Source organism: Coregonus clupeaformis, chromosome 9 (assembly GCF_020615455.1).
Source record: "Coregonus clupeaformis isolate EN_2021a chromosome 9, ASM2061545v1, whole genome shotgun sequence".
NCBI lineage: Eukaryota > Metazoa > Chordata > Actinopteri > Salmoniformes > Salmonidae > Coregonus > Coregonus clupeaformis.
In genome coordinates, this window is record NC_059200.1 from 8,797,684 (window position 1) to 8,867,595 (window position 69,912).

The window sequence follows — 69,912 nt, forward strand, 5'->3', positions numbered from 1 at the left end:
TGTTGTCTGCTGGTGACTCTGGATCTGAGAGTCACCAGCAGCAAGAGCGACATCATTGATATACACGGAGAAAAGGGTCGGCCCAAGAATTGAACCCTGTGGCACCCCCATAGAGACTGCCATAGGTCCAGACAATCTTGTTTCTCATGGTCTGAGAGTATTTAGGTGCCTTTTGGCAAACTCCAAGCGGGCTGTCATGTGCCTTTTAGTGAGGAGTGGCTTCCGTCTGGCCACTCTACCATAAAGGCCTGATTGGTGGAGTGCTGCAGAGATGGTTGTCCTTCTGGAAGGTTCTCCCATCTCCACAAAGGAGCTCTGGAGGGTTCTTGGTCACCTTCCTGACCGAGGCCCTTCTCCCCCAATTGCTCAGTTTGGCCGGGTGGCCAGCTCTAGGAAGAGTCTTGGTGGTTCCAAACTTCTTCCATTTATGAATGATGGAGGCCACTGTGTTCTTGGGGACCTTCAATGCTGCAGACATTTTTTGGTACCCTTCCCCCAGATCTGTGCCTCGACATAATCCTGTCTCGGAGCTCTACGGACAATTCCTTCGACCTCATGGCTTCGTTTTTCCTCTGACATGCACTGTCAACTGTGGGATCTTATATAGACAGGTCAGTACCTTTCCAAATAATGTCCAATCAATTGAATTTACCACAGGTGGACTCCAATCAAGTTGTAGAAACATCTCAAGGATGATCAATGCACCTGAGCTTAATTTCAAGTCTCATAGCAAAGGGTCTGAATACTTATGTTTTATTTGCAATACATTTGCAAACATTTCTAAAAACCTGTTTTTGCTTTATCATTATGGGGTATTGTGTGTAGATTGATGAGGAAAAAAAATAATGTAATCAATTTTAGAATAAGGCTGTAACATAAGAAAATGTGGAAAAAGTCAAGGGGTCTGAATACATTCCGAATGCACTGTATGTAATGGGGAATTGATATACACTAACAATCAAACTCAAACAATTCACACAATGAAGTTATGAAACAATGAATGTGCACAAGTGCATTGTACATCTGGGCGCATGGTCAATCCGATGTGTGCATTGGCCATGCAGCATTTTCGGTCAGGGCAAGATTGGCCTCAGCAGAAGTCAGGGCATTCATACTTCTTGCGCTTCGCGGCGCAGTGCCGAGCTGTTGTCAAGGAAGTGAGTTTGTGTTTATACACTAACCGTACCGTCAATCAATCATGTCAATGCTGAGCTATACAGAGCCCTCCTCATTGTTACATTTGGGAGGCGCATGGCGATGTGGTACAGAGCTGATGGGTGCAAATATATTTATTTGTTTAACACTTTCTGGTTACTACATGATTCCATACGTGGATGTGGGGACTCCACTCAAGCGTCTTTCTATGCCCGCTATGTTAGTTCACACCTAACATTACTTTCAACCACAGCTAGAAGGAAATCAGTCACACCGCTATACACCTCACTGTGTTCCTATGGTAAACATGTCAAAGTGTGTATATTTTGGCTGAAAAAGAGATCGGTCTACTACGAGGGCATAGTATCATTCTATTCAGAGGTTACATGGTTTTACAGTGGATCACACTTTGTCCTTTATTGTATTCAGTGGTTAATGGATTAGTTTATAGGCTGTCACTGTTTGGCACAGACACCTCCCATTTGTAGCTAAGAGTTGATCCAGTTAGTGTGTGGGTCTCCAGCCATGTCAGAATTGCTGTTCGTTGATGACTCACTTGTTTAGCTGGTCAGAGTAGGTGAGACTGTATTACTGTGTATACATGCAGTCTAACAGAATGAAAGCAGTGGTCCCACTCTGTACCCTCGCACTGCTGTGAGCAGTCCTTTTTAGGGAATGTTCTGATTCTAGACACTGTACTCCAATGTAGAGCACCATCACATCTCCATTCACGCACCCTAGAAGTATCCTCATGTTGTTTCCCCCCCCCCATCAGAACCTTTTCCATGCACCCCTCCATCTCCTTTTTTCTCCCCAGTCTCACCCCCCCCCCAGCCAGTTACTGCCTAACCTCATGCTGAGCAGTTTAGTGGGCACTCAAGCTGAACAAAACCTTGGCAGGCGAAAGAGAAGTGTCATACGCCTCCACTGGATCCTGCCGGAAGTCTCGTTCTGTCCCTCTCCCTGCCAGTTATAAAATAAACCTTATGCTGGCAGTAAATATAAACCATTCAAAAGCAGAATAATTTAAAATTAAACTGAACTTTATTTCATAATCATTTCTTATAGTCAATATACAACATACAAAAATATTGAGCTCTGGAAAGGTGTCCAACATCTTGATTAGAATTGACATCTTACTGCATCTTTCCCATTAACAGCATATTCTAGCAACATCTTATTTCAACTTTCACTCATTACTAAACAGAGTGCAGTATATATGGACATTTTCCCATTCCTATGTAACCGTGTCCATTGTTCAAAATGTTTAACAAAACATGATTGTACAGACTTTGGACACCATGTTTTTGTGTTGTGTGAATGTGTTGATTGTGTGCATCTATGCAGTGTGTGTTTGAGAGTTTTTGGTCCCAGTTTTGGTCCAGTTTGGTCTTGAAGTTCGGGTCGGTCCCGTTTGTTCAAGTTAACAGACATAGCGTCTCAGTCTTCAGTGATGGGCCGAGAAAGGGAGTATACTCAGGTCTAGGGTGACGGAGCATTGTCATGGTTTTAAGGGTTGTTGTTCAGGATCTGCCTAGGTCGCCCGTACCCAGTCATGCCAGCCTGAGATGCCCCCTTGTTGGTGCCCATCTGCAGGCCGATGACACTCTTTCCCTCATTCAGCTGGTCCTCAGAGAACTCACGTCTGTTCTCCACTGACTTCCTGCACAGACAAAGTAATGTCCTTCACTACATATTTTAATCAAATGTTGGCCTTTATTACCAAAATGGGAATACGCAGAGAGCCATAATGACAGTACTGTTTTTACAGAGGAAAGGACACAGAATGAGGCGCCAACTCACTTATGGAACCAGTTGGGGTCGCCGTGGTAAGTCCCATCGTCCCTGGTGACAGCCATGCTTCCCAAGGCCATCAGGGTCCTCTGGACAGCAGCCAGGTCTTTCCCTACAGACAATAGACATTGATACTGCACATCCAGACATGTTTATTAAGTTAAACTACTACTAATACTGTGGTCCTCTGTAGCTCAGCTGGTAGAGCACGGCGCTTGTAACGCCAAGGTAGTGGGTTCGATCCCCCGGGACCACCCATACACACAAAAAAAAAATGTATGCACGCATGACTGTAAGTCGCTTTGGATAAAAGCGTCTGCTAAATGGCATATTATTATTATTATTAAACTACTGTATAGTATAACAGTGAATGTAGCTGGAGTGACTAGACAGGGTGACTAAGCAACAATATCATTTAAAACCTTGTATCCATCTGTATAGCATGCTAGTTGAGCTGCGAATAGAAGTGATGTGTATGACATGTAATGTGGAGGGAGGGGGTACAGCTGATAGCAGCTGGCTGGACATACCCTCCCAGAGGTCAACTGTCTGGAACATGTCAGTCTTGGTGATGCCGTACTTCTCAGCTGCATTGAGGAACTGGGAGATCTGCTCCATCTGTTTGAAGGCCATGCCTGAACTCTGGATCTTCCTGATTGGCTTGTTCCCACTGGACAGGCTGTTGATCAGTTCACACAGCACCTGGAGAGAGGGATAGGGGTGAGAAATGTACTACCTGTGCAAGACTGGTACACTAATTTAAAGACACTCTACATTCACACAGACATGAGGTGTGAGAAGGACAGGCACTCACACATCCGTCCTTGAGCCAGTTCTGCCAGCCGGTCTTGCCTGCCTCAGGTTGGCCCACTCCAGCGCCACACTGGGCAATGATCCACTCAGTCAACCTCTCCTCCAGATCCTGGTCATACTTTTTATCGATCTTACTCTGCACCTCACGGCTCAGACCGTAGGAGGGACCTTTGTTTGCCATTGTTGTTCCTACAGGGAGAGAGATATCATTTCAGATAAGGCAGGCAAACATTGGTTTGTTCTGTTGCATATGGTATCGACCATCTATACACTTAAGTTACATAGAAGCTAACCTATAAGGTAAAGGCAAAGTATAGAAGACAGAGTGAAAGAGCTGGCCTTACCCTTAAGGCTTTAAAAACAAAGATAAAAAAACAATTCAAAGGTATCATATTTATTTTATCCTTAACTATATTGGCAGTTTAAAACTGTGGCTCACCTAGGTTAAAAGACATCCAACTGACAAACATTTGGGCACACCTATTTAAAATGATAGGTGACCTAATTACCAGGGTTAAAATCAGCTGTGTCAATTAGCCATATCATTGGAGTTCGGCTAATAGAAACAAAGAAACAATTAAATACTGGTGTAATCATTAGTCCAAGAGTTTCTAATGGACAAATTCAGGTAGGTCCCGCCCAGTTTAGTTCCGTTTGCTTCCGTTCAAGAAATGTTTTGCTACAGAATTGACATAATGAATACACCCCACATCAACACAATTTGCCATAGAGGTTTTAGATGGTGGATAAGTAAACTTAGAACTGTTGGGCTGAGTTTACACAGGCAGCTCAATTCTGATCTTTTCTTCTTTGGAATTGGGTTGGCAGATCGCATTCAACTTTTAAGGTGCATACACTGCCACCTACGGTACTGGAGTGTGAGGCCAGTCACGACATACCAACATTAAATTATCTTCATTAGTCCTGTTCCTCTAAGAAAGTAAAACAGAGCACTAGACACCACTTCCCTCCCCCTACTACACCACCCAAACCCTGTCCAGCTTTTTAACCCTTTTACACAATCTCTCCCTATCTACATCATACAGCTCACAAAATATCAACACATGCTCCACCGTTTCCTCCACTAAATGCTCATCACACAGACCTGTTCCATGTCTCACTATCATCCACAAAGTGGATTCTGATCATCCATAAAGTGAAAAACATATCAGAATTGGGCTGCCTGTGTAAATGCAGCCTAATTGGTCTTTTGACCAATCAGATCAGCTCTAAAAAGATCTGATGTGAAATTATCTGATGTGATTAGTCAAAAGACCAATTAGGCTGCATTTACACAGGCAGCCCAATTCTGATATGTTTTTCACATATTGGGCTTTTGACCAATCAGATCAGCTCTGACAAATATCTGATGTGATTGGTCAAAATTGGGCTGCCTGTGTAAACGCAGCTTAGTGGAAAAAAGATCAGAATTGGGCTGATTGAATTAATAAATACACAAAGCACTACTGGGCTTAAATAAACCTTGAAAGAAATCTATACTTTGAGTAAAAATGATGAACCCGAATGTCTGTAGGTGAAGAGCCACTTCCTCACATTGAGAATTCCATGAATACTTTGATAGTTTTTCTATATGTGTAACAGTGGCAGTTTAACTCTTTCTCCTTTTGTCTTGGCTCAACAGACCCACTTAATAGACGGAACAGCGCTCACATTCATGTCCCTGGCCTGCCCAAACCCTCCAAACTGGCCATGAGTCAACACAAGTACAGTAGGTCCGCAAATGTGACTGCAGTCCTATGATATAGATCTGAACTCTGATCTGATCTTGAGGTCGGGGTTTGGGGTTCGGGGTTCAGAACTCATAACAGAGAGCCTCCCAACTTGAAGAATACTATGCCAGGGGGGCACATGTAGACCAGAGCATGCAAATGGACAAATGGACCACCAGATGGAGACTTCAGATTTAGACTCAATTCTTGGACTGTATAATCAAAAAGTCTCAGCACCTGTGCTGTGATCTTGAACCATAACTCTCACAGAACCTCTCAGAGCTGGGGGTCAAAGGTTAATGTCATCTCTCTGTGAGCCTGCTGCTCTCATTGACTTCTAGCTGCTTCCTGTCCTCCTCCCCGGCCACACCCTGCTGTCTACATCCTGTTTGGCTCAGTCCTCCCATCTGTCACGTCCTTCCTCTCTCACTGAGGTAGCTGTTAGAGTAAACTTTCATAGACCTGCTCACACTCTTCTGTGTATTAGAGCCCATCAAAGTCCCCTGCAAGTGACAAACCCTATGGCCCAGTGTATACTGTGCAATGTATGTAAATGCACAGGGCATTATGCTAGCTAGATGAGATTGTTGGGATAAATGTCCTACAACAGAAATTACCTTATGATCTTACTGTATGAGTCAAAGTATGGCATAGTGACTATCTGGACATTGCTCAGAAGGTTACTCATGTTGCTGCATGGTGAGTAAGAAAATATTTTATCAGTAGGAGCTAGAATTAACAGCAACATGCTCCTCTCCTCTTTACTTTCTCTTTATGCATGCCTCAAAAGTCAACATTCAGGTATCAGTTATAAATCCACATTGATTCATGCTATTGCAATAGTATTAAATGTCCCGTATCAAGTCTTGTGGCTTCTAATGTGTTTGGAAAGGAGGTGGAGGCACTGCTTGTGTGCATGTGTCAATGTCTGTGTTGTAATCAGTAATGTAATTTTTGGATTACCCAAACTCAGTAACGTAATCTGATTACGTCCAGTTACTTTCCCTTTAAGAGGCATTAGAAGAAGACAAAAGGATCCATCAAATGCATTTGGTGTGTCATCATAGTGGTCTCTGACTTGTGGTCAGACTCGCTCAGGTGTAACAAAATTAAACTTGCAACTTTTTTCAATGCTGAATTGAATGTCATTGAGAAAACAGAAAGGAGTCATAATGTATTTTTTTTCGCAAACATCCTTTCTGAATGGAAAAGTCATCCAAGAAGTAATCATGATCGAGTTTTTCAAAAGTTTAATCAGATTACATGTAATCAGTTACTCCCCAACCTTGCGCGCGACACCCACACACACACACACACACACACACACACACACACACACACACACACACACACACACACACACACACACACACACACACACACACACACACACACACACACACACACACACACATACACACACATACACACACACACACAAGATGGCGATTCAGATTGGCCATGCTTGCATAGTATTTGTGCAATCCATTGTGTTATAATTCTGTTATGGACGGGCCACACGTATATCGATTCTTTCTCAACAGAGGATTTCTGTCAATGTTACTCAATATGCGTGGTTGCGTGCACTGCCATGTTTGTGTCAGTTGTTAGCACTTGTTTATGTTGGTCAGCTCTAACACAGAGAAAGCATTACTTCCTAATCCTAATGCATCATCCAGTAGCTAATGACACCCAGACCAGAGCTATTAGAGCTACTGTAATACCTCATAGTTCCATGTCAGTATCTCTCCTCACCCAGAGCAGAGCACAGCAGAGCAGACTACAGTTTTTACTACATATGTTATATGGGATGTGGAGGAGGGACCCATTGTTCTCTATCTGTCAGCCAAGTTACTGTAGGAGTGAATGGGGTAAGTTGAGCCAAAGAGGTAAGTTGAGCCACCCTTGTTTCTAGGAAATCAAACACAAAATTAATAATTTGACCAAATATTTAGGAAGAGGTCATCATTTCATGGAGTATGTGAAGGAAGAAACCAAATGGAAAAAGCAAGTTAGGTCCAAAAAAACAGATTTTCAAGTCAAATGAATTTATTGTGTTAGAGGTTTCATGATGCTTGTATCTAAACCAAAGTAGATCATTTTAAGATTGTTCTATATATCAGTTGGTGTCTCTATAAGCGTCAATATGAGGTACTAAACATAGCATGAAAGTGCATCCTTGTAGCTCTATGGGTTAATATAGTCAAAATGTTTGCCTTGGGATAAGTTGAGACAATGGCAATGAGGTAAGTTGAGCAATGGTTGAGCCAATGGCAAATTGAAGTGTTTTTTTCCCAGGCGTAATGCAAGGCATTATCGCTGGGCAATGAGGTAACAACAGGGCCTAGCCTTACCCCATACCCGGGGTAAGTTGTACCAAGAGACCACTTTTTTGGGACAAGCTATGTTTTCAAAACTGTAATGTTTACATGAATTCTCATTATTTCTAGGCATACAGAACGTCCTGAAATATATGTAGATATCTTTTTTAGAAAAAATATTATATTTCCCTTGACGGAGTGATGCTGAATGTAAAAAATGGCTCAACCTACCCCACTCTCCCCTATGTCACAACCAGAAACAGTTTGTAACAACAACCCTTGTAAATACCATCATAAATACCAGATTCTGCTCTAACCAATCTGAAGGGCTGTTTCACAATCTGAGGATCTGCCTCTGAGCACTGTTTTAGCATGCCCAGAGAGGATCCCCCCTCAATACAGAGACACATCACTGGATGGATCAGGCCTTATCTGAACATGGAGGCTCTTGATTGGCTCATGAGGACTGTTATGGGTCAGCAAGGGGCAGGGGCCATAAGATCACTACCTATATTACCCTAACCTTTCCAAACCTCACTCTAGCCTTAAATCAAGTGTCTAAAAGGCTCGATAAACTGTGTGAAAAGTATTGGGTTAAACCTGTCTGTGTGCTGTGTCACAGAACCTGAATACATCCATGTGTGATTGAGAGTTTATAGATCTGTTTACTGCCCTTTTCCCCAGGAATGGAACAGAGGAAGGAGAGGAGGGGGGCTAAGCATAGTCTGCTATTGTATTTAAATGTTTTATTAAACCCATTAAGACCAGGGTCTCATTTACAATGGTGCCCTGAGGAATAAAAATGACATAAACTACAAGTTACAGAATCAACACTTCAGCTTCAAATACCACAAATACAATTATTTTCATTAAATCCAAACAGTTGTAGTAGAGCTTTGTAAATAAAAAGGGAGTAGTGAAGTGATCTACTGGACATTAATGAGGACCAGCCAACCGTTTGATACAGGATGCAGTGATGCGTATTAAAACTGTCACCTGTGATAAATCAAAGGGCGCTATGGTAGATGGCATCCAAAGGTTTAAGAGCAGTGGCTGCTGCAATCTGGTAAATGGTGTCACCATAGTCAAGAACTGGAAGGAAAGTCGACTGTACAATCTGCTTCCTGCTGTTTAGGAAGAGGCATGATCTATTTCTATAAAATAAGCCTACTTTAAATCTCAGCTTCTTAACTAGCTCCGTATGTTTTTTAAACGTCAAATTATTGTCAATCCAAAAACCCAGATATTTATAGAAGTGAACCTGCTCGATGCGCATGGACGGGAAAGATTGGGGCAGGATAGACCTGTTGGCTCCTGACAGCTGCTCTTCTGAGGGCCAGGCCTGCTGCCACAGGCCCAGACCAGATCTCTCTAAACAACAGTCTGCCCTTAATCAGCCTTTAAAGCCATCTTGACTTCCTATTACCCAATATGTACTCTGTGTCTTCACTAATACATTGCTAAATTTTTACTGTTACAGATTACATTATTTCAGGGATGTGAAACAGACTGTGAAAACTACTGGGGTTACTTCACAAAAGATCCATCATGCAGTGTTCCGAAAGAAACTTGTCCATGTAAATGTTGTCACAGTGTTTGTCAGGGCGTCCACTAAAACATCCACTGTTATATATTGACCCCTGGACATACCAGCATAGTTCACATAATCCCTCACATATACACATTCTGACACCACAGCTGCACTGAAGACTGGTACCAGAGGATGGACAGGGAATGAGGAGGCACCATGTATTACATAACACTCTCTGACCACATGTTGAGATACCTCTATCTCCATCTCAAAGATACAGCACATACATCATGGGAAAGAAAGACCCCCTATATTCTTTTATGAATTTGTCTTTCATGCAGCTAGCTGTTTTAAACAGGGGTGTAGCCAGTGTGTGTGAGAGAGAGTGCTGAGAGCAGGACTTGATAAGAAGTAGGATCTGATAGTGAACAGGATCCATCTGATAAAGCCTCTCTGGGCAGTGAAGAGAGAACAGAGCCTTACAGAGAGACTTTTAGACACAGGAACTGAGAGGAAAACCACAGCATCATTCATTGAGGCTTCATAACATGTTATGCAATTAATTAATTAGATACATGCTATGCAGTGACTGAGTGTGAGAGGGCAGAGTGTGTGTGTTCAGTGTGTGTGTGTTATTTTTTAAATTATTTTTTTTAGTCATTTTAGCAGACGCTTTTATCCAGAGCAACTTACAGTTAGTGAGTGCATACATTTTTTTAAATTTTTTTATTCATACTGGGCCCCCATGGGAATCGAACCCACAACCCTGGCGTTGCAAACGCCATGCTCTACCAACTGAGCTACATCCCTGCTGGCCATTCCCTCCCCTAACCTGGACGATGCTGGGCCAATTGTGCGCCGCCCCATGAGTCTCCCGGTCGCGGTCAGCTACGACAGAGCCTGGATTCGAACCAGGATCTCTAGTGGCACAGCTAGCACTGCGATGCAGTGCCTTAGACCACTCGTGCCACTCGGGAGACATGTGTGTAATCAAGAGACTGAATATAAAATAGATTAGGTCAGATTTTCCCCCATGTGAGTATGTCTACACCCTTTTCGCCCTGACTCTCATCCATGAAATCCTATAAGAGACTTTCCAAATCAATAGAACACTGTCAGTAGCAACTTACCAAGCATGCCAGAGAAACTACTAGACACCATTTTGACACTGTCTGACACACCAGGGCTCAGTTTTTCAAAAAGTATCTATCCAGATTGACTATCGGATAGGATTAAATGCAAAGAAATTAATAGAATTAGAGTCCCCATTCAAGTCAATGATTCATCCTCTCTATTAATTAAATGTATATTTCTATACATTTCATCCTCTCCGATAGTCGAAATCCAGATAGATAACTTTTGAAAACTTGGCCCTGGAAATTCAACAGTATGAATAACAGGTAGAGCCTGACAGAGACAAAGGTGTTAAGAAGTAGTCAGGCATGTACTTACAGTGTTTAGTTGGGAGCAGCTGTAGTTGTTGAGATGAGTTCAGGTGGCTTTGGACCTGTGTTTCTGTGAGCTGGTGTGAAAGAGTTCCTCTCTTCCCCTTTACAACAGAGTACAGAGTCTGCTCTTAGGGAGTGCCAGCTTAAAAAGAACAAACACGCTCTCTGAAATTACTTCACCACAAGTGAAAAAGAGAGAGAGAGAGGGGAGGAGAGGAGAGAAAAGAAGGGGAGGGAGGAAACCATAGCCTTAAAAGGATATGGGCTTTTTTTCCTCTCGATTTTTCTATGAGCTTCTAGTCCTCTTATTTCATTCTATGACACACCCGTTTTTTCTTTCTCTTTTCCCCTGTAAGTGTACCTCCTTATTTGGGAGCAGGACAGGGAGAATGAGGGACCGCTGCCAAAGGGCTTGGTTTGGTCAGCTTTAGGAATTCTCCAAATATCTCCCTCTACCACTTTGTCTAGAGAACATAAGGAGGGACCCACTGGGCACAGACGTCAATTCAACGTCTATTCCATGTTGGTTCAATGTAATTTCACTGAAATGACGTGGAAAGAACATTGATTCAACCAGTGTGTGCTCGGTGGGGAGGGAGAGAGGGAGGGGGAAAGTGGAGAGTACGGTGGTTTAGGGGGACCAGGGAGACCAGGGGGAGGGAGATGCTTTCAGTAATTAGAGAGGGTAAGGAAGGAGGCACTGCTAGAGGGAAGTTGACTTTATTGCCTAAATGAATTTTCTGTTATTTGTGGTTTATTACGTTTTTTATAAAAGGTAGACGAAAACGTCTGGGAGCCATGGAATACACTTTTGTTCCATGAGAGAAGTACAGTAAGATAAGTACGTGAGGGCATGAGTGAATGAGAGGAACTAGAATGTAAGTGCGTCAGTCAAAGTGCAAATAATGCTGATTTGTTTAGCTTTGTTGGGTGTTCAGTTAAATTCCTCATCCTTTTATTTAGTTTTCCTCTTGGCTCTAAAGAACATACATCCCCTCACATATAAACACACCCATGCCAGTGGTACATGACATCATTACTTTGACAGCAAAAGCGGGGCATGCCATAGCTTGAGAGGCCATCGAGGTTAAACATTGACATCACAGATGACATCACTGAGAGGAGTCAGCATTAGTATGAAGTAACTGTCTGACTCCAAAGGTCATTCCAATGAAAGGTTTTGGGTGATGTTTTATCAGTGTCATATTAGCCTCTAGGCTATTCTGTTTATAGGTTCCAGGTGTGAGTTGTGTCTTTATTGTCTATTGTTCTCCATTCAAGGGCACCAGACTGGACTCGTTACCCCTGGCAACAAGGATATATCTTTAGCCACCAGACCTTGGGTTGCTGAGCTAGTAAACCTTAGACACATATAGCTATTGTATCTGCAGGGTTTAGTCTACACTAAAGCACTAAATAGTTTAATGTCCTAAACTGAATTGGTCCAATGAAGACCCTAATTAATCACATTAGATATTTTAGTGGTTGGCTACATTTAAACCTTACTGGCACTCCAGCTTTCTCCGGTGGGCTCAGGGTATAACCTTGATCTATTAACAGTAAATATAGCTTATTGCATTGGCAAAAAGTATGTTACTGATGGACATTAGTATAAACTGTGCTGCATATAAATGAGCCTATATAAAGCAGAGGATGACAGACAGACAGCTTGAGGGATAGGGGATGGGGGAGTGGAAATTGCACAGGTAGAGGAGAGAAGCAAACCAGTGTGTGTGAACATGGCCAGCTAACCTGTGAAACTATGTGTGGTCCCAGAGCACACCGATGAGAAATACCACATGTGTATGAGACCTGAGTCAGGGAGAAGATAGTAAACAGTCCTTTCACACACACAGTTCTGAACTGGTGGTAGAAGAGGGTTTCTACAAGTTCATTATTCAGTTTAATGATGAACATTTTACACAGTATATCATAATAAATCACCACAACCTTGTAGCCTAACAACACAACCTTGTAGCCTAACAACACAGCAGTCACTTTGGTGATGCCTGTGAAATTAAACAATATTAATAGTTGGATACTGCTTCGGTGAGAAAAAGTTTTTTATTTTTCAAAAAAATACATAAATTGCTTTTTTTGGAGAATGATCAGAGTTGACTAAAATTTACATGTGCTTTAACAGTTCAGTACAGTTGTATGTATGAGTGGATGTGTTTTTTCCTATGTGTCTCAGTGGATGTACAGTATGTCTGTCTATGGGTTTCAGCCTCCACACAGCTGTCTTTCAGAGAGCATCTCCGCGTACATCTGGCTGCCTCTATCCAGCAAGACCAGGATGGTCTGGGAGCCGCTGTCCTCCGAGTCCTCCTGGTTATCCTCCCACGTGGACACCACCACCTCCCCGTTCCTCATCAGCTGCAGCTTGTGGTACAGCCTCTGGCCCGCCGCGCCCACGTGGGAGTAGGCCGTGCAGGAGAAGAAGTACAGGCCCATCCGGAGGGCCATGAACACACCTGGAGGGAGAGGAAGCAGAGGGATGGAGTTATTGAAATGGATGGATACATGTCCAGGATAGGACTATTATTAAGTGTATTGTCTGTGAAATATGTGTAGCGGGTTTAAGGTTAATGTGTATGCATACCCAGGGCAGGGTTGTAGCCATTGTCATGGTTGAGGGAGATCTCGGTGTAGGGAATCAGCACGTTACTGGTGAAGGGGCCGAAGCAGTGGCTTTTGGGACTCATGGTGGCTGTGAACACCATCCGCATTCCTCCTGGAGCGAGAGAGAAAGAGAGAGAGAGAGTGAGTTATTCAGTCAGATAGAGATAACCCACTGGGCACAAACTGGTTGAATCAACGTTAATTCCACGCCATCTAAAAAAAAAGTCAATATGATGACGTTGAGTCAACGTGGAAAACTGATTGGATTTGCAAAAAGTCTTAAAGGTAAAGGAATTTCGGGAATGCTTGTCTTTTATCACCCAACTTTAAACCTAATTCCAATGACATGGTAAATTTTTTGTTGATTTCACGTTGAACTATGTGAGCTCAATCAAATGTAAATCAAAATTAGACATTGAACTGACTTCTGTGCCCAGTGGGAAGGACGTGTTTTGCGGCGTATATCATTAGCAGCCCTGGCCTCTGTTAGCAGAGAGGTCATCCATAGAATTAGAATGAGGTTACCCCTCCCTGGTCTGTCTGTGTACCAGATATAATGTTTCTATAATGTTGGTACCTGTGACCTCCTGGATGCTGTTGTCCAGCTGAGACAGGCTGTGCCACAGGGTCATCATCCTGGTGAACACCTGCTCCTCCAGTTCATGGAGCACCCACGCTGGCGCTTAAACGCACACTCACTGTCCCAGCGCCCGCACGGCAGCACACCCTCCCAAGCCACTGACCACAGGCAGTGAGAAGAGAGAGAGTGGGGAGGGTTAAGACATGCAAAGTGATGCTACGTAGCTACTTCATTCATGTTTGGACTCTACAAGGTGTCGAAAGCATTCCACAGGGATGCTGGCCCATGTTGACTCCAATGCTTCCCACAGTTGTGTAAAGTTGGCTGGATGTCCTTTGGATGGTGGACCATTCTTGATACACACAGGAAACTGTTGAGCATGAAAAACCCAGCAACGTTGCAGTTATTCACACAAACCGGTGCACCTGGCACCTACTACCATACCCTTTTCAAAGGCACTTAAATCTTTTGTCTTGCCCATTCACCCTCTGAATGGCACACATACACAATCCATGTCTCAATTGTCTCAAGTCTTAAAAATCCTTATTTAACCGGTCTTCTCCACTTCATCTACACTGATTGAAGTGTATTTTACAGGTGACATCAATAAGGGATCATAGCTTTCACCTGGTCAGTCTATGTCATGGAAAGAGCAGGTGTTCTTAATGTTTTGTACACTCAGTGTATTTTACCAATGATTAGTTGAAACCCCAAGTCTGGTAAACATTATTAGAGTAATATGCCATCAACAATATTTTGAATCCCACAGGCCTTGTTGAGCAGGTGATAGAGCTAATACGAGCAGAATCTGGGACAAGAACAAAGTTAGAGAGGGAAAGACAGAGAGAGAGAGACTCTAGTCATGATGTTGAGTGAGCTCCTAGCGGGCAGTCGGTGGTGTAGATCACGAAGCTGCTGAAGTTGTTGTAGTGGCTCTGGTCATCACAGAGGAAGCAGCCAGGGGGCGAAAGACAGACATGGTGTCCCCAGGCTGCAGATGCAGGGCCAGCACGGTGCTGGCCAGGCTCTGGCCGTTGTGGTACAGGCTGGCGCAGGCTGCCAGCAGGACCCGGGGGAGCCTGCATCGCTCCACACCGTCAGGGCCAGGCTGTAGACCCCAGAGAGGGGTGCGGGGAACACCCCTGAGGACACGTCGTAGGCCTGGCCCAGGTTGATGAACATGTGCTCATATGCTACGGTGATTTGCTTCCTCACTGGACCCACGCACGACACCGGTGTGTCAACGCCACCAAGAACACTGTACGGCTCTCTAGATAGGAGAGAGAGGAGAGAGGGAGGTAGAGGAAGGAGGGTAGAATAATGGTCAGAGATATACAGGGAAGGATGAGTTGTGTAGGACCTAGAGAAGCTATAAATGGTAATATTTCAATAGTTAAGTTCCCACTGAGCACACACTGGTTGAATCAACATTGTTTCTATGTCATTTCAATGAAATTACGTTAACCAACGTCGAATAGACATTGAATTGTGCCCAGTGGGTTGATTCAGTCGATTCTTTCTACTAGAGCACTTGGATCGTCAATAATCTGATAGTAAAACACACAGATACAGTATATAGGCCATAGATAAGACTCTAACCTTTAATGTCAGTCAATGCAGTCTGGGCTGTCTACAGGTGTTTCTCTAGTTGAGTCAGAGTAGTGTTGAAATATTTATACAGCTGCCCCACCTGTCTCTGCATCACACAGCAGCCACAGGATGCTGGGTCTGTCATATACACTATACCCACACACACACACACACACACACACACACTGAGACTCAAACAGACTATTACAAACACTTAAATATATACACTTCCTCTGTATTTTCTCTCTCACACAGTGTTCTGGTGGTGCAGGGTTGTCCCGGGCCGTTCCAGGAGTAGGTTCAGTTCCCCGGTCCTACCTGTCCCAGGGCTGTCCTAAACACACACAGCAGCACGATACCTGGGAGTGAGGACAAAACACAACACAGATACACCCTCACATACAAGGAGGGCACTGTCATGTGCTTTCAGAGCGCTACAGTAAAGCACACTCCCACTTAACATGGCTGAGAATGTCACATGCAAGCAGAGTATCATTCATCACCTATCCCAGAGGGATGTTCCACCATAGCACCATACCACAGAGAACAGTCAACTACAGTAAACACCATTCCATGTGTGTCAGTCTCACCTCTCATTTCAGCACAGGTCTCAGATAAACAGGGGGTGACTGTGTCTTGGGGAGATTCTCCCTCACTTTATAGCCTTGCTGCACCCCACCTGTCATTGTATGGGACTTAGCAGAGGAGGCAGACTGGCTTTGTAAGGGTATTAGGGACAGATACTGTGTTTTGGGGTGTGCAGTACCCCATGGAATATTACTAATCCCTGCCACTTTGATATAATTTGATAAAGTGTGTGTGTGAGTGTGCGCATGCACGTACAAATGCACGTACACATATTTCTGTGTGTTTGTGAGAAAAAAACTATTTCACATGGTCTGAATTGCTGCTCAGAGATTTATTTGAAGGTGTACATACTCTTTTATAGCTCTTCAGAATAGAGGGAGACACAGCTAGACGGTACAAAACACAACAGACAGTGATCAGGAGGGACAGAACAACAACCCAATAGGAGACAATGCAGTGCAGTCAGGAGGCTCCCAGTCCTCCAACAGAACAATTGATTTAGTCATTTTCTCAGAGTTGTTTCTATGTCATTTCAATGAAATTACGTTAACCAACGTCGAATAGACATTGAATTGTGCCCAGTGGGTTGATTCAGTCGATTCTTTCTACTAGAGCACTTGGATCGTCAATAATCTGATAGTAAAACACACAGATACAGTATATAGGCCATAGATAAGACTCTAACCTTTAATGTCAGTCAATGCAGTCTGGGCTGTCTACAGGTGTTTCTCTAGTTGAGTCAGAGTAGTGTTGAAATATTTATACAGCTGCCCCACCTGTCTCTGCATCACACAGCAGCCACAGGATGCTGGGTCTGTCATATACACTATACCCACACACACACACACACACACACTGAGACTCAAACAGACTATTACAAACACTTAAATATATACACTTCCTCTGTATTTTCTCTCTCACACAGTGTTCTGGTGGTGCAGGGTTGTCCCGGGCCGTTCCAGGAGTAGGTTCAGTTCCCCGGTCCTACCTGTCCCAGGGCTGTCCTAAACACACACAGCAGCACGATACCTGGGAGTGAGGACAAAACACAACACAGATACACCCTCACATACAAGGAAGGCACTGTCATGTGCTTTCAGAGCGCTACAGTAAAGCACACTCCCACTTAACATGGCTGAGAATGTCACATGCAAGCAGAGTATCATTCATCACCTATCCCAGAGGGATGTTCCACCATAGCACCATACCACAGAGAACAGTCAACTACAGTAAACACCATTCCATGTGTGTCAGTCTCACCTCTCATTTCAGCACAGGTCTCAGATAAACAGGGGGTGACTGTGTCTTGGGGAGATTCTCCCTCACTTTATAGCCTTGCTGCACCCCACCTGTCATTGTATGGGACTTAGCAGAGGAGGCAGACTGGCTTTGTAAGGGTATTAGGGACAGATACTGTGTTTTGGGGTGTGCAGTACCCCATGGAATATTACTAATCCCTGCCACTTTGATATAATTTGATAAAGTGTGTGTGTGAGTGTGCGCATGCACGTACAAATGCACGTACACATATTTCTGTGTGTTTGTGAGAAAAAAACTATTTCACATGGTCTGAATTGCTGCTCAGAGATTTATTTGAAGGTGTACATACTCTTTTATAGCTCTTCAGAATAGAGGGAGACACAGCTAGACGGTACAAAACACAACAGACAGTGATCAGGAGGGACAGAACAACAACCCAATAGGAGACAATGCAGTGCAGTCAGGAGGCTCCCAGTCCTCCAACAGAACAATTGATTTAGTCATTTTCTCAGAGTTGTTTCTATGTCATTTCAATGAAATTACGTTAACCAACGTCGAATAGACATTGAATTGTGCCCAGTGGGTTGATTCAGTCGATTCTTTCTACTAGAGCACTTGGATCGTCAATAATCTGATAGTAAAACACACAGATACAGTATATAGGCCATAGATAAGACTCTAACCTTTAATGTCAGTCAATGCAGTCTGGGCTGTCTACAGGTGTTTCTCTAGTTGAGTCAGAGTAGTGTTGAAATATTTATACAGCTGCCCCACCTGTCTCTGCATCACACAGCAGCCACAGGATGCTGGGTCCGTCATATACACTATACCCACACACACACACACACACACACACACTGAGACTCAAACAGACTATTACAAACACTTAAATATATACACTTCCTCTGTATTTTCTCTCTCACACAGTGTTCTGGTGGTGCAGGGTTGTCCCGGGCCGTTCCAGGAGTAGGTTCAGTTCCCCGGTCCTACCTGTCCCAGGGCTGTCCTAAACACACACAGCAGCACGATACCTGGGAGTGAGGACAAAACACAACACAGATACACCCTCACATACAAGGAAGGCACTGTCATGTGCTTTCAGAGCGCTACAGTAAAGCACACTCCCACTTAACATGGCTGAGAATGTCACATGCAAGCAGAGTATCATTCATCACCTATCCCAGAGGGATGTTCCACCATAGCACCATACCACAGAGAACAGTCAACTACAGTAAACACCATTCCATGTGTGTCAGTCTCACCTCTCATTTCAGCACAGGTCTCAGATAAACAGGGGGTGACTGTGTCTTGGGGAGATTCTCCCTCTCTTTATAGCCTTGCTGCACCCCACCTGTCATTGTATGGGACTTAGCAGAGGAGGCAGACTGGCTTTGTAAGGGTATTAGGGACAGATACTGTGTTTTGGGGTGTGCAGTACCCCATGGAATATTACTAATCCCTGCTACTTTGATATAATTTGATAAAGTGTGTGTGTGAGTGTGCGCATGCACGTACAAATGCACGTACACATATTTCTGTGTGTTTGTGAGAAAAAAACTATTTCACATGGTCTGAATTGCTGCTCAGAGATTTATTTGAAGGTGTACATACTCTTTTATAGCTCTTCAGAATAGAGGGAGACACAGCTAGACGGTACAAAACACAACAGACAGTGATCAGGAGGGACAGAACAACAACCCAATAGGAGACAATGCAGTGCAGTCAGGAGGCTCCCAGTCCTCCAACAGAACAATTGATTTAGTCATTTTCTCAGAGGAGGAGAGGAGTGGAGCAGTTTCCTCATCGGTCTCTTATTCTCTCTTCATTCCCAAAGCACAAGCATAGCGCTATACTGTACAGATACAGTGTAAATCTCTTCTTATTCATTCACCATTCATTAATCTATTACATAATCTAGCCATTTGTTTATTCATTAATCCATTCAACTATCTATATTTACAATATACAGTTATTATAGCAGAGCAGATGAAAGCTAAGGACATCAGCTGAGAAGGCTGTGGGTGAAAGCAGTGCATAATACCAGGTCATTCGTGTTAGTAGCAACCTCAATGATAATGCAACATGTGTGGTAGTAGTAGTAGAGAGCTGAGTGAGTTCCTGCAGTAATAGGAGTGCTGACTGAGGCTGTAGGAGGCCTGTCTAAATGAAATGTAATGTGTTTTATATGTTGTCTGTCTAGGGATGTTTTAACTTGTTTTGTACACTAGAGGGCACTAAATGTTGGGTCATGTATCACGTATACTGAACAAAAATATAAACGCAACATGCAACTTCAAAGATTTTACTGAGTTGCAGTTCATAAAATGTTTTTGTCAATGGTAATGTATTCATTAGGCCCTAATCTATGGATTTCACATGACTGGGAATACTTTACCCCTACCTACATGTACATATTACCTCAATTACCTTGACTAACCTGTACCCCTGCACATTGACTCGGTACCGGTACCCCTGTATATAGCCTCATTATTGTGTAACTATTGTTTTATTTTTTTACTTTAGTTTATTTAGTAAATATTTTCTTAACTATTATTTTCTTAAAACTGCATTGTTGGTTAAGGGCTTGTAAGTAAGCATTTCACTGGTAAGGGTGTGGATTAGAAAACCGGTCAGTATCTGGTGTGACCACCATTTGCCTCATGCAGCGCGACATCTCCTTCGCATAGAGTTGATCAGGCTGTTGATTGTGGCCTGTGGAATGTTGTCCCACTCCTCTTCAATGGCTGTGCGAAGTTGCTGGATATTGGCGGGAACTGGAACACGCTGTTGTACACGTCAATCCAGAGCATCTCAAACATGCTCAATTGGTGACATTTCTGGTGAGTATGCAGGCCATGGAAGAACTGGGACATTTTCAGCTTCCAGGAATTGTGTACAGATCCTTGTGACATTGGGTAGTGCATTATCATGCTAAAACATGAGGTGATGGCGGCGGATGAATGGCACGATAATGGGCCTCAGGATCTCATCACGGTATCTCTGTGATAAAATGCAATTGTGTTCATTGTCCGTAGCTTATGCCTAACCATACCATAACCCCACCGCTGCCATGGGGCACTCTGTTCACAAAGTTGACATCAGCAAATGGCTCGCCCACACGACGCCATACACGTGGCCTGCGGTTGTGAGACCGATTGGACATACTGCTAAGTTCTCTAAAACGATATTGGAGGTGGCTTATGGCAGAGAAATGAACATTCAACTCTCTGGCAAAAGCTCTGGTGCATGCTCCCTCAAAACGTGTGGCATTGTGTTGTGTGACAAAACTTCACATTTTAGAGTGGCCTTTTACTGTCCCCAGTACAAGGTCCACCTTTGTAATGATCATGCTGTTTAATCAGCTTCTTGATATGCCACACCTGTCAGGTGGATGCATTATCTTGGCAAAGGAGAAATGCTGCATGGCTGCGCCCCTTCCCATAGATTAGGGCCTGATGAATTTATTTCAATTGACTGATGAACTGTAACTCAGTAAAATTGTTGACATTGTTTCATGTTGTGTTTATATTTTTGTTCAGTATATATTAACCACAACACATAAACAAGCCAAAATGACTCCTACAGAAGCATCTAGTGAAGCTGGGAGGGATAGGGTCAGGGGTTGGAGAGCTTGGGAAGGTGAATATATATCAATATTATTAACGTTTTTATTGACATAGAATTTGGTCACTGTTTTGTTTTCTATTCAGGTTTACTCATCACACTTACACCTCCCCTCCCCTCTCCATCCTACCAACCACCACCCCAACCCCAGCATGCAACTTCAAAGGATATATAATACTATAACATTCAGTGACAGACCAGCCCATCCTACCTGCGCAGTATGTGCATTAATTTACATTTACAAAAAGTTCTAACTTAAATTACAGTATTTGGGGGGGGGTCTCTCTCTCTCCCTCTGTCTTGCCTATGCTTCCTTGACCTTATCCTCATAGGTGCCCTTGCCCTTGTAGGCACCCACATAGCCACTGGCATCTGGGATGTCTACTCGCCCAGCCTTGCCCTTCCCTTTGCCCGACTCGTCAAACCGCTCCTTGTGTGCCCCTGTGAATTTGGTGGTGTCTGTCAGTCTGTCCACCGCCGCTGCCTTGGCCACTTTCTATGAGCAGGAAAAAGAGCGAGGGAAAGAGAAAGGGAAATAGCGAGGGAAAGAGCGAGGGAAAGAGAAAGGGAAAGAGAAAGGGAAAGCGAAAGAGCGAGGGAGAAAGAAAGGGAAAGAGCGAGGGAAAGGGAGAATGAGAGATGAGGATACAATGGAAGAGCTTACCCACCACACAGATATGCACACACACACAGTACACACAAGAATGCATACACACACTCTCTCTCTGGGACTGTAATATTATCAGGCAGTGTGCTGCTGACAGGTAGACACTCACGGTGACACCCGCGTTGGCAGGCTCCTTCCCTGCTATGAGGCCGTAGAGCTGCTGCAGCGCCTCCTCCTGGCCCTTCCCTTTAAAACGCTTCGGCGCCAACTCTGACAGGGCCTGGCTGAACTGCTCAAAGGTGATCACACGAGCTGTCTTCGCCCTAAAATACACAGAAAAACATTTGGAGAGTTTTTCCTTTACTCCTGATATGGTATTCTGAGGACCCCTGGCCGTATTCCCTCTTTCACTAGAAAGATGACTGTGGATCTGTCAGTGTGGAGGTTTGAAACTGGAACTAGTCTCACTTGACTTTAGTGAAGACGATGTCCACATCGGTGGCGGTGATGTTCTTGCCATCAATGACCCGGCAGTCCTTGCAGAGTTTGGCAAAGTTCTTGCCGTTCATCTCCTTCCCAGTAGCCTTGGTGTCCCCATGAATGGCAAACTTCTTGAAGGCCGTCTCCACCTCCGCTACTAATCCTGAGCCCTCTGCCATTCTGTCTTATACAGAGAGAGAGAGAGAGAAATGATGAGAGGGAGAGGTAAAACATTAAGGATGGGATGCAAGACAAAGGCATACAGTCGAGACAGCTGTAGTTTCTCACACTAACAGCAAATGCACTGCCATAATGTTGAAATAACATTGGGAGGACACTGTCCACTGAGACAGGAAATTAGGAGGTATTGGGAGAGATTTGGTCATTAATGCGATACATTCTGCACACCATGTCCTCTGGGCATTACACACACACACTTGTTCTTAATGACTCCATTAGCTGGATCGATTAACTGCCCCACCAAGAAATGGCTGCTGTGGCTGCTGACTTATGATGGACGCCCACACCCATACACATATATTCATCCATCTTGAACTGTTACTGTTAGTTCAGCTGCTCTCTGAGAGCTACTAAATTAAATAATGTTCCATTATGTATCATTGCTGGAGAGCAGCCTGTTGTTCGATAAAAATATCACAATTATTTTCAGAGTAAATCAAACCATGGTAGGACTTCTCACTGTATTTTATAGTGGGTTGTTTTCAATATATATATATATATATATATATATATATATATATATATATATATATATATATATATATATATATTTAACATTTTATTAATTTAGCAGATGCTCTTATCCAGATCGACTTACAGTTAGTGCATTCATCATAAGATACACTACATTACCAAAAGTATGTGGACACCTGCTCGTCGAACATCTCATTTCAAAATCATGGGCATTAATATGGAGTTGGTCCCCCCTTTGCTGCTATAACAGCCCCCACTCTTCTGGCAAGGCTTTCCACTAGATGTTGAACACTGCTGCGGGGACTTGCTTCCATTCAGCCACAAGAGCATTAGTGAGGTCGGGCACTGATGTTGGGCGATTAGGCCTGGCTCGCAGTCGGCGTTCCAATTCATCCAAAAGGTGTTCGATGGGGTTGAGGTCAGGGCTCTGTGCAGGCCAGTCAAGTTAATCCACACCAATCTCGACAAACCATTTCTGTATGGACCTCGCTTTGTGGACGGGGGCATTGTCATGCTGAAACAGGAAAGGGCCTTCTCCAAACTCTTGCCACAAAGGTGGAAGCACAGAATATTCTAGAATGTCATTGTATGCTGTAGCGTTAAGATTTCCCTTCTTTAGAACAAACGGGCCTAGCCCGAACCATGAAAAACAGCCCAAGACCATTATTCCTCCTCCACCAAACTTTACAGTTGGCAACATGCATTGGGGCAGGTAGCGTTCTCCTGGTATCCACCAAACCCAGATTCATCCTTCGGACTGCCAGATGGTGAACCATGATTAACCACTCCAGAGAACGCATTTCCACTGCTCTAGAGTCCAATGGCGGCGAGCTTTACACCACTTCAGCCGACACTTTGCATTGCGCAAGGTGATCTTAGGCTTGTGTGCGGCTGCTCGGCCATGGAAACCCATTTCATGAAGCTTCCGACTAACAGTTATTGTGCTGATGCTGCTTCCAGAGGCAGTTTGGAACTCGGTAATGAGTGTTGGAACTGAGGACTGACGACTTTTACACGCTGCACGCTTCAACACTCGGTGGTCCTGTTCTGTGAGCTTGTGTGGCCTACCACTTCGCGGCTGAGCCATTGTTGCTCCTAGACATTTCCACTTCACAATAACAGCACTTACAGTTGACCGGGGCAGCTTTAGCAGGGCAGAAATTTGACGAACTGACTTATTGGAAAGGTGGAATCCTGACGGTGCCACGTTTAAAGTCGCTGAGCTCTTCAGTAAGGCCATTCTACTGCCGATGTTTGTCTATGGAGATTACATGGCTGTGTGCTCGATTTTATACACCTGTCAGCAATGGGTGTGGCTGAAATAGTTACAGCCTTACATCACAGCCTTATTCTAAAATTGATTAAATTGTTTCCCCCCCCTCATCAATCTACACACAATACCCTATAATGACAAAGCAAAAACAGGTTTATAAAATAAAAAACACTGAAATATCACATTTACATAAGTATTCAGACCCTTTACTCAGTACTTTGTTGAAGCACCTTTGACAGCGATTACAGCCTCGAGTCTTCCTGGGTATGACGCTACAAGCTTGGCACACCTGTATTTGGGGAGTTTCTCCCATTCTTCTCTGCAGATCCTCTTGAGCTCTGTCAGGTTGGATGGGGAGCGTCGCTGCACAGCTATTTTCAGGTCTCTCCAGAGACGTTAGATCGGGTTCAAGTCCGGGCTCTGGCTGGGCCACTCAAGGACATTCAGAGACTTGTCCCGAAGCCACTCCTGTGTTGTCTTGGCTGTGTGCTTAAAGTCGTTGTCCTGTTGGAAGGTGAACCTTTGCCCCAGTCTGAGGAGCAGGTTTTCATCAAGGATCTCTCTGTACTTTGCTCGGTTCATCTTTCCCTCGATCCTGACTAGTCTCCCAGTCCCTGCCGCTGAAAAACATCCCCACAGCATGATGCTGCCACCACCATGCTTCACCGTAGGGATGGTGCCAGGTTTCCTCCAGACGTGACGCTTGGCATTCAGGCCAAAGAGTTCAATCTTGGTTTCATCAGACCACAGAATCTTGTTTCTCATGGTCTGAGAGTCCTTTAGGTGCCTTTTGGCAAACTCCATGTGGGCTGTCATGTGCCTTTTACTGAGGAGAGGCTTCCGTCTGACCACTCTACCATAAAGGCCTGATTGGTGGAGTGCTGCAGAGATGGTTGTCCTTCTGGAAGGTTCTCCCATCTCCACAGAGGAACTCTGGAGCTCTGTCAGAGTGACCATTGGGTTCTTGGCTGTAACGTCAAGGGGTATACTTTCCGAATGCACTGTATGGTGTAGCTAGGTGAGACAACCACATATCTCAGTCATAGTAAGTCAATTCTTCCTCAATAAAGTAGCTATCAGCAAAGTCAGTGCTAGTACGAAAAGTTGAGTGTTAGTTCAAGAAAGGCAAGGGGGGTGTTAGTTAGTTGTTGTTGTTTTTTTAGAGGGGGGTGGGGGGGCTGTGAGATTAATCAAGTAAAGTAATCGTTCAATAAAGTAATGAAGGCTTGGATCAAATAGATTGATTCAGCACACTTGCATTAATTATTATCAGAATAACAGACCAGAGAAAGACAAACAAGTAGGACACAAAATTGGGCCATGCAGCATCTGATACTCAAAACGTAAAGAAACATTAATATATGTAAATTCATATTTAACATACATTCCACAAGTTGAACAGAAACATCATGCAATATAGCCCCATGATATATGTATAGTACATTTCAAAAGAAAAGTACACCAAAAAGAGGACAGTGAGCATAATAAATTATGTCAAATAGATGGCTTAGCTCATTTCTATGATTTGCTGTCATGTATTGTGTTTTGACCTCTTTATTACTGGTCCATACATAGACTAAAGTACAGGATAACTTTAAGTGTAGACTTGTTTACCTGTTAGGTTAAGGAATTCTGAGTGATGATGATGTTGGGGATGCCTGTGCTGATGCTGCGTGTCTTCCTCCTAGCCCTGCCAGTCACACCACCTTCACAATGATGATAGCGATGTACAGAGAGGGGAGGGAGATGGAGAGCAGAGGGTGGGGAGGAAAAGAGCGAGCACAGACCAGCACAAGCCATGACATCATTTGCTGCCTCTCTCGTGAGCATGCGTTCTTGTTTACTCCCCCCTTTCTCTCAACCTTACCCCATCCCTTTCTCCTCCTTCTCCTTCCCCCTCTCCTCTCCATCCTTTATGATTGGCTCACAGCTGGTGCTGCAACGCCCTATCCTCTGTCTGTCTGTCTGTCCAGAGACTAAAGGGTCTTTGTATTAACGAACATGAAGAACAGCCTATAAATGAGGACAGCATTATACATGAACAGTTAACATCTGATTTAAACATGAAATCCATATCATGCAATTCTATCTATTTGTGACCACAGTATTTTTTGTCTTATGTTCTGTGCACATCTTTCATATGAAACATATTACGTTTTCTTTACTCACTCATTCATAACCCTCCCCTCATGTTTGACACATCTTAGAAACAAAGTGACATTATCATTGAACAAGTGAAACCCATCAGTTTCATAAGAAAGGATGTTGATGGAAACACACTAGTGGCTTATCTGGTACTAGCACCACTAATATCATGTCAATAATGTTATATTCTAGATGATTTACAGCATAACCACACATGGAGTATTTAACTGATACTGTGATACAGAGGGCATGTTTTTCCCACCAGAGGAACTTGTAGGGATTTGACCTTGTCCTTTAGGATATGTTTACTGTAAGGCTCTATCCCCAATGACTGTATATGGTATACACATGCTGGTGCTGTGTCCTATCTTTTATACGGAGAAGAAGCAGGGCAGGCTGTTTCGACATCAACAGACATCATGAAACCTACTGCTGCTGAGTCAACAAAAGTGCTGTACCAACTTGCCTTCTGAATATACTGCAATATTATGTTGCATCCCTGTTTACAATCACTGCTCCATTACATGCTTTCAATTAATGGCAAGTTCATCATGATGATCACAGACATTTTGCCAAAAGAGAACCAACCAAGAGTGTCTGTTGCTGGGTGGTATGTGGGTTCATTCCTCTATGGTCATATTCACTTCCCAGTTTCATGCAGGTTGTTGGAAATGCTTGTGTTTGTGGGGAGGCCACTCCCATGTATTCTCTGTTTACAGTAAAACACAGCCTCACCTTTAAATACCAGTGGAAGGGGACTGCGCTCTTGCTTTAGTCTCACTCCCGTTTAATACAGGTCAGTGGAGTGTCATTCTGTACTTCAAACAGTCTGACCCAGCAGGACCATGGCAGAGCCGAACTTCCCCCTGCCTCCAGATGGCTACACCTGTCTTCTGTGTGCCGATATGCTGCGAGACCCAGTTACCATCTCCTGTGGAGACACCTACTGCCTGGAGTGCATCAAGATCTACTGGGACCAGTACGACCACCTGGGGGTGTACAACTGTCCCCAATGCCGGGCCACCTTCACCCCTCGCCCCGTCCTTAGGCGCAACGTGCCCAACGTGACCCAGGTGCGCCGGCAGCTGCCTGAGCTGCAGCCCTTCCCCTACCTCCAGAGGGATTCGCTGTGTGACTTCTGTGTGGGCCGCCGCAGTAAAGCTGTCAAGTCCTGCCTGATGTGCCTGGCCTACTACTGCGAGACACACATCAAGCCCCACTACGAGTCGGCCACCTTCAAGAGGCACAAGCTGGTGGATGAGACGGGTCACCTGGACAGGAAGATCTGTCCGCAACACGAGAAGGGCCTGGAGCTGTTCTGTCGCTCAGACCAGATGTGTATCTGTGTGCTGTGTACCGTCAGGGAGCACCGCAGCCACAACATCATCTCTGCTGAGGAGGAGCGCGCTGAGAAACAGGCAAGACTACTCTTACACACTGGAACAGCCTACCCTCACTAATCGCTCTAACAGTACATGACAACTGCAATGATACGGCATAACTCATTTGAAACTTCTAAAGACAAAGGGGTATTATGGCTCCTCACAGTTTACTAACCATCTCTTCCTCTTCCTCCTCTTCTTCTCCTTAAACAGAAAAACCTGTTGGTGACCCAGTCTGAGGTCCAGCACATCATTCAGGAGCGGATGAAGGAACTGCAGGAGTTGAGACACAATGTTGACGTTCTCAAGGTTAGGTCCATTTCCATTTCCCACGTCAATTTCTGGTACTTTTAATGAGACTACATCCCTTCAATTTAGCGCCACAGTATCATTCATTATACATTTTTTGGACCATATATTGTCATAGAGGCACTAAATCAATCATTACAATTGCGTTTGCAATGTTTTGTTTTTAATTATATAATAACACAATGATAATTGTGTAATTTGCAGTATCTCCCTCCTCTAACCTCAGAGCAATGCCCAGCGGGCGATGTTGGACAGTGATAAGATCTTTAGTGAGATGCTGCAGGCGGTGGAGCGCTGGCATGCTGAGGTGAGCCAGCTGATCAAGGCCAACATGCAGGCAGCCATGTCACAGGCCGAGGGATACGTGGAGCGGCTGGAGCAGGAGATTCTGGAGCTGCAGCGCAGAGACGTCGAGCTGCGCCAGATCCTGGACACAGAGGACAACATCCACTTCCTACAGGTACTAGACTGGAGGGAGGAGGGACACTGGGCTGTAGGAACCAGGGTCAGTACTGATAATAGACTGGTAGAAATATGAATCTAGCATTGGCATTACGATATGCTTTAACAGTTAGTAATTGTTATGTAAACAGTACAAGTACACATAAAATCTATCACGTATAACTTCACTGATATATTTCTTATTTTTGTGCTGTGTAGAACTTCCCCACGCTGTGTGTTCCTCCTGAGCCCATGGTGCCCAAAGTCCTAATCAACCCTCAGTTCTCCTTCGGAGAGGTCACCAAGACTGTCACCGGCATGAAGGAGCATCTAGATGACATCTGTAAGAAGGAGCTGAGCAAAATCTCCAAGTTAGGTTAGTCTATTAATGCGACTAAGATGCCTACAACACAGCTTTTGTACAGCAAGACTATAGCATTGCGATAACCAACTGTAATTTTACATTTACAGTAAGTGATATCCCTGTGTACATACTTTCACCAAGAGGTGGAGACAAACGATTCAAAGGTACATATTTATGAAGTTTACATTGGTTTATTATCTGTGAATAAATATCTGTTTTTAATCTGAATATCTCTGGTGATATAATACATTTTTTGTTCTAATACAGCTCCCACCAGGGCAGATTTTCAGGAACCCAAAACTAGAGCAGACTTCTTGAGATGTGAGTGGTCTGTCCTTGTCTGTTCTTTATACCAACTCAAAGAATTTCTGATAATGGCAATAAATCTATTTTTTTCAGATTCCTGTCCGCTCACCTTTGACCCCAACACAGCCTACAAAGAGCTGGTTCTGTCTGAGGGGAACCACAAAGTGATGCGGAAGAAGACGGTCAAGTTTTACCCGGATCACCCCGAACGCTTCGATGGCTTCTCCCAGGTTCTATGCAGAGAGTGCCTGGGTGGGTTCAGGTACTACTGGGAAGCAGAGTGGAGCGGGGAGTTCTCCATCGGAGTGGCCTACAAGAGCATCAGCCGCAAGGGTAAGAACTCCTACAGTCTGCTGGGCTACAACGACAAGTCCTGGAGCCTACTCTGCTCTGACTCGGGCTACTCCGCATGGCACAACAAGATGGACAAAGACCTGCCAGAGGCCTCGCGGGCCACACGGATTGGAGTGTACCTGGACTACGCTGCCAACACGGTGGCCTTCTACTCTGTGTCAGAGGCCATGGAGCTGATCCACAAATTCAAGGCCCAGTTCTCTGAGCCTCTGTATGCAGGCTTTGGAGTGGGCTCCTCTGTGTCCCTCTGCCAACTAAAGGAGAACCTCCAACCTTACTGAGCACGGTGATAACAGACTGAGGGGAATCTACTCAATGTAAATAGGACTACGTAAACACACAATCATTATGAATAATTTAAATTCAATAGATTTGAATAAAATATAAAACCGTATGAGTGAAGTTAAGCATATTCTCATTATGAATCATTCCTTTGACTTTAATACTGTGACATGTAATCTTTGTAAAAATGTTTACCTATGTAAAAAAAATATTTGTGATTAATTTTCCATCTATCCAGACAATTTTATAACATGACATGTTCAAGGCAAGAAAATATCTGTCAAAGGTTCTCTTTCAAATCTGTGCAAGTAAAGAAATATGCACATCCTCCAGTTCTAGTATCTGATACAAATATATATATACAGTTGAAGTCGGAAGTTTACATAAACTTAGGTTGGAGTCATTAAAACTTGTTTTTCAACCACTCCACAAATTTCTTGTTAAACTATAGTTTTGGCAAGTCGGTTAGGACATCTACTTTGTGCATGACACAAGTAATTTTTCCAACAATTGTTTACAGACAGGTTATTTCACTTATATTCACTGTATCACAATTCCAGTGGGTCAGAAGTTTATAAACAGTGAGGGAAAAAAGTATTTTATCCCCTGCTGATTTTGTACATTTGCCCACTGACAAAGAAATGATCAGTCTATAATTTTAATGGTAGGTTTATTTGAACAGTGAGAGACAGAATAACAACAAAGAAATCCAGAAAAACGCATGTCAAAAATGTTATAAATTGATTTGCATTTTAATGAGGGAAATAAGTATTTGACCCCCTCTCAATCAGAAAGATTTCTGACTCCCAGGTGTCTTTTATACAGGTAACGAGCTGAGATTAGGAGCACACTCTTAAAGGGAGTGCTCCTAATCTCAGTTTGTTACCTGTATAAAAGACACCTGTCCACAGAAGCAATCAATCAATCAGATTCCAAACTCTCCACCATGGCCAAGACCAAAGAGCTCTCCAAGGATGTCAGGGACAAGATTGTAGACCTACACAAGGCTGGAATGGGCTACAAGACCATCGCCAAGCAGCTTGGTGAGAAGGTGACAACAGTTGGTGCGACTATTCGCAAATGGAAGAAACACAAAATAACTGTCAATCTCCCCTCGGCCTGGGGCTCCATGCAAGATCTCACCTCATGGAGTTGCAATGATCATGAGAACGGTGAGGAATCAGCCCAGAACTACACAGGAGGATCTTGTCAATGATCTCAAGGCAGCTGGGACCATAGTCACCAAGAAAACAATTGGTAACACACTACGCCGTGAAGGACTGAAATCCTGCAGTGCCCGCAAGGTCCCCCTGCTCAAGAAAGCACATATACAGGGCCGTCTGAAGTTTGCCAATGAACATCTGAATGATTCAGAGGAGAACTGGGTGAAAGTGTTGTGGTCAGATGAGACCAAAATCGAGCTCTTTGGCATCAACTCAACTCGCCGTGTTTGGAGGAGGAGGAATGCTGCCTATGACCCCAAGAACACCATCCCTACCGTCAAACATGGAGGTGGAAACATTATGCTTTGGGGGTGTTTTTCTGCTAAGGGGACAGGACAACTTCACAGCATCAAAGGGACGATGGACGGGGCCATGTACCGTCAAATCTTGGGTGAGAACCTCCTTCCCTCAGCCAGGGCATTGAAAATCGGTCGTGGATGGGTATTCCAGCATGACAATTACCAAAAACACATGGCCAAGGCAACAAAGGAGTGGCTCAAGAATAAGCACATTAAGGTCGTGGAGTGGCCTAGCCAGTCTCCAGACCTTAATCCCATTGAAAATCTGTAGAGGGAGCTGAAGGTTCGAGTTGCCAAACGTCAGCCTCGAAACCTTAATGACTTGGAGAAGATCTGCAAAGAGGAGTGGGACAAAATCCCTCCTGAGATGTGTGCAAACCTGGTGGCCAACTCCAAGAAACGTCTGACCTCTGTGATTGGCAACAAGGGTTTTGCCACCAAGTACTAAGCCATGTTTTGCAGAGGGGTCAAATACTTATTTCCCTCATTAAAATGCAAATCAATTTATAATATTTTTGACATGCGTTTTTCTGGATTTTTGTTTATTCTGTCTCTCACTGTTCAAATAAACCTACCATTAAATTTATAGACTGATCATGTCTTTGTCAGTGGGCAAATGTACAAAATCAGCAGGGGATCAAATACTTTTTTCCTCACTGTACACTAAGTTGACTGTGCCTTTAAACAGCTTGGGAAATTCCAGAAAATTATGTCATGGCTTTAGAAGCTTCTGATAGGCTAATTGACATCATTTGAGTCAATTGGAGGTCTATCTGTGGATGTATTTCAAGGCCTACCTTCAAACTCAGTGCCTCTTTGCTTGACATCATGGGAAAATCAAAAGAAATCAGCCAAGACCTCAGAAAAACAATTGTAGACCTCCACAAGTCTGGTTCATCCTTGGGAGCAATTTTCAAACGCCTGAAGGTACCACGTTCATCTGTACAAACAATAGTATGCAAGTATAAACACCATGGGACCACGCAGCCATCATACTGCTCAGGAAGGAGACGCGTTCTGTCTCCTAGAGATGAACGTACTTTGGTGCGAAAAGTGCAAATCAATCCCAGAACAACAGCAAAGGACCTTGTGAAGATGCTGGAGGAAACAGGTACAAAAGTATCTATATCCACAGTAAAACGAGTCCTATGTCGACATAACCTGAAAGGCCGCTCAGCAAGGAAGAAGCCACTGCTCCAAAGCCGCCATAAAAAAGCCAGACTACGGTTTGCAACTGCACATGGGGACAAAGATCGTACTTTTTGGAGAAATGTCCTCTGGTCTGATGAAACAAAAATATAACTGTTTGGCCATAATGCCCATTGTTATGTTTGGAGGAAAAATGGGGATGCTTGCGAGCCGAGGGAACACCATCCCAACCGTGAAGCACGGGGGTGGCAGCATTATGCTGTGGGGGTGCTTTGTTGCAGGAGGGACTGGTGCACTTCACAAAATAGTTGGCATCATGAGGAAGGATAATTATGTGGATATATTGAAGCAACATCTCAAGACATCAGTCAGGAAGTTAAAGCTTGGTCTCAAATGGGTCTTCCAAATGGACAATGACCCCAAGCATACTTCCAAAGTTGTGGAAAAATGGCTTAAGGACAACAAAGTCAAGGTATTGGAGTGGCCATCACAAAGCCCTGATCTCAATCCTATAGAAAATGTGTGGGCAGAACTGAGTGTGCGAGAAAGGAGGCCTACAAACCTGACTCAGTTACACCAGCTCTGTCAGGAGGAATAGGCCAAAATTCACCCAACTTATTGTGGAAAGCTTGTGGAAGGCTACCCAAAACGTTTGACCCAAGTTAAACGATTTAAATGCAATGCTACCAAATACTAATTGAGTGTATGTAAACTTCTGACCCACTGGGAATGTGATAAATAAAAGCTGAAACAAATCATTCTCGCTACTATTATTCGGACATTTCACATTCTTAAAATAAAGTGGTGATCCTAACTGACCTAAGACAGGGAATTTTTACTAGGATTAAATGTCAGGAATTGTGAAAAACTGAGTTTAAATGTATTTGGCTAAGGTGTATGTAAAGTTCTGACTTCAACTGATATATATATATATATATATATATATATATATATATATATATATATATATATATATATATATATATATATATACACACTACGCATAAAACAACAAATACATAAACCAGTACAGTACATTGTGACACAATATGTTCTGATCTCTGCTCTCCTGAAGAATTAAATGAAATACAAACATCACAAAAAAACAATTCTGCATAATAAATAATTAGTCAAGATTAACTATCACAATATCCAAATGCATGAAACACCTCTAACTTGGACCATGGCGGGGCATTCTGCAAAAACACAAAGGGAGCAATGAAACAGAAGTAATTTGAGCTTGTTTACATGGAAACAACCAGTTCACCTGTGAAATCCAAACCAGTGTCCTGTTTATGGAACACACCAACAGAAAACACTGGTAGCGTTCTCACACAAATCTGCCTATTTAGGATATTTCCAGAGAAAGCCATCTGACCAGTCCTTGTTGTGTGCTGATTACTACGAGGCCTCCTCCCTGCCAGGTGAAGTGCTGAGTGAGCAGCTAGCTGCTAGATGGAGTATCAGGGTGAGTGAGAGAGCTGACGTGCCCCTGGCCCTGTCCCTGGCCTGCTGTGGGACACCTGGTGCCTCTTCATGGTGTCTTTGAGTTTGAAGGTCTGTCCACAGTCAGTACATTGAAAGGGTCTCTCCCAGGAGTGGATACGTGTGTGTTTGTTCAGAGTACGGCGGTGGCAGAAGGCCTTCCCACACACCCCACAGACGAAGGGCCTCGCCCCTGTGTGAATGTTCCTGTGCTCCTCCAGGCTCCTTTGCTGGGTGAAGCAGCAGCCACAGTCTGGGCACCGGTGGGATGGCGAGGGCGAGGGAGGGCGAGTGTGGAAGGAGGGTGAGGGAACCCTTGGGAGGGTCCCCCAGGTCAGCTGTCCGTCTTCAGAGATTAGCCCTGTGTACCTGGCAGTAAGCTCCGTCTCGTCACTAGAATGATTGTTACTCTGAAGTCTGTCTGTCATTGGGCTATCCTGGACATGTGGATGATAGGCATCAGGAGCTTGGGATCGGGGCGACTGTGGGGAGGGGATCTGACTGGACACTCTAGGTGTTGGATGAGTGTACATGGTGGAGGAGAGAGAGTTGTGTCTGGGAGGGGAGATGTAAGGTGTGTCCACAGACATGCTCTCATGTCCTGTTGTGCTCCCATACATTTGGATAGGCTCTGGAGGAGCACTCTCCTGATGCCAGTCAGGGTCCTCCACTTCCTGCTTACACACAAATATGGACCCTTCCTCTGAGACCCCCTTATGCTCATCCTTCTCCTCCTGGTAGCTGGCTACTCCCATGTCTGGAATCTCTAGGCTGAAATGGGCAGACTTAACAGTCTCCAGCTGGTTGAGAAATGACTTGGTCAAAGCATCTGGGTGATCACTGGTGCTCTGCATCTTGACACTCCTGTAAATTCAAAAAATTAAGATTAATCATAGTGAATCGTTCTTAGGACCTGCATGTGACTGAACAATTAAACTAAAGACACTGAGGATGATAGAATAACTGCAGATATGATTAGTTCAATAGCTGCCACACATTGACCTACCCTTGTTCTTGTGTCTCTGTTGAGCCCTGTGCTGTGTCTGTCTGTGTACGGTCAGGGGCAGGCGAGGAGACGGTGAAGACACCAGACCCAAGTCGCTGCTCAGCCATTCTGATCGCTTCCTCCATATCCCTAGGCTGCTGCTTCTGCACCCAGGCACCAGCCTCCTTTGGCAAGAGGGACAGAAACTGCTCCATGGCAACACACTGCTCTACCTGTGCAGCAGTCCTTAGGTCAGGCCTAAGCCAGTGCTTAGCAGCTGAGTCAAGCCTCTGCCCCAGCTCTCTGGCTCCCTTCTGGGGTTCGTACCGCAGAGACAGGAAGTCCTGCCTGCTCTGGTCCTCCACAGTCCACATCTGTCCCAGTACTCTAGACTGGAATGCATTTGACAACCCCTGGGGTCTGATCGGTTGACACTTCTTCTGTGTCTCCTCTTGCAGCAGCCCAGCAAGCCTAGCACCCCAGTCCTCCGGGTCTTTATCTCTCCCTGGTGTCATCCTAGGCCTTCTCTGTTCCTCTTCATCCTGGGGTGAAGGCCGGTCAAGGGTTCTGGTCAAACCATCCTTGACAAGCTGGCTGAGGACCTTGGCCTGGATCTCCCCCTGTCTGGTCAGAGCTTTCAGCTGTTGTTTATGCACATCCAGCAAGGACACCAGGAACTCAACCACATCCATATTGATTGCAGGTGCCTATGGTGAGGTAAGTAAAAAATACTTTTCACTAGCTGGCAGGGACAGAATGTCCAGGTTGATCACAAAGGCATCTATTATCACCGAAAAATAATTGTTAGCTAATTATTTGAAACTAGTCAAATTTCCACTACCATCACTGCAATTTAGGTAGTAGCTAGCTAACGTTAACAAGGTGGACAAATGTACCAGGACTCGGGAGTTAGCTGGGTGGGCGATTTAAACATTTTAAAAAAAAAACGCTATCAAAATGATCATATTATGTCAAAATAGATTTTCAAAGAATGGAAAACAACTGTAATAAATTATTAGTTACCTGTGATGGTTAATTACTCGCCGTGGACGTTTCAGTAGCTAACGTTAGCTAGCTACATATAATGTTTGGACAATAGACGAGGGGAATGCTTACCATGTTACACCCAGCAGACTCAGACGTTGTCATGATCAAATGGTACCCCCGGAAACAACAATAAAAAACGGTGTACGTAGCTAACTAACTGTAGACTAACTTGCAAGACATACAATACGAGTAAAATACAAAACGACGCCCCAGTCTTTCGGTGAGTAACGTTATTTTTCTACCTGTGGTTTTGGTCAGCTTGATAATCACATTTTATGGTGGAATGTGTCTATTTTGCCTGGATTGTCAGCTAACTTGGCTAGCTAGCCCACCTAACTGACCTAACGTTAGCTAGCTAGCCCTCATCCAGAGAGAAAATGATGCAAACATCTGAATGTGGTGCCAGAAAGATTAACTAGCTAGATGCTATAATTTAGATCATAGCTACATGTACAGCCTTTTAAACACAACCTCGTGGATCACGTGTTAGAGACATAATTGAGAGTTGGCATCAATATTTTATTTTCACAGGATTTATTATACACCCAAGTTGCTATCTTCATTGCCCAGTGGCACTGTCATTACCATACATTTATAATCATTTCATATTTCACAGGCCATTGCTAGAGACTCCAAGAGTGGAACCATGGATGTGGTGCGGTTATTTACAAACCTACTAGCAGTGCACAGACAGCAGCTACAGGCCCTAGCTGTACAGGGGGAGATCCAGACTGAGGCTCTGGCACAGTTACTGGAGAAGGAGGAGCTCAGGAGAATGGAGCCCGATGTGAAGATGGAGGAGGTGAAGGATCCTGAGGCCTACCTGCTGCTTTTGGAGAAGGCAGGCTCCAACTCCAGGCTTTCTAATGTGAAGTGGGGTCTCCTTGGTGGGGAGCGCCTCAGGTCAGGCGAGCCAGACTACGAGACACTGAGGGCCAGCCTGCGGAGCCAAGTCAGGGCAGAAGAGAGCCGACGGCAGCAGGACTTCAGCTCTCTGAGGTACGACCCTGAGAGAGGGCCCAGGGATTTGGGGCAGGGACTGGAGAGTGCTGCCCAGCACTGGCTCCGGCCTGAGAGGAGAACGGCTGCGGAGGTGGTGAGGTGTGTGGCCCTGCAGAGGTTTGTGTCGCTCCTGCCCACAGACGTTGGAGACTGTGTGCTGAAACAGTGCCCCCAGGACATGGATGAGGCTATCTACATGGCTGAGGAGTACCTGAACAACACACCTGGGAATAAGAGCAGTGAGATGGACAACCACGCTGATGGAGAGGGATACCCTGCAGACCAACTGAGAGAGGAGGAAGAAGCAGGGTAGGGCCAGATCATGTTTTGAGTGTTTCTTCCACATCCAAAGAGATTAAGGAAGTGTAAAATATGTTGCCTACAAATATTGTGTGTTTATTGGAATGCATTTGTTGATATGCTGTCTATTTCCGTTTATTTTCAGACATGCAGAACATCAAGTTAACAGTGAGAAGATGAAAGTCACAAGACCGCGGCCAGGGTTGTTTCTGAAGAGGATAGACTTTTCTAAAGTCTGCCAGTCCAGTAGTTTCAATATAGATGCCAGACATCTGGAGGACATTTACAGTGAGGAGAGGAGACTTGATGGGGAAGATGATTTGGTTGAGGAAGACAATTTTGCTGAACATGAGGACTGGATTAAGGAGGAGATAAAATACAATAACCAGGCTGAGGTAGAGGGTGAGATCAGGTCAGCCTCTGAGATGGCACAGTCTGCTGATGTGGCTATAAATACTGAGAATGTTGAGAGGGGTCAGTTTAGAAACATAGCAAATCAAATGCCCGTCTTTGGAAGGGCCAAGAGAGGTGTATCTGCCCCTGACATCTCCTCGTCCAGCCCTAACACCGCCGAGACAGAGGGAGAAACACACTGCTGCCTGAAGCGGAAAAACAAAGAAGATCCCTCCCATAGACCAAGCCACTGCTGTCATGACTGTGGTAAGAGCTACAAACGAGCTGCATTTCTCAGCAAACACAGTTGCAGTGCCTTCCCTAAATTCATCTGTCCTGACTGTGCCCAAATCTTTGCCTCTCAGAAATGCCTGACCCACCACCGCAGGAGCCATAATAAGGCTCTGGGCTGCTCTGAGTGTGGGAAGCAGTTTAGGGACAAGTATAATCTGAAATGTCACATGAGGACCCACACAGGTGAGTCCCCTTATACCTGTACAGACTGCGGGGACGTCTTTGCTCAGCTGAAAGGGCTGCAGGAGCACAGGAACATCCACACAGAAGAAAGGCCATTCCGCTGCAGTGTGTGTGGGGAGGGCTTCCACCACAGCCACACCCTGACAAAACACAAACTTCTTCACTCCCAGGAGTCTTTCCTCTGTACTCGCTGTGGAAAGAGCTTTAAACTAAATGACGACTTGCTGAGGCATCTGAGGACAGTGCATGATGAAAGCATGTACCTAGATGGAGATCTGGGTTTTCATCAGAATGGAGACATTTCACCAAGGCCCTATTGGAATTGACTCTATTTAATAGGGCTTGCGAAGCAAGAGTCCCCACTTTAAATCTTCGTCATAATTCCTCTTATTAGTAAGGCTTGTGAGAAGCATTCTCTTACATTGTTTTAAGCTAGAAACATCATTCAAACTTTAAAACGTGCAGAACAGTCAGGACCAGTGTGTTTGCATTCAACTTTTTGATATATTTTATACTTTTTAAACTATTAAGCTTTTAGTCCTTTTTCACTTTCATGGGATTTCTTCAACATTCTAAATGTACCATTGTGACATCAACTCCCAGACTTCCAACATTCCATTTACTGTGAACAATGCAACTTTTGACACAAATCAGATACTTTGACCACTTTCCCAACCACAGTTAGACAAAAAGTTAGAGCGTATGAAATCTTTCTCTGCTATTCAAATCTAGAATTGGAAAAACTAAAGTATCTCCTACCAGTCTAACTATCTGTTTTTAGTAACCACATTAATTTTTTTTTATAAACAACTGACATTTTGACCACTTTCCCAGAAATGTAGACAAAATCTTACAGGGTATGACATCTTTGTCTACTTCTTTGGTATTCAAATCTGGAATCAGAACAAAATGATTGACTGCTAATCAGAAGTTACAGCTGTCTGAGTTTAGAGTGATGAAAAGCAGCCAGCTAACGCCAGCTAACCGCTCTCTAGCTTGTCATTGAGCAGCCCAAATAGCCGTTGCTATGGATACTTGCAAAAACGTAAAGGTTATGACATCTTGGTCTACATCTCTGCTATTCAAATCAGAACAGAATGATCTTCTACCAATCAAAAGTTCCACAGTTTGTCTGAGTTTCGAGTGATGAAAAGTAGCTAGCTAACGCCAGCTAACAGCTGTCTCATGCCTCGTCAAATTGTATATGCAGGGCTTCCTTGTGAAAGAGACCCTGGTCTCATTGGTGACTCCCTGCTTAAAGGTAAAATAAAAGAATTGAGCAGCCCAAATGGAGCCATTGCTATGGATACTCGCAAAAACATAGAGGGTATAACATCTTGGGCTCTGCTATTTAAATTTGGAATCAGAACAGAATGTTCTTCTACCAATCAAAAGTTACTACTGTTTGTCGGAGTTTATAGTGACAAAGTAGCTAGCTAACATCAGCTAAAAGCTTTCTCATGTCTCATCATTGAGCAGCCCAAATGGAGCCGTTGCTATGGATACCAATGCATTTCAATGGCAAAAAAAGGGCCATAGACTACAATGGTAAATAAAAAAATAAAAACTAGGTCCATCTCCTCTTTCACTGTTTAAGCTATCAACTCCAAACCAACATTGAGATGTTCAGACTGAGCCCACTTAGATTTACATGGGTTTGAATGAGAACCATAGGAATACAGAGGTAGATATTCAAAATGGTCGTGCTTTTGGGCAATTAAGCTACAAGACCGAGACAATCACCTATCAATACTAGCGGAGAAAGTTACTGTATTTCTAATTTTGGGTTGATCAATCGGGCCAAGGTAGGGTAGGGCCTGAACGTCGACAGCATGGGTAGGGCTCGCGCTGTAATGTCATGCCTTTCTGCTTTTCTTTCAAACTTCTAAACACTTTCCTATCAGGCTAGACAGAAACTTACTGTATGACATCTTCCTCTACTTCACTGCTATTCAAGCTGAAATGGTGATCACTGTTAGCTTAAAGAGTTTATTTATTAGATGGAACTATCGCTAGCTATCAGTAGGTTTACATACAAGCCTATTCTACATAGTTCTTCAACTACCACAAAAATACTTTTAAAGAGCTGTCATCACTAGATGCACCATCATATTTCTCTACCCAAATAATAGCCTAAAACGTTCAATTCCTTATGAGTTCCTCCCTTCCACCACAACAACAAGTCTTCAAATTCAGAAAGCAAAACATAATAATTGTAGAACCATGATTTATTTTCTCTCGTTTCAACACAGACTGCATTTTATGACTGACCACAACAACCAGAAACAGGATGTTAGCAAAGCTTGAATTAATGAATGGATTTGCAGCAGGGAAAACGACATCTGATTAAAGTTGCACTGCATAATGCCAACAAGACAAAGTGAGTCCAATAGGACCATTTGAGAAATGATCATCAGAATCAGAGTTTATGCTACAGGACTTTGCTAGAGCTGATTGGAATATGTTCCGAGACTCCGCCGATAACATCGACGAGCTAACCACCACCGTCACTGGCTTCATAAGGAAATGCATCGGTGACGTTGTCCCCACAGTGAAGATTCGCTGCTTCCCCAATCAAAATCCCTGGATTAACACAGAGGTTGGCGCTAATCTAAAGGACAGGGCTTCCGCACACAGGCCTATCGCAGACAACCCTGAGGCTACGGCTAAGGACAGGAACAAGTACAAGTCCCGCTATGAAAAAATAAGGTGGAATCATACTACACAGGCTCCGACGCCCGCTGCATGTGGCAGGGGCTACAGTCCATTACGGATTACAAAGGAAAACCCAGCCGTGATCTGCCCAACAATGCCTCTCTTCCAGACTAACTCAATGGATTTTATGCATGCTTCGACAATAACAACACCGTGCATGAGGGCCCCCACCAACCCAGAGGACTGGGTGATCTCGCTCTCCGAGGCCTACGTGAGTAAGGTCTTTAATCAGGTCAAGACTCGCAAGGCTGCGGGCCTGTTCTCAGAGCATGCGCATATCATCTGGCAGGCATATTCACTGTAATTTTCAACCTCTCCTTGTCCCAGTGTGTAATCCCCACGTCTTAAGATAACTACCATTATTCCTGTTTCCAAGAACTCTTAAGGCTTCATGCCACAATGACTACCGTCCTGTAGCACTCACATCTGTAATGAAATGCTTTGAAAGGCTGGTTATGGCACACATCAACTCCATCATCTCAGACACCAGACATACTGCCCCAACAGATCCATAGATGACGCAATCTCAATTACACTCCACACTACCCTCACCCATCTAGATAAGAGGAATGCCTATGTGAGAATGCTGTTCATTGACTACAGCTCAGCGTTCAACACCATTGTCCCCTCCAAGCTCGTCACTAAGCTTAGGACCCTGGGACTGAACACCTCCCTCTGCAACTGGAGCCTGGACATCCTCATGGGCCAACCCCAGGTAGTGAGGGTAGGCAACATTGCCTCCTCCACGCTGACCCTCAACACAGGAACCCCACAGGGGTGTATGCTTAGTCCCCTCCTGTACTCCCTGTTCACCCACGACTGCATGGCCATGCACGACTCCAACACCATCATTAAGTTTGCTGATGACACGACGGTGGTAGGCCTGATCACCGGCGACGATGAGACAGCCTACATGGTGGAGGTCTGTGACCTGGTTGTGTGGTGCCGGGACAACAACCTCTCCCTCAACGTCAGTAAGACCAATGAGCTGATCGTGGACTACAGGAAACGGGGCTGCAGTGGAGCGGGTCGAGAGCGTCAAGTTCCTCTGTGTCCAAATCACTAAGGACTTTAAATGGTCCATTCACACATGCACAGTCGTGAAGAAAGCGCGATAGCGCCTCTTCCCCCTCTGGAAGTTGAAAAGGTTTGGCATGGACCCTCAAATCCTCAAAAAGGTATACAGCTGCACTATTGAGAGCATCATGACTGGCTGCATCACTGCTTGGTATTTTACTGTTAACTTTTATTTCATTTTAAATGGTGCCCTGAGACCACAAAGCAAAAAAATATAGCAAATACAACTACAAGTACACTACACTAGAACATCACTAACATCACAGCCATCATAAACAAGTTACTAAATCAATCAATCAAAACAATTGCACACCTCGGTGAACTCGTATCATCAATGCCCTATTGGCACCAGGGAATCCAAATGTAATGAATTTTGTAAGTGATTCCAAAAATGTGGAGCGTGAAAACTAAAAGCGGATTTACCTAATTCCGTGGAATCTGAAGAGTTAACCAACCCTGTGAACAGGATTGGTATCTCATTATTTTATACGTTAGCAACGAAGTTAGGTAAGTTGGGAGCTTGTGTAGTAAGGCTTTGTAAACAAAATGGGAGTAATAAATTGATCTACGTGACTTTAATGAGGACCAGCCAATCTTTTGATACAGGATGCAGTGGTGAGTATTAAAAGCAGTGATAAAAACGAAGGGCGCTATGGTAGACAGCATCCAAAGGTCTAAGAGTAGTGGCTGCTGCAATCTGGTAAATGGTGTCACCATAGTCAAGAACTGGCAGGAAAGTTGACTGTACAATCTGCTTCCTGCTATTTAGGGAGAGGCATGATCTATTTAAAAAAAAGAAGCCCACTTTAAATCTTAGCTTTTTAACTAGGTCATCCGTATGTTTTTTTAAACATTAATTTGCCCAGATATTTGTAGGCGGGAACCCGATCAATGGGAGAACCATCCAATTAATAAATATGTAGTCCATCTGAAACATTATTGTGAGAACTAGAGAACATGTATTTAGTCTTGATTGCATTAAGTACACGTTTGAAACCAACCAGGGCTTTTTGAAAGGTAACAAGGTCAGATTACAGCTCTAATATAACCTGTTCAACAGTTGGGGCAATGGCAGACATAAGTGCTATCTGCATACAGATGAATATTACAAGTTTTAACAGATAGACTATTATTTATATAAATAGTAAAGAGAACAGGTCTTAGTACCGACCCCAGCGGTACACCTTTTGTAATATCCAGAAAACTAGACTTAACACCATTAGAGATCACACATTGAGTCCTGTCTGACAGATCATTTTCAAACCACTTGCAAGAAGCCTGATCCAGGCCTATTTCAGTCAACCTTTGAATAAGAATGTGATGGTCAACGGTATTGAAGGCATTGGAAAGGTCTATAAATAAGGCAGCACAATGATTTAACAATTTAACACATCTTAAACAAGGGTAGCAGCTGAAACTGTGCTATGTCCAGGTCTAAAACAGGATTGGTGCACATTAAGAATAGAGTGAGAAGAAACTTAGTCTGAGATTCTAAAACTTTGGGAAGGCAATATAATTTGTAAATTGGACGGTAGTTACCTAAGGCAGAAGGATCTCCTCCTTTTATGTAGGGGGAGGACATTTGCGGCTTTCCAGATCTTAGAGCTAACACCAGAAACAATTGTCAAGTAAAAAATATAGGTCAGTGGTTCTGCAATAAGTGGGGCAGAGAGCTGCAATAAGAAGGAATCAAGTGAATCAGCCCCTAGGCTTTTTTTTAAACATAAATCTTTAGCAAAGTACATCATAGACATCAAAGGGTTGAAATGAAAATAAAGTATTTGAGTCTGTTCGTGCATCATTTTCTACAATCTGTTCTGAGGTGACTAAAGGACCCCCTCTAGTGGGATGAGATGCATTTTCAGAGATGATCCTTTCAAACAGGTGGCCAGCTGAAGCAAAATGGTTATTAAAAGCATCACAAATTTCTATTTTGTCTAGAATGGGACCAGAGGCTGTCAACCTGCTGGGGCAACGAGGGGGTGGAGTTTTGTTTAAAAGATTTTACCACTTTCCAGAAGTTGGCTGGATTACCACCACTCTGAAAAACAATTCAAGAAATATGTTGATCTTGCCTTTTTAACCAGGGATAGACATCTATTTCTCAAATATCTGAAGGACTGCCAATCAGATGTAGAATCAGTCCATCTAGCCTTAGCCCAAGCTAAATTTATTTCCTGTAATTTCTCAGACAATTCACATGTAAACCAAGGATTACATTGGTCTTTTACCCTTAAACAGGGAAATAAAAAAATTATAGGGTTAAGGGCCTGATCCACGTCAGTGATAGTTGACACAACCCCCCCAGTTACTCAACCCCAGCTCAGAAAAAAATGTGCTCATTAAAATTCCTAAAATGTGCCTTTATAATAATGCGTGAGTGATATTTAGGTACGTTTTGCATTATTATAAAGAGACATTTTTGGAATTTTAATGAGCAAAATGTTTTGTCTGAGATGGCAATGGTAACAGCACCACCCTCGATCGCATGAGAGAGTGGTGCGGACAGCCCAGTACATCAATGGGGCCAGACTCCAGCCACCCAAGCCATAGACAGTTCTCTCTGCTTCTGCACGGCAAGAAGTACCGGTTCAACAAGTCCGACACCAACAGGCTCCTGAACAGCTTCTATCCCCAAACCATAAGACTGCTAAATATCTTACAGAATGGTTACACGGACTATCTGAGTTTACCCTTTTCATTTTATTTTTGCAGTCTCTATGCACACTCACAGGACTCTACACACTCATGCACACTGACACTCCAACACACACATAACATGCACACACATTTATACTGACTACGAACACACTCCCATACAATCATCATTTATGCTGATACTACTCTGTTTATCATATATCCTGATGCCTAGTCACCTTACCCTATACATACACTACATTACCAAAAGTATGTGGACACCTACTCGGCGAACATCTCATTCCAAAATCATAGGCATTAATATGGAGTGGGTCCCCCCTTAGCTTCTAAAACAGCCTACACTCTTCTGGGAAGGCTTTCCACTAGATGCAGGAACATTGCTGCGGGGACTTGCTTCCATTCAGCCACGAGCATTAGTGAGGTCGGGCACTGATGTTGGGCGATTATGCCTGGCTCGCAGTCGACGTTCCAATTAATCCCAAAGGTGTTTAATGGGGTTGAGGTCAGGGCTCTGTGCAGGCCAGTCAAGTTCTTCCACACCGATCTTGACAAACCATTTCTGTATGGACCTCGCTTTGTGCACAGGGGCATTGTCATGCTGAAACAGGAAAGGGCCTTCCCCAAGTTGGAAGCACAGAATCATCTAGAATGTAATTGAATATGCATTGATTTCCCTTCACTTGAACTAAGGGGCCTAGCTCGAATCATGAAAAACAGCCCCCGACCATTATTCCTCCTCCACCAAACTTTAAAGTTGGCACTATGCATTGGGGCAGGTAGCGTTCTCCTGGCATCCGCCAAACCCAGATTCGTCCATTGGAGTGCCAGATGGTGAAGCGTGATTAATCAGTCCAGGGAACGCATTTCCACTGCTCCAGAGTCCAATGGCGGAGAGCTTTACACCACTCCAGCCGACGCTTGGCATTGCGCATGGTGATCTTAGGCTTGTGTGCGGCTGCTCGGCCATGGAAACCCATTTCATGAAGCTCCCGACAAACAGTTCTTGTGCTGACGTTGCTTCCAGAGGCAGTTTGGAACTCGGTAGTGAGTGTTGCAACAGAGGACAGACAATTTTACGCGCTTCAGCGCTCGGCGATCCTGTTCTGTGAGCTTGTGTGGCCTAACACTTCGCGGCTGAGCCATTGTTGCTCCTAGACGTTTCCACTTCATAATAACAGCACTTACAGTTGACCGGGGCAGCTCTAGCATGGCAGAAATTTGATTAACTGACTTGTTGGAAATGTGGCACCCTATGACGGTGCCACGTTGAAAATCACTGAGCTCTTCAGTAAGGCCATTCTACTACCAATGTTTGTCTATGGAGATTGCATGGCAGTGTGCTCAATTTTATACACCTGTCAGCAACGGGTGTGGCTGAAATAGCTGAATCCACTAATTTGAAGGGGTGTCCACATACTTTTGTATAAATAGTTTATCTACCTCTATCACTCCAGTAATCCTGCACATTGTAAATATGGTATTGGAACTGACCCTGTATCTAGCTTCTTACTTTCTCATGTTCTTATTTTTATTTCGTGTGTGTTTTTGTTCTACCTTATGTTATTTTTAGTGCTACATTGATGCAAGAAATGCATTTCACTGTACTTGTACATGTGACATTAAAAACTATAATACAATTCTAGTTTCTATCTGACTTTGAACAGCAGACCTATGCATTTCCTTCAATACTCTGAACTGTTTGATCATTACATCATCATTCAACTAAAATCAAACTTAATTTACACAGAACGTTTTACAAAAGTAAATCATGCATCTATTTAGATGAGACCAACAGCATGAATGATTCAGAGTTGCTTTGCTTTCCTAAGTGTTGTCCACATCATAGAAATGGAATTCATTCTATTTCTGTGGTCCACATGATCCTGCCTTTTATTCCCTCCCATCTTCTGACAGAAGCTCGCTTTGTCCTACTGGACAGTGCCTTGCAAAAGTATCCATCCCCCTTGGCGTTTTTCCTATTTTGTTGCATTACAACCTGTAATTTAAATGGATTTTTATTTGGATTTCTTGTAATGGACATACACAAAATAGTCCAAATTGGTGAAGTGAAATGAAAAAGATAACTTGTTACAAAAATTCAAAAAAATAAATAACGGAAACGTGGTGCGTGCATATGTATTCACCACCTTTGCTATGAAGCCCCTAAATAAGATCTGGTGCAACCAATTACCTTTAGAAGTCACATAATTACTTAAATAAAGTCCACCTGTGTGCAATCTAAGTGTCACATGGTCTGTCACATGATCTCAGTATACAGTTGAAGTCGGAAGTTTACATACACTTAGGTTGGAGTCATTAAAACTCGGTTTTCAACCACTCCACAAATTTCTTGTTAACAAACTATAGTTTTGGCAAGTCGGTTAAGACATCTACTTTGTGCATGACACAAGTAATTTTTCCAACAATTGTTTACAGACAGATTATTTCACTTATAATTCACTGTATCACAATTTCAATGGGTCAGAAGTTTGCATACACTAAGTTGACTGTGCCTTTAAACAGCTTGGAAAATTCCAGAAAATGATGTCATGGCTTTAGAAGCTTCTGATAGGCTAATTGACATCATTTGAGTCAATTGGAGGTGTATCTGTGGATGTATTTCAAGGCCTACCTTCAAACTCAGTGCTTCTTTGCTTGACATCATGGGAAAATCAATAAAATCAGCCAAGACCTCAGAATTCTGGTTCATCCTTGGGAGCAATTTTCAAACGCCTGAAGTTACCACGTTCATCTGTACAAACAATAGTATGCAAGTATAAACACCATGGGACCACGCAGCCATCATACCGCTCAGGAAGGAGAAGCTTTCTGTCTCCTAGAGATGAACGTACTTTGGTGCGAAAAGTGCAAATCAATCCCAGAACAACAGCAAAGGACCTTGTGAAGATGCTGGAGGAAACAGGTACAAAAGTATCTATATCCACAGTAAAACGAGTCCTATATCGACATACAGTGGGGAAAAAAAGTATTTAGTCAGCCACCAATTGTGCAAGTTCTCCCACTTAAAAATATGAGAGAGGCCTGTAATTTTCATCATAGGTACACGTCAACTATGACAGACAAATTGAGAAAAAATAAATTATTTGCAAATTATGGTGGAAAATAAGTATTTGGTCACCTACAAACAAGCAAGATTTCTGGCTCTCACAGACCTGTAACTTCTTATTTAAGAGGCTCCTCTGTCCTCCACTCGTTACCTGTATTAATGGCACCTGTTTGAACTTGTTATCAGTATAAAAGACACCTGTCCACAACCTCAAACAGTCACACTCCAAACTCCACTATGGCCAAGACCAAAGAGCTGTCAAAGGACACCAGAAACAGAATTGTAGACCTGCACCAGGCTGGGAAGACTGAATCTGCAATAGGTAAGCAGCTTGGTTTGAAGAAATCAACTGTGGGAGCAATTATTAGGAAATGGAAGACATACAAGACCACTGATAATCTCCCTCGATCTGGGGCTCCACGCAAGATCTCACCCCGTGGGGTCAAAATGATCACAAGAACGGTGAGCAAAAATCCCAGAACCACACGGAGGGACCTAGTGAATGACCGGCAGAGAGCTGGGACCAAAGTAACAAAGCCTACCATCAGTAACACACTACGCCGCCAGGGACTCAAATCCTGCAGTGGGAGACGTGTCCCCCTGCTTAAGCCAGTACATGTCCAGGCCCGTCTGAAGTTTGCTAGAGTGCATTTGGATGATCCAGAAGAGGATTGGGAGAATGTCATATGGTCAGATGAAACCAAAATATAACTTTTTGGTAAAAACTCAACTCGTCGTGTTTGGAGGACAAAGAATGCTGAGTTCCATCCAAAGAACACCATACCTACTGTGAAGCATGGGGGTGGAAACATCATGCTTTGGGGCTGTTTTTCTGCAAAGGGACCAGGACGACTGATCCGTGTAAAGGAAAGAATGAATGGGGCCATGTTTTGTGAGATTTTGAGTGAAAACCTCCTTCCATCAGCAAGGGCATTGATGATGAAACGTGGCTGGGTCTTTCAGCATGACAATGATCCCAAATACACCGCCTGGGCAACGAAGGAGTGGCTTCGTAAGAAGCATTTCAAGGTCCTGGAGTGGCCTAGCCAGTCTCCAGATCTCAACCCCATAGAAAATCTTTGGAGGGAGTTGAAAGTCCGTGTTGCCCAGCGACAGCCCCAAAACATCACTGCTCTAGAGGAGATCTGCATGAAAGAATGGGCCAAAATACCAGCAACAGTGTGTGAAAACCTTGTGAAGAGTTACAGAAAACGTTTGACCTGTGTCATTGCCAACAAAGGGTATATAACAAAGTATTGAGAAACTTTTGTTATTGACCAAATACTTATTTTCCACCATAATTTGCAAATAAATTCATAAAAAATCCTACAATGTGATTTTCTGGAAAAAAAAATTCTCATTTTGTCTGTCATAGTTGACGTGTACCTATGATGAAAATTACAGGCCTCTCTCATCTTTTTAAGTGGGAGAACTTGCACAATTGGTGGCTGACAAAATACTTTTTTCCCCCCACTGTAACCTGAAAGGCTGCTCAGCAAGGAAGAAGCCATTGCTCTAAAAAAGCCAAACTGCACATGGGGACAAATATTGTACTTTTTTGAGAAATGTCCTCTGGTCTGATTTAAACAAAAATAGAACTGATTGGCCATAATGAAAAAAGGGTGATGCTTGCGAGCCGAAGAACAACATCGCAACCGTGAAGCACGGGGGTGGCAGCATCATGCTGTGGAGGTGCTTTGCTGCAGGAGGGACTGGTGCACTTCACAAAATAGATGGCATCATGAGGAAGGAAAATTATGTGGATATATTGAAGCAACATCTCAAGACATCAGTCAGGAAGTTAAAGCTTGGTCGCAAATGGGTCTTCCAAATGGACAATGACCCCAAGCATACTTCCAATGTTGTGGCAAAATGGCTTAAGGACAACAAAGTCTAGGTATTGGAGTGGCCATCACAAAGCCCTGATCTCAATCCTAGAAAATTTGTGGGCAGAACTGAAAAAGTGTGTGCGAGCAAGGAGGCCTACAAACCTGACTCAGTTACACCAGCTCTGTCAGGAGGAATGGGCCAAAATGCACCCAACTTATTGTTGGAAGCTTGTTGAAGGCTACCCGAAACGTTTGACCCAAGTTAAACAATTTAAAGGCAATGCTACCAAATACTAATTGAGTGTATGTAAACTTCTGACCCACTGGGAATGTGATGAAAGAAATAAAAGATGAAATAAATCATTCTCGCTACTATTATTCTGACATTTCACATTCTTAAAATAAAGTGGTGATCCTAACTGACCTAAGACAGGGAATGTTTACTTGGATTAAATGTCAGGAATTGTGAAAAACTGAGTTTAAATGTATTTGGCTAAGGTGTATGTAAACTTCCGACTTCAATCTGTTCTGAAAGGCCCCAGAGTCTGCAACACCACTAAGCAAGGGGCACTTTGAAGACCAATGAGCTCTCCAAACAGGTCAGGGACAAAGTTGTGGAGAAGTACAGATCAGGGTTGGGTTATAAAAAAATATCTGAAACTTTGAACATCCCACGGAGCACCATTAAATCTATTATTAAAAAATGGAAAGAATATGGCACCACAACAAACCTGCCAAGTAAGGGCTGCTCACCAAAACTCACGGACCAGGCGAGGAGGGCATTAATCAGAGAGGCAACAAAGAGAACAAAGATAACCCTGAAGGAGCTGCAAAGCTCCACAGCGGAGATTGGAGTATCTGTCCATAGGACCACTTTAAGCCGTACACTTCACAGAGCTGGGCTTTACGGAAGAGTGGCCAGAAAATAGCCATTGCTTAAAGAAAAAAATAAGCAAACACGTTTGGTGTTTGCCAAAAGGCATGTGGGAGACTTCCCAAACATATGGAAGAAGGTACTCTGGTCAGATGAGACTAAAATTGAGTATTTTGGCCATCAAGGAAAACGCTATGTCTGGTGCAAACCCAACACCTCTCATCACCCCGAGAACACCAGTCACCAGGGGGGGAATAGTTATGCACTATCAGGTTTTCAGTTTTTTGTCTTATTTCTTGTTTGTTTCACCCCCAAAAATATTTTGCATCTTCAAAGTGGAAGGCATGTTGTGTTAATCAATTGATACAAACCCCACAAAATCAATTTTAATTCCAGGTTGTAAGGCAACAAAATAGGAAAAATGCCAAGGGGGGTGAATACTTTCGCAAGCCACTGTATGTCTTTCTTCTTTCCATTTTCACACGCAACAACTGTAGATTAGCCATTTTGGTGATTTAACTGCCCCACAACCAAAAGTTATAAGGTTGATATACTGTAGTAGTCTATCAAAGTATTCAACAGTACTACTTTTGCACATGTACAGTATGTGTAGATAGTACATTTTATGTTTATGCTATCAATATATTTACATTTACATTTAAGTCATTTAGCAGACGCTCTTATCCAGAGCGACTTACAAATTGGTGCATATATCACAAACAATTTCTGCATATTGGTTATTGATTTGTACACGTTAAAACCTTTTAATTGTAACTACATGCAATTTAAAATGTAATCTACAGTCGTGGTCAAAAGTTTTGAGAATGACACATATTAATTTTCACAAAGTCTGCTGCCTCAGTTTTTATGATGGCAATTTGCATATACTCCAGAATGTTATGAAGAGTGATCAGATGAATTGCAATTAATTGCAAAGTCCCTCTTTGCCATGAAAATGAACTAAAATCCCCCCCAAAAAACATTTCCACTGCATTTTAGCCCTGCCACAAAAGGACCAGCTGACATCATGTCAGTGATTATCTCATTAACACAGGTGAGAGTGTTGATGAGGACAAGGCTGGAGATTACTCTGTCATGCTGATTGAGTTAGAATAACAGACTGGAAGCTTTAAAAGGAGGGTGGTGCTTGAAATCATTGTTCTTCCTCTGTTAACCATGGTTACCTGCAAGGAAATACGTGCCGTCATCATTGCTTTGCACAAAAAGGGCTTCACAGGCAAGGATATTGCTGCTAGTAAGATTGCACCTAAATCAACCATTTATCAGATCATCAAGAACTTCAAGGAGAGAGGTTCAATTGTTGTGAAGAAGGCTTCAGGGCGCCCAAGAAAGTCCAGCAAGCGCCAGGACCGTCTCCTAAAGTTGATTCAGCTACGGGATCGGGGCACCACCAGTGCAGAGCTTGCTCAGGAATGGCAGCAGGCAGGTGTGAGTGCATCTGCACGCACAGTGAGGCGAAGACTTTTGGAGGATTGCCTGGTGTCAAGAAGGGCAGCGAGGAAGCCACTTCTCTCCAGGAAAAACATCAGGGACAGACTGATATTCTGCAAAAGGTACAGGGATTGGACTGCTGAGGACTGGGGTAAAGTCATTTTCTCTGATGAACCTTTCCGATTGTTTGGGGCATCCAGAAAAAAGCTTGTCCGGAAAAGACAAGGTGAGCGCTACCATCAGTCCTGTGTCATGCCAACAGTAAAGCATCCTGAGACCATTCATGTGTGGGGTTGCTTCTCAGCCAAGGGAGTGGGCTCACTCACAATTTTGCCTAAGAACACAGCCATGAATAAAGAATGGTACCAACACATCCTCCGAGAGCAACTTCTCCCAACCATCCAATAACAGTTTGGTGACGACCAATGCCTTTTCCAGCATGATGGAGCACCTTGCCATAAGGTAAAAGTGATAACTAAGTGGCTCGGGGAACAAAACATCTACATTTTGGGTCCATGGCCAGGAAACTCCCCAGACCTTAATCCCATTGAGAACTTGTGGTCGATCCTCAAGAGGCGGGTGGACAAACAAAACCCCACAAATTCTGACAAGAATGGGCTGCCATCAGTCAGGATGTGGCCCAGAAGTTAATTGACAGCATGCCAGGGCAGATTGCAGAGGTCTTGAAAAAGAAGGGTCAACACTGCAAATATTGACTCTTTGCAAAAACTTAATGAAATGGTCAATAAAACACTTTGACACTTATGAAATGCTTGTAATTATACTTCAGTATACCATAGTAACATCTGACAAAAATATCTAAAAACACTGAAGCAGCAAACTTTGTGAAGACCAATACTTGTGTCATTCTCAAAACTTTTGACCACGACTGTATGTTATCCCGAAAGTAAATATTTATAATGAGAGTACTATAAACAATAACTAGTAATGCTGCATACTCCAAGAAATGTTAAAATCTCACCTTTCTGGTAAAAAATTTTTATAAATTGCTGAGGTGTAGTCACTTTTGAGGACACAAGCTCAAGTATAGTACAAATATGATAAAAATATGAAAATTTGAAATATTTTATATGATGCATTTCCTATTCAACAAAACTGTATAAATATAAAATATATTTTGATTTGTTTAACACTTTTTTGGTTACTAAATGATTCCATATGTGTTATTTCATAGTTTTGATGTCTTCACTATTATTCTACAATGTAGCAAATAGTAAAAATAAAGAAAAACCCTAGAATGAGTAGGTGTGTCCAAAGTTGACTGATACTGTATATGCTTTCTAAATATAGTATAATCAAATTAGAAAACCACTAACTATAAGGTTTCACTTTCCTTATAACTGTAAAATACATATTTGTATGTTTAGTGTTAGAGAAAATGTGCATATTCTCTAAAGGTCTCTCTTGATCAAAACGTCTGCCCCCACCGCTGTGAATGTCACACAGAGCTCTAGCTTGGCTTCCTGAATTTGTTAGGAACTTTCCTTTCATATAATATTAATATTGTCCATATATGACAAACAGAACGTTGTAAAACATTTTTCTTATCTATATATTATTTTTGATGAATGCTAAAGGATTGCAGGCATGTGCTTTGTCAGCGGCTTTGACATACAGTGGGGAGAACAAGTATTTGATACACTGCCGATTTTGCAGGTTTTCCTACTTACAAAGCATGTAGAGGTCTGTCATTTTTATCATAGGTACACTTCAACTGTGAGAGACGGAATCTAAAACAAAAATCCAGAAAATCACATTGTATGATTTTTAAGTAATTAATTTGCATTTTATTGCATGACATAAGTATTTGATCACCTACCAACCAGTAAGAATTCCGGCTCTCACAGACCTGTTAGTTTTTCTTTAAGAAGCCCTCCTGTTCTCCACTCATTACCTGTATTAACTGCACCTGTTTGAACTCGTTACCTGTATAAAAGACACCTGTCCACACACTCAATCAAACAGACTCCAACCTCTCCACAATGGCCAAGACCAGAGAGCTGTGTAAGGACATCAGGGATAAAATTGTAGACCTGCACAAGGCTGGGATGGGCTACAGGACAATAGGCAAGCAGCTTGGTGAGAAGGCAACAACTGTTGGCGCAATTATTAGAAAATGGAAGAAGTTCAAGATGACGGTCAATCACCCTCGGTCTGGGGCTCCATGCAAGATCTCACCTCGTGGGGCATCAATGATCATGAGGAAGGTGAGGGATCAGCCCAGAACTACACGGCAGGACCTGGTCAATGACCTGAAGAGAGCTGGGACCACAGTCTCAAAGAAAACCATTAGTAACACACTACGCCGTCATGGATTAAAATCCTGCAGCGCACGCAAGGTCCCCCTGCTCAAGCCAGCGCATGTCCAGGCCCGTTTGAAGTTTGCCAATGACCATCTGGATGATCCAGAGGAGGAATGGGAGAAGGTCATGTGGTCTGATGAGACAAAAATAGAGCTTTTTGGTCTAAACTCCACTGCGTCGTGTTTGGAGGAAGAAGAAGGATGAGTACAACCCCAAGAACACCATCCCAACCGTGAAGCATGGAGGTGGAAACATCATTCTTTTGGGATGCTTTTCTGCAAAGGGGACAGGACGACTGCACCGTATTGAGGGGAGGATGGATGGGGCCATGTATCGCGAGATCTTGGCCAACAACCTCCTTCCCTCAGTAAGAGCATTGAAGATGGGTCGTGGCTGGGTCTTCCAGCATGACAACGACCCGAAACACACAGCCAGGGCAACTAAGGAGTGGCTCCGTAAGAAGCATCTCAAGGTCCTGGAGTGGCCTAGCCAGTCTCCAGACCTGAACCCAATAGAAAATCTTTGGAGAAAGCTGAAAGTCCGTATTGCCCAGTGACAGCCCCGAAACCTGAAGGATCTGGAAAAGGTCTATATGGAGGAGTGGGCCAAAATCCCTGCTGCAGTGTGTGCACACCTGGTCAAGACCTACAGGAAACGTATGATCTCTGTAATTGCAAACAAAGCTTTCTGTACCAAATATTAAGTTCTGCTTTTCTGATGTATCAAATATTTATGTCATGCAATAAAATGCAAATTAATTACTTAAAAATCATACAATGTGATTTTCTGGATTTTTGTTTTAGATTCCGTCTCTCACAGTTGAAGTGTACCTATGATAAAAATTACAGAGCTCTAGATGCTTTGTAAGTAGGAAAACCTGCAAAATCGACAGTGTATCAAATACTTGTTCTCCCCACTGTAGGTTTAAGCCAGGAGTTGAAGGACAGTCAGAAGAGTGAATGAAATGGTAGGAGGGACATCCCAGCTTCAAGTTGTTTCAGATTTCAAATCCTATGTCACACAGGCACAAAAAATGTACAGTACTACTGTGTCCGTGGGAACCAGGGCTATTAATCAATGGTGTCCATAGATCGATTTATAAGTGAAAATGTCGGTCGGAACCGGTACCAGAACCACGCAGGTCCCCTAAACAGGGGACTTTACATCTAAGAGGTTTTTAAAGCTGTGTTTTGACATTGGGCTATTTATCAAAATGTCTTGTCAACAGGAAGCAGTCAAAGCATAATTTTCAATTTAAGTTTTAGGAATATGAATAGAACTTTCAACATTAATTTCCAATGGTATTGTACTTAATCAGGTAAAAACTGCTGAATGAGTCGAAAAAAACGTGCTGCAATTGATTTATTTTGATGATATACCAAAAATCAACAAATTGTGTTTGCCCTGCCTACTCAAAGTAAACAACTGCATTCCATATTTTGTAACTATATAATACATTTTCATCTGTTCCCAAATTCAAAAACATGATGTTTAAAGGGACATTTCAAAATTGTTCAACTTCATCTCCAGCACAACCCCAACATCAAAAATATACAGTGTCTTCGGAAAGTATTCAGAACCGTTGACTTTTTCCACATTGTTAGGTTACAGCCTTATTCTAAAATGTATTAAATTGTTTTTTTTCCCCTCATCAATCTACACACATTACCCCTTAATGACAAAGCAAAAACAGGTTTTTAGAAATGTTGGCTAATGTATTAAAAGTAACAACTGAAATATCACATTTACATAAGTATTCAGACCCATTACTCAGTACTTTGTTGAAGCACCTTTGGCAGCGATTACAACCTCGAGTCTTCTCGGGTATGGCGCTGCAAGCTTGGCACACCTGTATTTGGGGAGTTTCTCCCATTCTTCTCTGCAGATCCTCTCAAGCTCTGTCAGGTTGGATGGGGAGCGTTGCTGCACAGCTATTTTCAGGTCTCTCCAGAGATGTTCGATCGGGTTCAAGTCTGGGCTCTGGGCCACTCAAGGACATTCAGAGACTTGTCCCGAAGCCACTACAGCATTGTCTTGGCTGTGTGCTTAGGGTCGTTGTCCTGTTGGAAGGTGAAACTTCACCCCAGACTAAGGTCCTGAGCGCTCTGGAGCAAGTTTTCATTAAGTATCTCTCTGTACTTTGCTCCGTTCATCTTTGCCTCGATCCTGACTAGTCTCCCAGTCCTTGCCGCAGAAAAACATCCCCACAGCATGATGCTGCCACCACCATGCTTCACCGTAGGGATGGTGCCAGGTTTCCTCCAGATGTGATGCTTGGCATACAGGCCAAAGAGTTCAATCTTGGTTTCATCAGACAAGAGAATCTTGTTTCTCATGGTCTGAGAGTCTTTAGGTGCCTTTTGGCAAACTCCAACCGGGCTGTCATGTGCCTTTTACTGAGGAGTGGCTTCCGTCTGGCCACTCTACCATAAAGGCCTGATTGGTGGAGTGCTGCAGAGATGGTTGTCCTTCTGGAAGGTTTTCCCATCTCCACAGAGGAACTCTGGAGCTCTGTCAGAGTGACCATTGGGTTCTTGGTCACCTCCCTGACCAACGCCCTTCTCCCCCGATTGCTCAGTTTGGCCAGGCGGCCAGCTCTAGGAAGAGTCTTGGTGGTTCCAAACTTCTTCCATTTATGAATGATGGAGGCCACTGTGTTCTTGGGGACCTTCAATGCTGCAGACATTTTTTGGTACCCTTACCCTGATCTGCGCCTCGACAAAATCCTGTCTCGGAGCTCTACTGACAACTCCTTCGACCTCATGGCTTGGGTTTTGTTATGACATGCGCTGCCAACGGTGGGACCTTAAATAGACTGGTGTGTACCTTTCCAAATCATGCCCAATCAATTGAATTTACCACAAGTGGACTCCAATCAAGTTGTAGAAACATCTCAAGAATGATCAATGATAACAGGATGCACCTGAGCTCAATTTCGAATCTCATAGCAAAGGGTCTGAATACTTATGTAAATAAGGTATTTCTGTTTTAGATTTTTAATACATTTGCAACAATTTCTAAAAACCTGTTTTCGCTTTGTCATTATGGGGTATTGTGTGTAGGTTGATGAGGAAAACATTTTATTTAATCAATTTTAGAATAAGGCTGTAATGTAACAAAATGTGGGAAAAGGGAAGGGGTCTGAATACTTTCCGAATGTGCTGTATATGACTTGTTAAGCAAATGTTTACTCCTGAACTTATTTAGGCTTGCCATAAAAGGGGTTGACTACTTATTGACTCAAGACATTTCAGCTTTTCATTTTGAATTAATTTGGGGAAAAAATGAAAACATAATTCCTCTTTGACATTATGGGGTATTGTGTGTAGGCCAGTGTAAAACAAATCTCAATAGAATCCATTTTAAATTCAGGCTGTAACACAACAAAATGTGGAAAATGTCAAGCGGTGTGAATACATTTACATTTTACATTTAAGTATTTACTTTCTGAAGGCATGTGGTCCTCTGTAGCTCAATTGGTAGAGCATGGCGCTTGTAACGCCAGGGAAGTGGATTCGTTCCCCGGGACCACCCATACGTAAAAATGTATGCGCACATGACTGTAAGTCGCTTTGGATAAAAGCGTCTGCTAAATGGCAAATTATTATTGTTATAAGGCATCCCGATTATTTTTTATTTTTTTACATTATCTGGTACTTTACTAACCTTTGCCTGCTCATAGTTGGTTAAAATCACATGATGCAAAAGTGTTTTTGATGATATCATCTGGCGTGCATATTTTTTACTACAAAACATAGAAACGCGCCGTTTTCACAAAAATTGATATTGGGATGATGAAAAATTGTTAAATGAAGTTGGCCTGGCTCACTTTGAATGTTGCAGTTTCAGCTAACTAAATTACTCAATACGTTTCAACTATAAACATTTAAAAACATCAGGCCTACTTGAGTATACATTAATTATTTATTCTCGAAATGAATCTAGCAGTATTTGGACCCAAGTTACTACACCAGCTTCCCCATAATTAAAATGTTAAGAAGCGCAGACTCAATTTTGGATTCAAGGACGAAGGAGTCCCTGACGAGTGTGACGAATGTGAGTGCAGGTACCATATGAGATTGTAAAGATGATTGATGGTCAGAAGCAGCCGAATGGATTGTACAATAGCCTGCGAAACTGTGTCAAACTCTTTGCAAGTTAGATAAACCATGAAAGTGTGCATATAATAACGTAGCCTCGGCTCCCGGATGCTGTAACTGTGTGCAAACGGTATCAAAGTAGTGCACTGAAGTAAAGTTTGGCTACATCTATACTTTTGAGTGTTCAGTGAGAATAAACAGCAGACACTGCATACATTCTTAATACTGTATTTATTTTCCAGTTTTAATTACAATAATCATGTACACACCATGCTCCTGCTGACGAGCAAACACAGAGGCATCCTAGCCTGTCAAATCACCAGTCAGTCCTTCAAAATAATACAAAAATAAGTCAGAATACACAAAGCGAATATACACCACATTATTTTAGACCAGGGATCTCCAACCATTGTTCTGGGTCGGTCCCTGTGTTTGCTTCTTGTAGTTCTGTCTTTAATTGGTGAACTGTACATCAAATGGACTGAATGACGACATCACTCCAGGGTATTCCAGGCCCTGGTTAGAGCACTCCTATTCAGGGATTGATCCATTACTGAAATAGTTGGATCACATCACCCATGGTCAATATATCTCAATTCATGTAGACTTGCAGAGGTTCTCGAATACGTTAATTTATCATTTCTTTCAACTGGAAGCTAAAATGATTTAGTACCAATGTGTTGAGTTTGCCCCTCTCCTTTCTCTTTCCATCCCTTGTTAACTACTTACCTTGGCATGCATAAACCCTACCTTATGTACATTCACATCTTCCCCCAACCCTGACCTGTTAATAATGCAAACATCTCAGATAATCCAACTGCTTTAATCCCAAACCCACATCTCTTATCTATAGCCTAATTTTACAGATTAGCATTATGAGAAAAATAAATAAAAGAAAAAAATACATGCAGCTAAAGATCAGCATCAGAGGCAAGAAAATCATGATGATAAAGTGATAGGCTATTTAAACATACAGAAGGTAAAGCTAAACAAAAGAGTCCCCAAATACCAGCTATATCTGCCCCTTAGCAAAAGCTTGAACTTAAAACATACAGTATGGGTCATTTGAGAACTTAATTGAGCTGCAACTCTTTAGCTTATTGATATATATATATATATATATTTTAAATAAACAAATCCAATCCAACGGGACTGTTTTACAGCACACTGCAGTATCAATGTGTTACTGGGTATTTAGACATCAAAACCTTTTCTGACTTTGCACTCTAGATTCCCCTGAAGAGGGGTATCAGCAGCCCATCAGCAGAGGAGTTAAATGTGAGCCAACGGTGGGGTGGTCCAAGTCCAAACACACCAAGACAGTCGTGAAGAGCCTATTCCCCCACAGGAGACTGAAAAGATTTGGCATGGGTCCTTAGATCCTCAAAATGTTCTACAGCTGCACCAGAGAGCATCCTGACTGGTTGCATCACCGCCTGGTTTGGCAACTGCTCGGCCTCCGACCGCAAGGCACTACAGAGGATAGTGCATACGACCCAGTACATCACTGGGGCCAAGCTTCCTGCCATCCAGGACCTCTATACCAGGTGGTGTCAAAGGAAGGCCCTAAAAATTATCAAAGACTCCAGCCACCCTAGTCATAGACTGTTCTCTCTGCTACCGCACGGCAAGCGGTACCGGAGCGCCAAGTCTAGGTCCAAAAGGCTTCTTAACAGCTTCTACCCCCAAGCCATAAGACTCCTGAACAGCTAATCATGGCTACCCGGACTATTTGCATTGCCCCACCCCACCCCCACCCTCCTCTTTTACGCTGCTGCTACTCTGTTTATTATTTATGCATAGTCACTTTACCTCTACCCACATGTACATATATTATCTCAAATTACCTCGACTAACCGGTGCCCTCGCACATTGACTCTGTACCGGTACCCCGTGTATATAACCTCACTACTGTTATTTTATTTTACTGCTGCTTTTTAATTATTTGATTTTTGGATTTTTTTCTTAAAAACTGCATTGTTGGTTAAGGGCTTGTAAGTAAGCATTTCACTGTAATGTCTACACCTGTTGTATTCGGCGCATGTGGCAAATAAAATTTGATTTGTACAAGAGATGTGGCCACTAGTGGGTGGGGCCATTGATTCGAGTTTGACAGCACACAGCTGAGTCCATGGTTGGATCATTCTCCCATGCTTAGGGTAGGCAACACTAGTCTTGGTAAGCTTAGCTCCAGACACTAAAACCATGTGATCCAACTAATATTAGCTCGCACGCTGCACAATTTAAGGGAACTAATTTGAAGAAGGAACAACTGTGATCAGCTAAATCGAACGACTTAGTTCCTGACTGGGTTGAGAACTGGAGTTCCCCAGCAGCCTTGCTTTATACAATTTACAGGCACACATACATACACAAACCACACACACAAATGCACAATCTACATCTATAGCTTAGCCAAGCAGCAGCGCCATGGCTCCATGTGGCTTAGTGTCCTTGTTCATGGTTAGTGCACTCGTTGTCCATTGATAACAACGTCATCAAACTCCTCCTACAGGAGGAAAACAGAGAGAACAGCAGAGTTAATCGTCATAATAACACTTACAGCCATGAAATGTCAACAAGTTTATGACAGACAAAAAAAGGAAGCTCAAACATGTACAATGCTAACTGTAACTCCCCCAGACCACCCTCACATCTTCGCTCTCCCTCTCCTCCTCTTCATCCTGGGCCTGTGTGTCAGAGGCCCCTCTAGCCTTGAGCAGGGCCTGTACCTCCTTGTTGGGCCTGTGCAGGGCGCAGTAGAGGGCTGTGTGGCCTGCATAGGAGGGCTGGTCTACATTGGCCCCCCCCTGCAGCAGTAGCTGCACCAGCCTGGGGCTCTGGGACTCCACGGCCCAGTGTAGAGGGGAGCGGCCTGAGCCCAGGTCCTGGAGGGGCAGGAGGGGAGAGAGGCATCATCATAACCTTGCTCATTAAGTAAGGGGACCTTTAATAATGAGTTTGATGGATGAAGTACTGAGGCATGTTGGAACCTAGCGGGCTTAGAGGACCCACCCTGTCTACAGCAGTCTGATACAGTAACTCATGTGGGCTACTCACCCTCTGGTTAACATTGGCTCCTGCCTCAATCAGCATGCTGATTATGTCCTCCTTGCCCCTCTGTACTGCCAAATGCAGTGCACTCACCCCTGAAAGAGAGAGCGAGAAAGAGAGAGAGCGGGAGGGAGACATTACAAATAGAGAAACAAAGGTAAGCAGGGATGATAGTTACAGTATGCAGAGTTTCTAACGGTACAATAACTGGCTCCATGTCCTCTGGGTGATCCGTGTACCTGAGTAGTTGGTGACATGCAGGTAGTCAGTGCTCTGGCAGTTGGAGGTGATCTCTCGTACACAGTCCTGCCTCAGCTCCCTGACGGCCAGGTGCAGTGGTGTGTTCCCTCCCCTCTCCTGGACTTCAGCGCTCGCAGCACCCCACAGCAGCCCTCGCACAAACTGGGCCTGGTCCACTATGACAGCCAGGTGAAGGGCAGTCTGACAGACAGAGAGGAAGTAAGGAGGGAGAAGAAAATAAGTGGACGAATAGTAACCAAAGGAGGAGACGTGAGAGGGACAAGAGAAGGGTAAGGAGACCAAGAAAATGGAAGTGGACATGTGTTAATTGCATGTTAGTTTTATTGTCCCATGTGTAAGCGCTTTCCCAACAATGCAGTAATCAATATCAGTAGTAAAATATATACTATAAAATAAAGTAGAACAAAAAATACACCAGAAATAGAAATAAAAACACGAGAAAGTAAGTAAGCTACACTACATGACCAAAAGTATGTGGACACCTGCTCGTCGAACATCTCATTCCAAAATCATGGGCATTAATATGGAGTTGGTCCCCCTTTGCAGCTAAAACAACCTCCACTCTTCTGGGAAGGCTTTCCACTAGATGTTGGAACATTGCTGCGGACACTGATGTTGGGCGATTAGGCCTGGCTCGCAGTCAGCGTTTCAATTCATCCCAAAGGTGTTCGATGGGGTTGAGGTCAGGACTCTGTGCAGGCCAGTCAAAGTTCTTCCACACCAATCTCGACAAACCATTTCTGTACGGACCTCACTTTGTGCACGGGGGCATTGTCATGCTGAAACAGGAAAGGGCCTTCCCCAAACTGTTGCCACAAAGTTGGAAGCACAGAATCTTCTAGAATGCCACTGTATGCTGTAGCGTTAAGATTTCCCTTCACTGGAACTAAGGGGCCTAGACCGAACTATGAATAACAGCCCCAGACCATTATTCCTCCTCCACCAAACTTTACAGTTGGCACTATGCATTTGGACAGGTAGCGTTCTCCTGGCATCCGCCAAACCCAGAGTCGTCCGTCGGACTGCCAGATGGTGAAGCGTGACTCATCAGTCCAGAGAATACGTTTCCACTGCTCCAGAGTCCAATGGCGGCAAAATTTACACCACTCCAGCCGACGCTTGGCATTGCGCATGGTGATCTTAGGCTTGTGTGTGGCTGCTCGGCCATGGAAACCCATTTCATGAAGCTCCCGACGAACAGTTCTTGTGCTGACGTTGCTTCCAGAGGCAGTTCGGAACTCGGTAGTGAGTGTTGCAACCAAGGACAGACAATTTTTACGTGCTACAGCACTCGGGAGTCCTGTTCTGTGAGCTCGTGTGGCCTACCACTTCGTGGCTGAGCCGTTGTTGCTCCTAGACATTTCCACTTCACAATAACATCACTTACAGTTGACCGGGGCAGTTCTAGCAGGGCAGACATTTTACGAATTGACTTGTTGGAAAGGTGGCATCCTATGACGGTGCCACGTTGAAACTCACTGAGCGCTTCAGTAAGGCCATTCTACTGCCAATGTTTGTCTATGGAGATTGCATGGCTATGTTCTCTATTTCATACACATGTAAGCAATGGGTGTGGTTGAAATAGCCAAATCCACTAATTTGAAGGGGTGTCCACATACTTTTGTATATACAGGGTCAGTTCCAGGGTCAGTACCAATACCATATTTACAATGTGCAGGAATACTGACATGGTAGGGCTAGATATGTATAGGGCACAAGAGGTTGGTGGCACCTTAATTGGGGAGGACGGGCTCATGGTAATGGCTGGAGAGGAATTAGTGGAATGGTTTCAAATACATCAAAACACATGGTTTCCATGTGTTTGAAGCCATTCCATTCACTCCGTTCCAGCCATTATTATGAGCCATCCTCCTCTCAGCAGCCTCCACTGGTATAGGGGTAAGGTGACTTGGCGTTAGGATATAAGATCAACAGAGTAGCAGCAGCGTATGATGATTGTATGCGTGTATGTAGAGTAAGTATGAATGGGTGGAGTGTGTGTGTTGGAGTGTCAGTGTGAGGTTCAATGCAGATAGTCCATGTAGCCATTTTGTTAGCTATTTAGCAGTAAATCCCCCATTGTGAAATCCCCATATGCTGGCGTGGCGGATCTCGGTTCAGTAGAGCAGTGTAACACTTAGCTATTAGCAATGCTGGTGTATTTATTAAATCACTTTTTCACAGCATCCCTTTTGATTTAAACCAAACTTTCCATATGTGTTTGCCCACAGAAGAAATGGTCAGAAAGTTACTTTTTGGACCTGAATGCCAAAACATTCAGGAGATAGAGGTGCTCAAAGTTGACCCATTTTGCGTACCCCATCATACCATGAAACATGCATATCTTCATCACTGGAAAATATAAATAGTTGAGATTGATATCATCTAAATGCTTACAAACAGGGTTGTCAAATGTTTTGTAATAAAAATGTAACCTTTAACGGCAATTGTAAAAGAAAAATGTCAACTCCCGATTTTTTTCCATATTTGCATATGTTCTAGCTTACTTAGACCCTGCTTTACATCATCTGAGGTTTTTGTGTTGTGCCAGCCATCGGTTGAGACACAGCATACTCTTGAATACAGGGTGGGTGCAATAATGTGCTGAACAAAAATATAGAGTGCCTTCTGAAATTATTCAGACCCTTTTACTTTTTCCACATTTTGTTACGTTATTCTAAAATGGATTAAATAAAACATTTCCCCCAGCAATCTACACACAATACTCCATAATAACAAAGCAAAAACAGTTTTTTTGAATTTTTTCCTAAAGGACTCTCAGACCATGAGAAACAAGATTCTCTGGTCTGATGAAACCAAGATTGAACTCTTTGGCCTGAATGCCAAGCGTCACGTCTGGAGGAAACCTGGCACCATCCCTACGGTGAAGCATGGTGGTGGCAGCATCATGCTGTTGGGATGTTTTTCAGCGGCAGGGACTGGTAGACTAGTCAGGATCGAGGGAAAGATGAACGGAGCAAAGTACAGAGAGATCCTTAATGAAAACCTGCTCCAGAGCTCTCAGGACCTCAGACTTGGGTGAAGGTTCACCTTACAACAGGACAACGACCCTAAGCACACAGCCAAGAAGTGGCTTTGGGACGAGTCTCAGAATGTCCTTGAGTGGCCTAGCCAGAGCCCAGACTTGAACCTGATCGAACATCTCTGGAGAGACCTGAAAATAGATGTGCAGCGATGCTCCCCATCCAACCTGACAGAGCTCAAGAGGATCTGCAGAGAAGAATGGGAAAAACTCCCCAAATACAGGTGTGCCAAGCTTGTAGTGTCATACCCAAGAAGACTCAAAGCTGTAATCGCTGCCAAAGGTGCTTCAACAAAGTACTGAGTAAAGGGTCTGAATACTTATGTAAATGTGATAATTCAGTTTATTTTTTATAAATCTGCAAACATTTCTAAAAACCTGTTTTTTGCTTGTCATTATGGAGTGTGTAGATTGATAAGGGGAAAAAATGATTTAATCAATTTTAGAATAAGGCTGTAATGTAACAAAATTTGGAAAAAGTGAAGGGGTCTGAATCCTTTCCGAATGCACTGTGTATGTGTGTGTGTGTGTGTGCGTGTGTATTTTAAAGAAATTATAAAAACAGTTTGACAACCCGGTTTGTAATCTTTTAAATGATATGAATCTCAACCGTTTATCCATTACAGTGATGAAGACATGGATGTCTCATTGTATGGTGGGGGTATGCAAAATAGGTCAACTTCAACCACCTTTATCTCTTGAATGTATTGGCATTCAGGTCCAAAAAGTCACTGTTCTGAGCATTTCTACAATGGGAAAATATATATGGAAGGTTTCGTTCAAATCAAAAGGGGTGTTGTCAAGTGATTGAATTCAAATGGATTTAACCTACAGCGTTGCTCCCTATTGTATTGGGTTGCGCAATAACAGTCTGTGGGAAGCCAGAAGTTAAATACAATTCCATTTCAACTTACTGTGCCGGTGGGCAGGACGATTGGTCATTAAAAGGGGGGGAATTTGTTACAAAATATCTAAAGGAATATATTACTAAACAGACTTCCCAAACGTGGGTCTGTTGTAGACCCACTTCCTCTCTGCTTACCTCATGTCAAAATAAAAGTCCCCCACAAGTTATTCATTTTTTGTCCACATAAGGCACACTTGCAGGACTTTTATTTTTACATGACGGTTAGCAGAGAGGAAGTCGGTCTACAACAGACCTACATTTGGAAAGACTTTAATAATACGTTCCTTTAGATATTTTATCGCAAATTCCCCCGTAAATACTCCAGTGTTACTAATGCAGCTGTGTGTCCCTGAGCTTACCTGTCCCAAATGGTTCTGGATGTCCAGGTAAGGCACCCAGCTCCGGTCCAGTGCTATCACCCCCAGAAGGTACTGTACGAAGGCCCAGTGCTCGTGGATAAGAGCCAAGTGAAGAGCCCTATGAGCATAGGAGATGTTTGAGATAACAAGTACAAATAGCCAACAAACTGCTGTTCATCATGTGAATAGTAAGGAGAGGCTGCTCACGTGTCTCCATCCTCAGACACAAAGTTCAGTGTGTTGAACATCTCTCTCCGTCTTTCCTCCTCCGGGCTTGGTGCTGCTTGCCTCCCACTGTCATCCACTGTATCACTGATAACTGGTTCATTCAGGTGCATGGTCCCCAGCCCCTGTGATATACTCCCCATCGTCTCATCTGTAATTGAGTCCCCTATAGCGGAGTCCAACCTCTCTTCACCTCCCGGTGAACTACAGTCCATGGGGCGCTTGTCAGTCTCATCCAGTGATGGGTAGGAGGTCGTGTAAGGAGGGGCCCTGGGCCCCCAGGTTTGGGATGTCTCATTGCTGAAGGGGTCATCCAGACTCAGCGCTGCTCCACTAAGACATTCTAGCCCACTGTCGCACCAATCCTCCGGTGAAGAAGTACCCAGAGCTTCGTGTTTGTCAAGCCCGAAGCGAAGTTCAGGCCGTGTAGTCGGCTTTCCAGAATCGCACCTGGGCTGAATACCAGCCATTACGAATACTGTTGCTAGCTAGCTATGCAATTTGTATAGACTCCTTTGCAATAATAGCAATAACAGCTGGTTAGAATTGATGTATATTTACTTTTAGTAGCTAACCTGATAGACCGTTTGCTAAAGCAAAGTAGCAGGCTAGCTGTGCTGTCAAGCTGGCAACTGTCTGCACTAGCAGTTGGCTAGCTAGCAAGTTAAAGTGCTAGGACCAGGCTAAGAAAACAGCGCATGGCGCTGCAACTAAGCTCTAACTGATATCATCAAAGTTCATATTTTAAAAGGTTATTTAAGGAGTAAAATAAATGTTACCGTGTTAAGTTGTTTACAAGTCAAGGCGTCTTGCTAAAGAGTTGTCCTGGGGAATTCCCAACCTCTCCAGTCTAATGTTAGAAGGATCAAAATACAGTGAAAGTAGGTCCTGCGCGCATGCGTGTAATGGCATATCTGATTGGTCCTTTATTACAGTACTGCCACAGACTAAAGGGGAAACCTGGTTAGTTACCAGCAGCGCTCTAAATACTACTGTACATGTCTCTGATTACCAGTATCTTCGGTACTGCCATTTTCATATTTACAGTGAGATAGTCAGATAATACATTATTCATTTCATTTTTGGCTTCATTCATCTCAGTCAATACATTCCTTTACAGACAATTGCTGGGTTTGCTCTGAAAGCCTGCTTTATATTGCATATGTCTGTCTGTCTTTTGAAGAGCATAATAGTCCAAATGGTCTTGATCCTTGAAACCACCATCAATTAATTTGATTGCATTAACTGTTAGTATCACCGAATGAACAAAGATCACCTGGAGTAAAAGAAAAGAACTAGAAGTCAGATGGATTTTATGAGGATATCGTATCCACATCCACAGGGTGGCGCCAGAGGTGTACACGAAAACCGTAAGCAAAATGATCGTCGACAACAAAGGTTCAGGGACAAACGACGCTCTATTTTTTCTCATGATTCATTACTAATTGCAACTAATTTGTTGAATGCAATAACGGTATGAGATATTCCATTTCCATTTCACAGAAAATACATTTCAGAAAAACCCCAAAAGGAAAATAAGGAAATTCAGCAAAGAAAGATGCTACATGACATGATTATGGTATTTCATGGTTAATTTTGTGTGAAAATGTGTTCAAAGAAACTGCAGGAATACCTGAGTGTCAGAGAATGCAGAGGGTTGTTTGAAGGTGATGAAGGGTGTGTGTGTGTGTGTGTGTGTGTGTGTGTGTGTGTGTGTGTGTGTGTGTGTGTGTGTGTGTGTGTGTGTGTGTATGTATGAATGAATGAGAGAGGCACTCAAATCATAACACCTTAACGAATTCTCACCTCCAGTATCACCATCCAACAGAGGAGAAAGAAGTGATAGAGAGAAAAATGACATGGTCTGATGGACATTATGTCAGTCTGAAAAAGAAAGAGGAACAACCCCTTCCATAGCCTGGCATGCAGGTCCTTCTGTGCTGCTCTCTCTGCTGCCCGTGCTAGTAGTACTACTAGCAGTAGCACAGGGCTGATGGATGGCAGCAACCTGCTGTCAGGGGCAATTAGGAAATAAGATTAGCCTGCACCTAATTTATGCAGCCATGTATTGATTTGGAAGGTGAATGTGCATGTATGGGGCAGAGGAGGCTGGTGGGAGGAGCTATTGGAGGACGGGCTCATTGTAATGGCTGGAATGGAATTAATGGAATTGAGTCAAACATGTGGTTTCCATGTTTGATACGTTCCCTTTATTCCAATTCAGCCATTTCAATGAGTCCGTCCTCCTATAGCTCCTCCCACCAGCCTCCTCTGGTGTTGGGGGATGGTTTTAGAGATTGGAGGGAAGGGGTTTAGAAAAAAATGGCTAAGTAAATTATGTCAACCAGCTAGTGGCCCATGGAAAGGCATGTGTACCGTGTAGGGATGGTGGAGGTAGCAGGGTTTAGTTCAGCACAGCACAGCAGCACGTGGCAATGACAAAGATGAACTGCTGCTGCAGATGAACATATGGATAATTAGCATGGGAGCTGAGCTCAGACTGGTCGTCCTGCTCTGTATGTGAGGAGGGGAGAGGAGGCGCTCCCCATGGGAGGCCCATGATTTGGAGCTGATGGGGGAGGGAGGGAGGAGGGAGAGATCACCACTCTACACTACAGCAGCTCTCTGAAAAGTGCTGGCCTTTGCTCTTCTGTGGACATTCTTCAATGCTGGCAGCAGCACAAGAATCCCCTCCGCACCTCTTCTCCATCCTACCTCGACCCCCCTTTCCCCAGATCACTGTGGTGATCTCATATACAGTCATTGGAAGATCTTACAGGAGAGAGATAGTGAGGTTAAACGAGAAGTTCACTTTATTTGAACCAAATCTCTATTTTCTATGTAAATATAAAATGTATATTCAGTTTTATGCATCTAGAGCGATACTGCTCCGTGTAGCTCACAATACTTTTCCCTCACAAAATGGAATATAACGTTGCAGATAAAGTTAGAATTACACAATTTAATGTGTACAACATTTAATAAAGACCTGCATCACTATACTGAGAGCGTTGCCATTTCTAAAATTACGTATTTGGGTGTTTTTGGAGCCGTTGTTCATGTTTTTCTGTGCCCCTTCAACTGCTGAACAAGCATGAAGAAGTATATCGCTGATGGGGTACGTTTCTCAAAAACAAGTGAGATCACAAAAAAAGTGTCTGGGCACTTTATAACATGCCATTTACATCGAAAATAGAAATTTGGTTCAAATAAAGTGAACTTCTCCTTTAAGTAAGCACTCTGCCTATTTTAACAGCAGTACTAACAGACTACTGAGTTCTACCGGGGTGCTCATCTGCTCTAACACAATATGAAGTGTGTTTCTGTGCACGCGTGCTTGTGAGTTTCTGTTTGACCTCTGCTCTGAAAGTGATGAAGGATGTATGTGCTCCTACTGTAACTGACTCTACGCTGCTCTGGCCTTCTGTGTTTGATTCATTTAGGCACTAGCAGATGTGAAAATAACTGTCCAGATGTGCCTTAAATCAAGCATGGAGGACAGGAGACAGCAGGGAATTTTGGGAATCAAGACTACTTGCGAAAACAATTTTTTTCAAGGTGAGAACTTTGAGGCCATTTGTGTTGGCCTGAAGTGCTCCCTTATTGAATATCACCAAGAGCTTAGTAACTCAAGTATACATATGTGTTTATGAACGACACTACTGTAGAGTGTATTATCTGTAAGAGTCACTGTAGAAACAATGTTATTGTATCTCGAACAGGAGTCTAGGAAATCGGTGTTATTGAATATCTCTGAGCGTCGCTGCGGTAATGATATTATAGAGTATTTCTGAAAGTCACAGCAGAAGGAGTCTTTAGAGTTTCTCCCATTCTTCTCTGCACAGCTATTTTCAGGTCTCTCCAGAGATGTTGGATCGGGTTCAAGTCTGGGCT

General features: G+C 43.5%; 6 protein-coding genes and 1 pseudogene across 10 annotated transcripts; 2 read left to right on the forward strand and 5 right to left on the reverse strand.

The window, feature by feature from the left end:
- Positions 1-2,180: 2,180 nt before the first annotated feature.
- Positions 2,181-10,974, reverse strand: LOC121573688 (transgelin-2). Its single transcript, XM_041885852.1, has 5 exons — positions 10,797-10,974; positions 3,764-3,951; positions 3,480-3,651; positions 2,959-3,061; positions 2,181-2,818 (listed from the first exon to the last, which is right to left on the reverse strand). The coding sequence occupies exons 2-5, from the start codon at positions 3,941-3,943 to the stop codon at positions 2,665-2,667; spliced, it is 609 nt and encodes a 202-aa protein (XP_041741786.1). The 5' UTR covers positions 3,944-3,951; positions 10,797-10,974; the 3' UTR covers positions 2,181-2,664.
- Positions 10,975-14,854: 3,880 nt separating this feature from the next.
- LOC121574180 lies at positions 14,855-18,701 on the reverse strand (annotated as a pseudogene).
- A 2,631-nt stretch (positions 18,702-21,332) lies between these two features.
- Positions 21,333-25,881, reverse strand: LOC121573689 (tubulin polymerization-promoting protein family member 3-like). Of its 2 annotated transcripts, none has more exons than XM_041885854.2 (4): positions 25,745-25,881; positions 22,132-22,323; positions 21,833-21,986; positions 21,333-21,552 (listed from the first exon to the last, which is right to left on the reverse strand). In XM_041885854.2, the coding sequence occupies exons 2-4, from the start codon at positions 22,320-22,322 to the stop codon at positions 21,361-21,363; spliced, it is 537 nt and encodes a 178-aa protein (XP_041741788.1). In that variant the 5' UTR covers position 22,323; positions 25,745-25,881; the 3' UTR covers positions 21,333-21,360. The 2 variants fall into 2 exon arrangements, with proteins under 2 accessions (XP_041741788.1, XP_041741787.1); XM_041885853.2 differs by having other exon boundaries at positions 22,132-22,327.
- A 1,180-nt stretch (positions 25,882-27,061) lies between these two features.
- Positions 27,062-29,825, forward strand: LOC121573682 (tripartite motif-containing protein 16-like). 2 transcript variants are annotated; one of them, XM_041885845.1, is made up of 7 exons: positions 27,062-27,693; positions 27,871-27,966; positions 28,193-28,426; positions 28,627-28,783; positions 28,879-28,935; positions 29,039-29,092; positions 29,171-29,825. In XM_041885845.1, exons 1-7 carry the CDS (start codon positions 27,121-27,123, stop codon positions 29,710-29,712), a joined length of 1,713 nt encoding a protein of 570 aa, XP_041741779.1. In that variant the 5' UTR covers positions 27,062-27,120; the 3' UTR covers positions 29,713-29,825. The 2 variants fall into 2 exon arrangements, with proteins under 2 accessions (XP_041741779.1, XP_041741778.1); XM_041885844.1 differs by having other exon boundaries at positions 29,039-29,825.
- Positions 29,826-33,316: 3,491 nt separating this feature from the next.
- LOC121573684 (zinc finger and SCAN domain-containing protein 21-like) lies at positions 33,317-36,041 on the reverse strand. 2 transcript variants are annotated; one of them, XM_041885847.2, is made up of 3 exons: positions 35,971-36,041; positions 34,876-35,561; positions 33,317-34,733 (listed from the first exon to the last, which is right to left on the reverse strand). In XM_041885847.2, the coding sequence occupies exons 1-3, from the start codon at positions 36,001-36,003 to the stop codon at positions 33,848-33,850; spliced, it is 1,605 nt and encodes a 534-aa protein (XP_041741781.1). In that variant the 5' UTR covers positions 36,004-36,041; the 3' UTR covers positions 33,317-33,847. The 2 variants fall into 2 exon arrangements, with proteins under 2 accessions (XP_041741781.1, XP_041741782.1); XM_041885848.2 differs by lacking the exon at positions 35,971-36,041 and adding an exon at positions 35,878-35,969 and having other exon boundaries at positions 33,318-34,733.
- LOC121573683 (zinc finger protein 397) lies at positions 36,035-39,643 on the forward strand. Its single transcript, XM_041885846.1, has 3 exons — positions 36,035-36,121; positions 36,518-37,212; positions 37,349-39,643. Exons 2-3 carry the CDS (start codon positions 36,548-36,550, stop codon positions 38,397-38,399), a joined length of 1,716 nt encoding a protein of 571 aa, XP_041741780.1. The 5' UTR covers positions 36,035-36,121; positions 36,518-36,547; the 3' UTR covers positions 38,400-39,643.
- Positions 39,644-60,158: 20,515 nt separating this feature from the next.
- On the reverse strand, positions 60,159-67,020 carry LOC121573685 (NF-kappa-B inhibitor alpha). Of its 2 annotated transcripts, none has more exons than XM_041885850.2 (6): positions 66,001-67,020; positions 65,794-65,911; positions 61,463-61,664; positions 61,230-61,318; positions 60,902-61,057; positions 60,159-60,678 (listed from the first exon to the last, which is right to left on the reverse strand). In XM_041885850.2, exons 1-6 carry the CDS (start codon positions 66,486-66,488, stop codon positions 60,634-60,636), a joined length of 1,098 nt encoding a protein of 365 aa, XP_041741784.1. In that variant the 5' UTR covers positions 66,489-67,020; the 3' UTR covers positions 60,159-60,633. The 2 variants fall into 2 exon arrangements, with proteins under 2 accessions (XP_041741784.1, XP_041741783.1); XM_041885849.2 differs by having other exon boundaries at positions 60,824-61,057; positions 66,001-67,013.
- Positions 67,021-69,912: the final 2,892 nt, after the last annotated feature.

Excerpts from the sequence above, each read along its gene's own strand:
- LOC121573688 (XM_041885852.1), bottom strand. The coding sequence starts at position 3,943 with ATGGCAAACAAAGGTCCCTCCTACGGTCTGAGCCGTGAGGTGCAGAGT. Across the intron at positions 3,062-3,479 it reads GACAGTTGACCTCTGGGAGG|GGAAAGACCTGGCTGCTGTC; the intron begins GTATGTCCAGCC and ends TATTGTCTGTAG. Across the intron at positions 2,819-2,958 it reads GACCCCAACTGGTTCCATAA|GAAGTCAGTGGAGAACAGAC; the intron begins GTGAGTTGGCGC and ends TTGTCTGTGCAG.
- LOC121573689 (XM_041885854.2), bottom strand. The coding sequence starts at position 22,322 with ATGGCAGAGGGCTCAGGATTAGTAGCGGAGGTGGAGACGGCCTTCAAG. Across the intron at positions 21,987-22,131 it reads ATCGTCTTCACTAAAGTCAA|GGCGAAGACAGCTCGTGTGA; the intron begins GTGAGACTAGTT and ends TGTGTATTTTAG. Across the intron at positions 21,553-21,832 it reads CTGCCAACGCGGGTGTCACC|AAAGTGGCCAAGGCAGCGGC; the intron begins GTGAGTGTCTAC and ends TCCTGCTCATAG.
- LOC121573682 (XM_041885844.1), top strand. The coding sequence starts at position 27,121 with ATGGCAGAGCCGAACTTCCCCCTGCCTCCAGATGGCTACACCTGTCTT. Across the intron at positions 27,694-27,870 it reads AGGAGCGCGCTGAGAAACAG|AAAAACCTGTTGGTGACCCA; the intron begins GCAAGACTACTC and ends CTCCTTAAACAG. Across the intron at positions 28,427-28,626 it reads ACAACATCCACTTCCTACAG|AACTTCCCCACGCTGTGTGT; the intron begins GTACTAGACTGG and ends TGTGCTGTGTAG.
- LOC121573684 (XM_041885847.2), bottom strand. The coding sequence starts at position 36,003 with ATGACAACGTCTGAGTCTGCTGGGTGTAACATG. Across the intron at positions 35,562-35,970 it reads AGTCTGCTGGGTGTAACATG|GCACCTGCAATCAATATGGA; the intron begins GTAAGCATTCCC and ends ACCTCACCATAG. Across the intron at positions 34,734-34,875 it reads ACAGAGACACAAGAACAAGG|GAGTGTCAAGATGCAGAGCA; the intron begins GTAGGTCAATGT and ends TTGAATTTACAG.
- LOC121573683 (XM_041885846.1), top strand. The coding sequence starts at position 36,548 with ATGGATGTGGTGCGGTTATTTACAAACCTACTAGCAGTGCACAGACAG. Across the intron at positions 37,213-37,348 it reads AGAGAGGAGGAAGAAGCAGG|ACATGCAGAACATCAAGTTA; the intron begins GTAGGGCCAGAT and ends GTTTATTTTCAG.
- LOC121573685 (XM_041885849.2), bottom strand. The coding sequence starts at position 66,488 with ATGGCTGGTATTCAGCCCAGGTGCGATTCTGGAAAGCCGACTACACGG. Across the intron at positions 61,319-61,462 it reads GCATGTCACCAACTACTCAG|GGGTGAGTGCACTGCATTTG; the intron begins GTACACGGATCA and ends TCTCTCTTTCAG. Across the intron at positions 60,679-60,823 it reads AGGAGAGGGAGAGCGAAGAT|GAGGAGTTTGATGACGTTGT; the intron begins GTGAGGGTGGTC and ends TTCCTCCTGTAG.